Raw genomic sequence first — 72,089 nt, forward strand, 5'->3', positions numbered from 1 at the left:
AGTTGGAACCAAGTGTGGTTTATAATACTTGGAACCAAGAGTTGTTATAATACTTAGGAATCAGGAGTGGTTGATTATATTTAGTTTATACCAAGAGTGGTTGATACTCGTTTGTAATCTTTGAAAAATATTAGTAGAACTCCATAAGAGTTCTTAAGGGAGACTGAATGCAGCTGAGGTTGAGTGAATCATTATAAATTAACTTGTGTTATTGATTTTCCTACTTAAAACATTTTCTTAAACGCTTTATTAAAAATACATATGTCTAACAACTATTGCACATCATCTAAGTCCTGCAACAATTGTTAAGTGTTGATTAAATTAACAATACCATTCAAACAACCTCCCCCCTCCACACATCCTACTCCCTCCTCATTCTAGTGTTTTTTTCTATATTTCACTATCATATCAATAACTAGTATTTTCTAATTATTTATTGTAATTGAAAGTTCTTAATATCATGGGAGATAAAGAGGTTAATTGTTTTATTTATTTTATAGAAGATATAAAAGAATAAACATAATTAGACATAATAATATTTTATTACCAATGTTCTACTTGTTGAATTTATTATGAATAATTTAGAAAGTTTTTAGCTTTTTAACTGAGAAGTTTCTTTTGTTGATAATGAAAACGTCAATAAATTAATTGAATATTTACCCTAATTAATTTAAAATCTAAGACAAAAATAAATTCCATAAAAATCCTTAAAAATGACGGATCTTATTTTCGTAATGCAGTATAATCAAACTATTACTTTATTAGTTGTTTTATCTTTTTGTAATTTTACTTTCATTTATTGTTTTGTTATCTAATCGTTTATTTATTTTGTTAGCTTAATTTTCTTCCATTATCTTTATGTTATTTGACACATCATTTAATATAGACTTTATAAGAACTTATTTAATTGAAATCAATTTCGTAGTTATTGAAAGACAACTTAAAATTGATTTTATTATTTTCTCATTTGTTAGCGGCTAGTTTCACAAGTTTTAATAGTTGAGTATTTATTTCATAACGTAAATAATATCGTTCTCACTTTGTCGTCATCCTTAATTTGTTATTGTTGTCTTTGAAGTCATCATCACACGAAGTTAGTAACACTTCTGTTGTTTATATAATTTTTAATTTTTTTTATGTATGAAGTAGGAATACTTTTAATTAAACTTTTTATCAAAATTAGATTAAGATTAAAACAACGTTACAATTAAGATTTAAATTAATTTAAGTTGAATAATTATAATAAACATTAGTAAAGTTAAAATTAAAAGTAACATTAAAATTAGAATTGGAATTAATATTAGACAATGTGTGTTTTCTAGTTACTTTATTTTTCATTTTTACTATTCCATATGATTTGACATAAGATAATTTTGTGTTTAAGTAAACGTTGATGATTAAGTAAAATTTCGATATTTATTAGTCTGTACCAACATTGGATAAATTTTTTTGAGGGAGCCTTCACGTCCATGTAAACATTCGCCACTGGATTAATCACTCTTTCCAAAGAAACCGAACGTCGACACAAAATGTGCCCGCGTCTTAGGTTTTGATTTACTAAATTCAAGTCTGCAGTATAAACCCCAGTTTTCCTTTAAGTAAACAGTAATTCAGTGTTAAATAATTCATACCAACTATTCTGAAAAATGAAATTATTGTTGTGCATTGTGTGCAACATAGAAATCGAAGTGATTGAGCTATGGATTAGTTGTCTCCAAAGTGTTCGTTGAAAATCCTGATTGAGCATTGGCTATATTCTGGAAGTTTATTTATTTATCTATTTATCTTGCTTATCACCGATTGCTACAGAAGTTTCCTTCTGAAAAATCAGAGCTGTCATTATTATTTCTTCCTCATTATTGCTTGCCACTCTAGGTAATTTTGATGTGTACTATGTACAGCATATACATACATGCTTTCAAACGAAAAAATGAAGACAACAAGGAAAGAACAAATCAGAAAATGATCACCTTGTGTGTTATTAAGGGGAATATGATTTTGATGAATGAGTAGAATTTGAAGCTGATGATGAGGGGTAACATGTGCAACTGGGGTCATGAATGACCCTCTTCATAGATATGTCAAGTTTCGAACAGAAGACGCAATACCTTCCTCTGAAGCTTGGATAGTCCCAATCATCTTCTTCACTAGAATCATCGTCCATCTCTTCTGCATCTTCATCCCCTTCGTCATCCTCAATGGGGATATAAGCTAACCCGAACAGTGAAAAAACTCGTATAAGAAAACTATCAATGGTATTATTGCTCCATTTCCTTCCTCTCTCCCATATCATCAATATAGGAAGAAATACTCCGGCTCCAACCCCAAAACCAACTCCAGTGACTATGTACTGCCAATCAAAGTCCTTGGCTGTTTGTGTAGTTTTTGGACTTGTATTTGCACTGCATATTGTAATCAAAGGCGGGCCACACAATCCTTTGTTACCTTCAAAGGAAGATGCTGAAAATGATTGAATTTGAGTGCCAGTGGGGATTCTCCCAAAGAGATGATTAAACGAGAGGTCAAGGACTGATAGGAAGGATAAAGTTGCAAGTTCTGTGGGAATATTTCCGTCCAGCAAGTTGTTTGATAAGTCTAAGGATTCAAGCTCCTTCAGATTTCTAATTGATTGTGGAATTTTGCCAGAAAAAGCATTATTTGACAAGTTAAGTGTATAGAGTGCCTTAAAGTCAAATAGCTCATTTGGTATTTCCCCTTCAAAATGGTTCGATGAGAAGTCGATCGAAGTGAAGACAGTTAGAATCTTAATCAAATCCATCCGTTGACCTTTTATTGTGACTGTCACTGAATCATGGTAATATATTTGGTTACCATATTGAAGAAACTGATATTGGATATGTTTTACCTTGGATTCATCTTGGTTTTCATCAGACATCATTGCCTCCCACCTTGTGAAGCAGTTTCCAGGTAGCTTGCCAGTGAAATTGTTGATGGCCAGATCCACTATTTGAAGCATATGCCATGTGCCGTTGGTCTTAGGACATCCAATGTGACCATACAAATTATTTTTTCGTAAGACTAAGACCCGGAGTGTGGATATCTTCTTCAACAAACACGGAAAGCCATCCATAATCTTGTTGTTTCCAAGGTCCAACACTTCTAATGAAGTACAATTTGAAAGAGATTTTGGAATCTTTCCATCTAATTTGTTGTGATGGAGATCCAGAGTCCTTAGAGAACAAGCAGCTGAAAACGTATCTGGGACAGGGCCCGTGAGTTTGTTCTTTCTCAGATTTAATACCCCAAGGCTCTCATTCATTGCCATTAAACATGAGGGAATTGTTCCAGAAATGTGATTATTGGAAAGATCAAGCACCTGAAGATATGAAGCATTGCATAGGGAGTCAGGGATACTGCCACTCAAAGTATTGTTTGAGAGAGAGAGAAAGAATATGAAAGACAGGTAATTTCCAGTGTCTTGTGGGATAACAGAGTTAAATTTGTTGCTTGAGAAATCCAAATAGAGCGTGTTTTCTGGAAAAACAGGTATTGGCCCCTGAAGTTTATTATAATGAAGATCAAGGACAAACAACTTGGAAGAAAAATTCCTCAAAGGTCCTTCCAAATGAGTCAACAAATTATGAGAAATATTAAGCCTTTCAAGATTCTGTAGTTTCCAAATCCAGTTGGGCACTATTCCCTGGATATGGTTATCCGAAAGATCTAGAGAGGCGATTCTGGAGTGATTTCTCAAGAAACCAGGGAAAGTTTTCAAGTTGCAGGATGCCAACTTTAGATTGCTAATGCTGGGAAAGTAAGATGGCTCAGCATTTGTAACATTCACATCGACTGATAAATTGTTGTATGAAAGATCTAATGTAGTCAAATTTCTGAGCTCCGAAAGCTTATCCAGATTCATTGTCCCATTTAACTTGTTTGAAGAAAGTATGAGGATAGAGAGTGTACTGAGTTGGTATATAGATGTTGGAAAAGACCCTGATAGATTATTGCTACTTAAATCGAGGATTATTAATTTAGAAGAAGACACATTTTTGAATTCATCTAGTTGACCAAACTGATTATGGGAAAGCATAATTTTTTGCAGCTGTGGGAGTGTAAAAAGGGATGAAGGAATGCTCCCACCAATCGCGTTATAACCCAGGTCAATGCTAACGAGATTCTTCTGTCCTGCAAAGTGAGAAGAAGACGGAACTTCACCACTCAAACCATTATTAGAAAGGTCTAAGTAGGCAAGTTTTTTGGCCATGTCAAATGATGGAATTCGACCTGTGAAGTTGTTATATGACAAGTCTAGATAACTGAGTTCTGCGAGGTTTGACAATGAATTGGGAAGCGTTCCGGTAAATCGACAATAAGAAAAATCCAATTCAGTTAAGTTCCTCATGTTCCCAATAGAGTTTGGAAATGCTCCGTAGAAGCTTGTGTTACTTACTCTTAAGGTCTGAAGAGATCCTTGGGGGAAGTCTGGAAAGAAACCTTGGAGATTGTTGTTAAAATATAAGTCAACAACTGACAATGTTACAATCTTGAAGATCTTCTGAGGAAATGTTCCAGTCAACTGACAAGAAGAAAGACTTAGGATGGTCAAAAATTTCAAATAGGCAAATGTTTCTGGCACCGTGGATGACAAATTGTTCCCATCAAGAACAATAACTGATAGATTCTCAAGGCTTGCTAGGGAAGGATCCAGGGGTCCTGAGAGATTGCACTGTGACATGCGAAGTTCTTGCAGGTAATGCAGTGACATCAAAGCGCTGCACCATTCATGTCCTGCAGCTGATATACTTAGACCATCCAAATACAGTTGCCTAATACTGGTGAGATTTTGGACAAGCTTTTGTAGATTTGGGTTTTCAAGCTTCAGCTCATTGCTAGTGTAAAAGAGAACAGAAGAAGAGAGATCAAGAGTAACCAACCTTGTCATCTGAGAAATCTCTATTGGAATCTGACCCTTAAAGCCCGCACATGACAAATTCAGATAAGTCAAATTTTCCAACTTGTTAAATCCAGATGGAATCGCAGAACTGAAATTATTACCAGCCAAATTCAATTTCCGGAGATGTTGAAGACTGAAAACAACACTCGAATCATCAAATCCACCACTGATCAATTCTCCACTGAGGTCAATGCCAATGACACGTCCGTCCTCGTCACACGTTACACCACTCCAATTGCAGCAATCGATGCTTTGATTCCACAATTTCAGTTTGCTGGAATTTTCAGGCTCAAATGTGAGGTTGTTCCTCAGTTGAATCAGTAATGATTGTTGATCCTCTAGACATTTGCCAGTGGCGGCAGAGAAGTAGATACTGAGATATATCAAGTAGCAGAGAAAGAAAGAAAACAATGAAACTAAAGTGATTCTCATTGGTGTCTACACTGAGGGACAGTCACCCAACACAATACTGAAGAAGGGAAGGAACGTATGGTTCTTTCATAAAGTTTAAGACCCATGAACAAGACCCTCGTTCCCCGTGTTCCCCACTCTTTATCTTCTTAAACTCCTCCAAATTCTACAAGGAATCTAGGCCAAAAGTGTGTAAGTTGTGTTGAAGACGGGTAGAGTGCAAAGAAGGTTAAGTGACATAGAGTAGAATGAGCTATTTTGAAAACAGAATGCAGACAATAGATTGGTCAGAGATAGCTGCTTAAAGACGATTGCACCGTTCAAAGTAAACTTAGTCATGAACTATAAGTTGATTTTCTAAAATGCTGGTTTGCTACAAATGATGAAAAGTCAGGCTACGTTAGTGTGAAGAACAAGATTTTTTTTATTGCATTTTACGCGTTTTGATGTCGACCCCTCTATTCATGAATTGACTTTTTTTGGTAGCTTCCGGTGTGAAACTATGCAAATTTGGATTATTCAAAATAATGACCCTACCCTTCATAGAATACTGATATATATCAATGCACTTTTGTCAGCATTATTATGACGACAATTTTCATTCAGTGGATCAGCCACAACGGTAGGTATTATTTCATTATGCGCAATTTTACCGTTGAGATAGCTTTTCATCTACGGGAAATTATTTAATTTATAATTAACCTTTTCTTGAGATTAACCTTTAAACATTTTGAGTCGTTTTGTTTAGAGAGTTTATAAATGTATATAGTTATTGGTTTAGAAATGATTTCAAGCTGTTTAATTCAAGTTAACTATGTACACAGTAATTGAAAAAAAAAAAAACTTGATTTAGTCTCTTAATGGATTTGTCTTGCATTGAGAAACAAGATTGAATATTTGATAATAAGAATGTAAAATTGAAATAAATTGCTACCTTAGATACGATTTGTAAATGATAGATACATTAAAATAAATAGTTTTCAAATTGTAATAATTAAAATATTAAGTTTGAATGTTGGAAAAAAAATTTACTCCAAATTCATCAAAACTGAAAATATACTTAATTTTTTTTTTTCAATTTCTAAAGTAATGTATTTGTTGAAATAATTAGAAAATCCAAGTAATAATAAAAGCCAAGGTAGGAAGTTGAGTGTTAGATAACCTCCGCACTTAATTCTTTGTCCAAGTAGTCTAGGACGTTGTTTTTGATGTTCAGTTTTCCTATTATATCAATCTTCTTCTAATATAAATACAGAACTATGAGAGGAGTTTTTTAAGTCCCGTAAAATATATTTTTCTTTGTTTTAATCTTAAGTCGGTATTGGAATGGGTCCACTTGTCCTCATATATTACAACAAAATGATATAACAAAAAGGAAAAATAGACACTTAGATTAGATGAAAATGTTTGCTTGGTGTCCATCACTATGGAATGTCATCTTAACTTCATGTTTTCTTATTACTAGGATGTCATCCTCCTCTCTCAATCATAAATTCCCATTCTTCATTCTTTGTTCAAATGATCTTCTCTTTTACATTTTAAGATACATCAAAAAGACTCCCGGACAAGGGTTGTTACATGAAGATAAAGGAAACATTTAGGTATATGGATATTGTGATGCATATTGGACAAGTTGACCTATTGACAGAAAGTCTACTACTAGATATTATGTTTCCCTTAGAGAAAACATTATTTTATGGAAAAGTAAGAAACATAATGTAGTGGCCCGATCAACAACTGAAGTTAAATATAGGACAATAACGTCACTAACGTGTGAACTTATATGGGTGAAGTAGTTTCTTCAAGAGTTAACTTTTGTGATATCCAGACTATGAAGATGTATTACAATAATCAAGTTACTCTCTACATTGCTTCAAATTCAGTATTTCATGAGAAAACTAAACATATAAAAATTGATTGTCATTTTTTTCGTGAAAAGTTGTTGATAAGAAATATGTATTGAGTTTGTTGGATCCAAGGACCAACTTACATATGTGTTGACCAAGTCTTTAAGGTGACTTCATATTGAGTTTTTGTGTTTCATGCTTGGTACATACAATCTATATGCTCCAACTTGAGGAGTGTTGAAATAATTAGAAAATCCAAGTAATAATTAAATCTAAGTAGGAAGTAGAGTGTTAGATAACCTCTCCACCTAATTATCGGTCCAAGAAGTCTAGAACGGTGCTTTTGATGTTCAGTTTTCCTATTATATCAACCTTCTTTTAATAAAATACAAAACTATGAAATATGTCCTCTAAATATATTTTTCTCTGTTTTAATCTTAAGTTGGTAGTAGAACGGGTCCACTTGTCCTCAAACACCACAACAAAATGGTATAGCAAAAAGGAAAAATAAACACTTAGTTGAAACTACTTGTACCCTTTTTGATTGGTGCTCATCACTATAGGATGTCATCTTAACTTCATGTTTTCTTATTACTAGGATGTCATCCTCCTCTCTCAATCATAAATTCCTTTTCTCCATTCTTTGTCCAAATGATCCTTTCTTTCACACCTCTCCTCGAGTTTTTGGCTATGTCTGTTTTGTTCATGACATGTCTCCAAGGCTATACAAGCTTTATGATCATGCTATCAAATATGTATTCTTGGGCTATTCACGACTTCAAAAAGGGTACAGGTGTTACTCTCATAAAACCAAGAAGTATTATATGTTTGCCAATGTTACATTATTTGAACAAACTCCTTACTTCTTCCAATTTGTTCAAGATGTTCATATCATACAACGAATCCTTCCTATTCTCGTGGTTGTGTCAAATACTTTCAATGTCTTTGTCCATCTAAGTCTAGATCAAAGTCTTCCTGAACCCTCATCTCCATATATTGATATATTTCTACACAAGACCCTAATGTAGAGTCCACTTCTTCAAGAAAATGGTGAATCTCCTACTTTAGATTCTTCTCTCTCGTCACTTCATGTCGCGACTCTTGGTGATGATGATTCAAGCTGACCCATTTCTCTTAGAAAAGGTACTCGTTCCACTCGAAACACACATCCCATTTATAATTTTTTTAACTATCACAAATTGCCACCTTTCAATTATTTTCTTTTATTCTCAGTGTCCATTATGGTTATACCCAAAAATGTGAATAAAGGCTTGATCATCCTGGATGGCGACTAGTCGTGATTTCCAAAATGCATGATCTTAACCATAACAATACTTGGGAGCTCCTGCCCCTTCCACCAGGCAAAAATGAAGTTGGTTGTCGTTGAGTGTATTCAATTATATTCGGTCGTAATGGTAAAGTTGATAGACTCAAAGTCCAATTAGTTACAAAAGGGTACACTTATGTTTATGGTCTTGATTATTGTAACATTTTCTCTTTCGTTGCCAAGATGACTATTATTCGCCTCTTATATGCAATAACAACAATTTGTTATTGGCCACTTCATCAATTGGATATAAAAAATTCCTTCCTACATAGTGATCTTGAGGAAAAAGTTTAGATGGAGCAACCTCCTGGATTTATTGCTCAAGGGAAGTCTGGTATGGTATGCATGTTGCATCGCTTTCTATATGGTCCAAAGAAATCACCAATGTTTGGTTTGGAAAATTCAGCTCCATTGTTCAAAAAATTGGACTAAAATGTAGTGAAGCAAATAATTCGGTCTTTTAGTGTCATATATCTCTTGGTAAATGTGTTTACTTAATAATATATATTAATGATATAGTCATTACATGAAACGATACTACTGAAATATCTCAACTGAAGTAGTACTTGTACAGAAAGTTTCAAACCAAGGATCTTGGAAGTTTGAATACTTCTTGGGCATTAAAGTAGCTTAAAAGATGGAGTTATAATATCCCAAAGGAAGTATACTCTTGATATATTACAAGAAACATGTATGATTGATTGTAGACCAGGAAATCTTATGAACCCAAATCAGAAATTAATTAAAGAAGGTGAATTATTCTTCGATCTAGAGAGATATAGGAGACTGATTGAAAAATTTATTTATCTCACTACTAAAAGGTCAAATTTATCTTTTGCAGTTGTAGTGGTTAATCAGTTCATGCAAGCTCCGTGTGTTGTCCATTGGAATGCTATCATTCACATTCTAAGATATATCAAAAAAACTCTAGGGCAAAGATTGTTATATGAAGATAAAGGAAGCATTCAAGTCTATGGATACTGTGATGCATATTGGACAAATTGGCCTATTGATAGACGATCTAGTATTGGATATTATGTTTTCCTTAGAGAAAACATTATTTCATGAAAAAGTAAGAAATACAATGTAGTGGCCCCATCAACAACCGAAGCTAAACATAGGACAATATTGTCACTAACGTGTGAATTTATATGAGTGAAGTAGTTCCTTCAAGAGCTTAACTTTTGGAACATCTAAACTATGAATATGTATTACAATAATCAAGCTGCTTTCTACTTTGTATCAAATCTAGTATTTTACTAAAGAACTAAATATATAGAAATTTATTATCATTTTGTTCATCAAAAGTTGTTGACAAAAAAATATATACTGAGTTTGTTGGATTCAAGGACAAACTTACGAATGTGTTGAGAAAGGACCTCGTTTATTTATTTTTTGTTTGATGCGTGGTATGATCAAGTTGATGAAGAATATTGAAATAATAAAAAAAAAAATCATGTAATCATTAGGTTTAAAGTATTAAGTGTTAGATAAGCTCTGCACCTTATTCTATGTTCAAGTATTTTAGAATAGTGCTTTTGATCAATCTATCAAACTTCTTCTAATATGAATAGAGAACTATAATAGCAGTTCTTATGTCCTCTAGAATATAGTTTTATCTTTTTTAAACGTTACCGTCAATTACTATGGAAAGATTTGTCATGAGAAAGTTTTAGTATCAGAAAAATTCATTTCTATTTATTAAACATTAATTAGAATATTTTAGTTTTAAGAATATATTAACGATGACTTTTATCAAATATAAGATGCGTCTGTTTCTAAGTGATTTTTACAAAAATATTTAAACATTTCTGATACCAAACCTTACCTAAAGAATATAAAATATATGAATATATTACCGTTTTTCTTGTTTCCGTGCTTGTTTTGTCTTCTGTTGTTGAACTAAATGCGACGTTTCCAACCTAAATTTATTGGATGATATAGTATAAAAATAAAATAAAAAAGGGTGTTTTGATTCATGTTGGATTAACTAATACAATTTTAGATAAATATTTATACATTTGGTTTTGCATTAAAAAAATTAACTGACGACTCCAAAATTAATTTAGAATTAAAATGGTTTAATTTCACACAATCAATTTTATCCAAAAGTAGTTTTGCAATGCTCCATCACCCAAACACACAGAATGGCAAATATATGGATGACGATGTAGATTGATGTAAATCACGTATTATTTTATGAACGAATGTAAGCCAAAGCCAAAATATCTTATTACTAGAGTCGAACTGAACATGACTGCATGGGAGTCACGTGCATTTATTTATTGTTAAATTAATTCTGCTATGCAACGGATCTACAAGAAATTTCTTTTTCGAATATTATGCCAAAATATATAAAAACTTCTTGGACTTTTCGGATATTAGTAGTTGTAGCTAGCTGGCATATAAAAAAAACATCCCACGTTACCAGTCATATTAATACTTTATTCACTTAAATGGATTCGAAGGAGAGAGATTAGAGAGGATTTAAAAATAATTTTTTTTGTTGTTTATTTAAATGGATTTGAAGATAAATGGGTGGATTTGAAGGTAAGTGAGAGTGGATTTAGAAGTAAATTTTTTTGATCTATCACATCAATAAAATCCTACACTAATTTTCACAAAGGTTACTTCCAAATTTAACTCTCACTTACCTCCAAATTCACTCAAATAAATAACCAAAAAATTAATCTTCAAATCCTCACAAATTCACTTAGTCATTTTTCCTCAAATCCATTCAAGTAAACAAAGGGTAAAAGAACAAAAATGGCTTGCGAGGACATTTGTTTATTTATTTATTCTAAATGATTATGATTCTTCAGTTATTTTATTTCACTAATTGATTTAGGTTAGACAATATTAATATTCTTTCTTGGGAAGGAGGTAGGATAACAAATAAATATGTCTTGAAGGATTTTTTAGGAAGAATTTGTTAGAGATAGTAATCAAAACAATAATGACAGAGAAGTCTAATAATCTATAAGTACTTTCAAACCAAAATTGTAAGTCAATAAATTTACAATATTCTTTGTAGAGGTGTCATTTGAGCTCCTAGCTCATGGGTTTGACTCTGACCCCTTCTAAAATCAAGCTCCAATTTTCTAACACACTTAATAAGGGGCTTTTTAAAAGTCTCAACCCCGAAAGCCCCACATAAAGTGGGTTGCGGTAGGGTTAGGATGAGGCTAGCCCCCAAACTAAATTAATTCACTTTTAATGTTTTTTTAGTTATTTCTTTTATTTATTTTACAAGTTCAATAATTTTCAAATTTTACATAATATTTAATATCTTTTTAATTAAATATAAATTTATAATATTAATTTTATAAAAAATTATTTAAAATAATTTTTTAGTTATAAGTATTTTTTAAATATATAATTTTATTATTTTGGAAAGTTAAAAAAGAAAATTTTTATTATTTTTTTTATTTAAAAGAAAATGAAAAAGTTTCAAAAAAGAAATTATAAAAGTAACACAGTTGATTTTTCAATAATCGAATTTTGATATCTATATAAATATTTGAAATATTAATTATGGATAGATTTTAAATTCAAATCTACTGATTGGATGAATTTTTAATATCGGTGTAAAATTTTTATTTTTTATAGTTTGTCATATAAAATTCTTTTGTTGAATGTTTTGCATATATACATTAAAAAATTAAACCACAAACTTTTTGAAATTTAAAATTAATTTCATGTAATAAAAGAACTAATTTTTTTAGTGAAAATCCTTGTTAGGCAAAATTGTTATAAATATCATATATGTTAATATACAAGATCTAGATGTAATTCTAACGATTATAAAATCAGATTTTTTTTAACCTTTTAGATTAAATTAATATTTTAAAATCAAACTTATCTTTATCCAACAAAAATAGTTTTTATTGAATTATTTATCATAATTGAACCGATTGTAATAAAAAATAATTAAATAATAGATACAATATTTTTATATAAATATAATGTTATAATTTATAACACTAAAATTAAAATTATTATTGTATTTAATTATTAACATATAAAATAAATAAAAATTATGATAATTATAATAATAAATAATTTACATCCTCTTAATAAGAAACTAATAAAAAAGACAAATGAATATAATATAATATATATGAAAATACATAAAAATATATAAATTGATGTAATGATTAAATTATACGTTTCATAAAAAAAATCTAAAAGAATTATATAACTTTATAAATAATAAATATTAATTTTATTAAATTTGGAAAATTAAAAAAGTTAAAGAGTTATTAAATCAAAATTTTAACATGTTCACACTAATTAAAAAAAATGTAATTTTGATCACAAATCTTAATCGAATGATATTGATTTAAACTAGTGACAGAATAAATTACTATCTATAAATAAATTAATTAGTCCATCAAAATTTTACAAATTAAATTAAATTTTTTAACTTTTATACCTATTTTATGCTAATATCTCTGAATCGTAAAATTTATAAACCAAAATTAAGAAACCCAAATTAAATTGAAAAAATTATCAAAACAAAATTTGAAAATTAAGGAATAATTGTATAAAAGCATTATTATTAAACTAATTAATATAGAAATAGTTATGAAGTAAAAAATTAATTTTATTGGCAAAAAAATATAATTACACATGAATCAATTATGGTTATAAGGTATTACTAACAAAGATAAAATAAAAGTTGGATAAAAAATAAACATGATTTGTGATTACTTGTATGATGATATTATGTTTCTGGACGTTAAATTTTGTAAAAAGGAAAGTCCATGGGCTGGCCCTGGCCTATAGGGCTTTAGGGGCTTTTAGGCCTGTGGGCTTTTTTAATGAAGAGTTTTTTTGGCCCTGTGGACTTTTTTGGCCCTGTGGACTTTTTTGGCCCCAACCCACATGGGCTAGGGCCAAATCTTATTAAAGGGGTTCATTTCACAGCTCTACTAACTAACGTTAGTGTGGTTCAGCCATTTAAAATAACTTTTTAAAAATTAGGTTTAATAGGTTCGGAAGTCCCTATATTTGCGGGTTAGTTTCAATTGGGTCCTCTAATTTTGGAAGTAATCAATTGACTCTCTGTTTTGATAAAATTGAATCAATAATGTCCTTGCCGTTAATCTTAGTAAATGGCGTTAATTTTCTAGCGAGGTGGCATGCTGAGGTGGCTTTTAATTAGCATGTGGCACAATGTGTGTAAACCTTCTCCCCTTCCCCTTTCCCGAAACCTTCTCACCTTTCCTTTCCCCTTCCCCTTCCCCTTCCCCTTCCCCACCAACTCCAACCTCACCTTCTCCCATCTTTGGGAAACTTTCTTCTCGTCCTCCGACACCCACGCCATCTCCCTGTCGCCGCCACACCCCTCCTCCGCCCCCTCTACCTCGACGACATGAAAACTGAAAACCAGTTAAAAAAACTGTAATTAGCTCTATGGGACATTTTCTTTAAGCTGATTTATCCTACTGTTGAATGACTGAGAATCCTTGACAGTGGATTGAATTGAAGAATAGAAATGAATGTAATTGATTTAGGTTATGTGATTTAATGATGGAAATGATTGAATTTGGTTTGCATTTGATAGAATAGAAAAAGAAGAAATTTAAAAGTGAAAAAAATGTAATATATGTTTAAATAAAAGGGGAGAGGAGAAGAATGTCTCTCTTTCTCTGAACTTAGGTATGTGTGAATGGCTGCTAGCTAACATGGTGGAAAGCTGTCCACTCTCATTGTCTTTCTCTCAAAAATAGCAACTCAGAATTCCAATCTCTTGAATTTTCTATTCCAGTTGAGTAAATCATCTTTCCCCTTCACTTCACTCCACTTTACTTCCATCTTCCACTGTTTGCAAACTCTCTCTCAAACACTGCCTTTCCTTTTCTCGCTCCCTCTTTCTCTTTCAGTATACTTTTCCCGATTCTCTATTTTTTCCTCCTTCGACTCTGCTTCAGCAACCTCACACCCTCTCTGTCTTCACCATATTCACCTATTTGTTGTGGATGCCCCAAGTGGCTTTTCTCAAAGAGAGGACTCAAATTCCAAGCTTTCAAACTCAAATTCCCTCATTGATTTGAAACTGGGTCAATTTGCTGACCATGGAGATGCCATTGATGCGAGGTTTTCCAAAGTTTTGTCTTCTTTTGAGTCATCAACGCCTACTAAGAGAGTGAGAGTTTCGGGGGTTCACACATCGTGCCACGTGATAATTAAAAGCCACCTCAGCATGCCACCTTGCTAAAAACTTAACGCTGTTTACTAAGATTAACGGCAATGACATTATTGATTCAATTTTATCAAAACAGGGAGTCAATTGATCACTTCCAAAATTGGAGGACCGAATTGAAACTAACCCGCAAATATAGGGACTTCCGAACCTATTAAACCTAAAAATTAAAATCTAATCTAGAAGACTTTTTGGAAAGGGAAAATTATTTTTTGGTTTTTAAAAATTCATTTCGAAAATGTTGGTCTTTTTCTTCCTTTCATCATTTGAAGCGCTCTCTTCTCTCTTGGTTGTCTTTCTTTATCACTAGTGCAGAAATGGTCTTTAACATTATGCATATAACGTCTAATCACCGAAAATCCAACGTGAAAAATAACCGGTGGCATTTTTGTAAAAGAAATGTCATTATAGAAGTTGGTTCCTCCCAGGTTAGATGTCAAATCATCCTTTAGACGTCGCCTTCCCCCTAAATCAGATGTCAAATCCTTCTTTGGACGTCAAAAAGGTCCAAAAATATCCCATTTTAAGCGTCAAATTAATTTCTTTTTATGACATAGACGTCAGACCCCAAATCAGACGTCAAATATTAGACGTTGCACCCCAAAGATTAGACGTCAAAAAGGTACAAAAATATCTCATTTTAAGCGTCAATATTAACTTTTTTTTATGATATAAACGTCAGTGCCCCCAAATCAGACGTCAAATCTTCTGACAGAAGCTTCAAAATCATAATTGAAAGGTCACTTTTGCAAACATTAGACGTCGAACATAGCAGGGGTCGGCGTCTAATACACATTAGATGTCGGATCTCCTTCCCCAAACGTCAATAAGCTGCGAAAATATCGCAAAAGTAGCGCGAAAATAGATTTTTTTACCAATTAGACGTCAGTTCTAGAGGGGGTTGATGTCAAATGCCCTTTTAAACCCTAAACACTCAGAATGCGAGCCTCACTTTCTTTCGGGTTTTCGTTTGAGTTTTTGCTTAAAATGTTCACATTCACTAGTTACACATTGCGTTCATCTTCTTCCTCTGCTTTCTCTCGTTCGCCTTTAACGTTCGAGTAAGTTTTCTTCCACTTTGCACTGTTTAAAATCTTTTTGCACCAATTATATTACGTTCGGAACTCTTATTTTTCATTTACACCAATTAAAATTCATTTTCATTGACTTTTAGTGTAGTTCTTAGATACATTTTAGGACAATTGCGACGGGGATTTTCGAACCCTTATTGTGCTCGATTAATATGTGTTGTGAAGAATGGAGAATAAGTTAGTGAAGATTCTCATATGAGAGTGAGAGAATCAGTTCGTGTGTGTCTCGTAACGTGAGAGAATCGATTAAGTGTATTATCTTTTAGTGATGGTTGGTGAGTGTCGGTGATGATGGATCATGACATGATATGGAAAGTGTGGGTGTGTGGGTGGGTCATGAGTGTGCCCAAACTTTGCATATCTCCATGGAAATTCTGTGGGATAATTTTTGTGTTAGATTGATTATACTGAGGAAAAAACGTAGTCCTGAACAGGATCTCCTTGTTTATTGTTTTCATTATAATCTAATGTTATATTGCTTAGCTTCGTTTGTTTAATCAATTTAAATTATGTTAGTGTTTTTCGAGGAATTAGGAGAACATTGTGTTGAAAGCTTGGGAGAGGTTGAGAATGGTATAATGTAGTTTCCATTGTGGTAGGTGATGAAGCAGCCAACAATTTCTAACTTTTTTAATTATTATTAAAATGGAAACAAATACATCTCATCATATTTTTAACATCAATCATAATTAATATCTAAATATTTATTCTGTTATAAAATATAAAATGTATTCTTTATTTATTACTATTACTTTTTTAAAATTATTTAATAAAAATATTTTAAATAATTTTTTTTAACTCATCTCAAAATCATTTCATATTATTTTTTAACATTAAAAGAAATTTTATAATCTTTATTTTCTATCTATTAAAACTCTTTTTTATTTATCACATCACTTAAATCATTTACAAACTTTTATCTTCAAATCTTTTCAAAGAAACAATATCAATTTTATCTCAATCTATTTAAATTCATCTATTTACAATCTCTTAAATTCGTCTTATAAATCCTAAAACGAAAAACTCATCCCCACCAAAATGAGTCTTGCACTATTTCCTTTATGTTTTTAAAATAGATTTGGCATCAAAACGAGGAATGGCCAATGTCACTTAATTTCAATTAAATCCACAGTTGATGTTAATTTTTCTTATAAGATCTGTTATTTGGTCAACATCAATTTTGTAATTTTAATTAAAAATTGTCACCGATATCTTATTTTAATATTTTAAAAAATTGACGTTGAATAAGTGATATTATAAGATTTTTTGTGTTAATACTTATTACTACAATCACAAATCATACTTTCCAAACAAATCATGAAAGTTAACTTTTGAGGCAAGACTCGCAAAAGTATGTAATACTCTACTATTCTTCATGTGTCTCTTTCAATTTCGTGCCATTTTGCTTTTCAATCTTTGCAATCAAGTATGGGAATAAGCACCCTCCACCCCATTTTGTAATCGTCACAATTTTGATCTCCCATTTCAACATAATAAAAGATGAGAAAGTTTGCAAACTATAGTAATTTGAGAGATGAAATAGATTGAGTTAATTACAAAACATTGTATTGAAACAATGCATGTTAATAAATAAACATGTCTTTGTTTGTGTAGGTTAAATATATATGTTAGGAAGAGTGAGCGTAAAGTTAAAATATGGTAGTGTTGCTAGAGTGAATTAGTTATGTTATGATTGGTGTGTGATAATGTATGTTATATAAGGACATAAAAGAAGGAAAGAGAAAGTAAATGAGAAGTCACATAAACATTTTATTTAAACAAGAAAAAGTTTGAAGATGTATGAAAGGAAAGATGGAAGGAGTGTAAAAGCAAGAAGAGGGAAAAGAGTAAAAGAAGAAAGAAAGAAACATTCGGATATGTGACTGGCAGCGGGGATGAGATCAATGGATGATGACTCCACAGCTTTTAACAATTGTCTTTACGTATTTAGTGATGATATCTCCAATGTCAAAATCAATTGGGAGGACAGAGGAGTTACCAAAATTAAAGGCAACGTAAATGCAGTCAACAGCTTCCTCAAAATCCAACCCCTGAAAGGCGGAGCAGCAGGAAGAATTGAGGGAACCACCCTCTGGCAGCGTTTTCAACACCGTCCCACATGCACCTTGCAACTCATCTATACATGAACTCTGAGACCTCACCATTGAGACTGATAGCAGACTCAGAGAGAGGAGGAGTAGGCCAACATATTCATTGCAACCCATTTCACACACCTAATTTCACAATACTACTTCCTTACTTTTCTTTTTTATTGTCAATGATTAACAACTCAACACCAACGGGCTAATTTATAGCCCACAAAGTATACTTCTTTTCAAAAACAATTTAACTTATCAAAAAAATTCATTCAAGGGTACTTTTATTCTTACTATATTATGATCATTTTTTCAGATTTCATCTAATTAATTATCGTAGAAACGGATCAATATATTTATGTTGTAAAATTCTACTACTAACATACAATTATAAAATACCATATTACAGTAATTAAATAAAATAATAATCATATTATTTAATTTAAAAATAAATATTCAATTAAAATATTTTTTCTTAAATACTTAATACACCAAAAGATCAACTAAAAGGTTCTCAAATTTATCATAAGCTTAACTTAACTATTAATTATGTTGTGTGCCGTGTTCTCACTGCCAGTTTCATAACACGTTTTTCTTAAGGTAATAATTCTTATTAATTTGTTTAAAAAGTGACTCCTTTTAACTTAATTAGTATGTTGTGTGCCGTGTTCTCACTGCCAGTTTCATAACAAGTGTTTCTTAAGGTAATAATTCTTATTAATTTGCTTAAAAAGTGACTCCTTCTTAATGTTGTATTAGAGCTTTTACTTATGGCATAGATTAATGGATATATATATATATATATATATATATATATATATATATATATATATATATATATATATATATATATATATATATATATATATATATATTTATATATTGTTCTTGCTGAAATGAGACGAGGATAACCGTCTAAAGAGTTCATGTCTCAATTGAACGTTATCCTTGGTTCTTGTTCTAGATAACCGATCGGTATATGGGGGTGACCTGCAGAACACTTACCTCAGAATTAAACCTTTATTTATAGAGTTTAAAAGAATCTGACTAATTAATTTACCTTTTAATGATTATTACTAATTAATTTACCACTTAACGATTATTACTGCACACACACACATTTATCGATGGATTTATGATTCGTTAGTAACATACATTTATCGATGGCTTTACCAATAGAGTAGAGAATGAATAGTTACTGATAGGCTATGGTCGTTGGTAACAAACTTCGTAACTTAATGACAGATATATCCGCCAGTAATATCGTCAATAAATGTTATCATTCATTACCGACAGACGATGGTCGTCGGTAAATGTTTCGAGTTTATGAAATCAAAAATTAGTTTTTCTTCTCTCCAATTTTTGTTTTCCAAAAACCTTCAACCTCAACCTCCCCTAACCTCCCCCTCTTCTCATAATCTGGCACTCCCCCACCATCGGTCGTTCTGTTGTGCCTACTAGCAACCACCACCGCCGTCAACCCCAACCACCATTAACCCAACCTCTGTTCATCTCCTTTGCTATTACCCCCGCGAATTGTAAATCGCCTTTCTCCCTTGCGTGGCGCGACATTGATGAAGGCTTGGTGGATGGTGGCGGTGCATGACGATTGTTGGTGGCTCTACGTGACAATAAGTGACGGTGGACGTTGTATCACGGTGGGTGTTGGCGATGGAGGGTTTATCCTTCGTTGACGCTAGGTCAGTGTTGTGACGTGACAGTTGTGGTTCTAGGGGTGTTGCTCGACGACTCAAGGCTTCTTCGTGGATGGTATGCCGAAGGTCTAGCGAAGGTAAGTTTGTGTTTAAGTTTTTTATTTTTTTCATTTTCTTTTCAATTAGACGTGGAATTGGTTCATGCGTGGGTGGTGTTTCAAATATGTTTTTTGTGTGCAGTACAATTTGTCATGAAAGGTTTGATTTATGATTAACTTTATGTGCCTTCTTGTTTTAGTTCTGGAATTGGTTTAATGGATTGCCTTAATGCAGAATTAGTGTATGTTCTGGTGTATAATGCGTTAGATTTTGGAATGGGGTTTAGTTTTATTATTACAATTATGCTTGCTACCAATTTAGGATCAATTTATTATTTATCTTGAATTCCTTAGCTTATATGTGTTTTAGTAGTAGTTGTTATAGGTTTGGTTTTCATTGCTTTTTGCATTTTGGTGCACATCATATGATCACATTGTTCATTCTAGGATTATCATTCTTACATTAGTTTTATTTCATGTATTCTTTATGATCAAAGTGTGATTTTAAATTTTGGGTGTTATGTGACCTGTTTTGAATGCATTGTTTCGCTTTTCTCATGAATTCAGATTTATCTTGCAGTTACTATCATGCATTAGTTTGACTTTATTAGAGGATTTGAGAGTCTGGAATGGTTTTAAATTATTTACTGCATTTTAATTTTCATTTCAACATTATTGTTATAGATTAGTCATTGTAATTGCAATCTAAACTCGTTTTCCATGAGTTTTTTTGTTGTCGAGAGATTGTTCCTCATTTTGGGAGAGTGTATGGTTGTAGCAGCGTTTGTTGAGGGATTTTTTTTGTCAAAGGTTCGTGCTTGCTACATCTTCATCGAGGGAGAGTTCGTGGTTATCCAGAAGTTCTAAATTGTTAGATGCCTCACGGACCATCGATGTAAGTTATGAGTCCTTCTTTGTTTATGTATGAATTTGTTTATGTATCAATGTTTATGGAATTGTATATGCATAATTGCATTTGAATTTAGAAAAACATACTTTAAGCATCACTATTGACACTGAAGTAGTCTTGAGATGGTGGTGACTGAGTGGAAAATGAACATGTCTTGAGAACTTTCTATTTAAGTGCTTAAGGTTTAGGTTTTTATTTAACTGTCGCACCTAAGCTTTTAGATATTGGGGTAATAGATAGAAATTGAGTTTCACATTTTAGCTAATCCACTTGATGAGCGCAAGCAAGCAGCCCGACGAGCGGCACATATTAGTGCAACTTCACAACCAATTTTAGCCCATGGCTAGTGTTTGTGTCATCAACGAGAATGATTGTCAAACGTATGACAAACAAGAGTAGAAGATTGCAGCGTTTGATATTCTATAGGAATGGTGAATGATGTGACCTTCCTAATGATGTTTTTAACTTGGTCCAGAAGGATCTTGAAGTCAAGAAGGTAGTTGTAGAGATAAAGTTAAATGTGCAAGGTGTATCTCACAACAAACATTATAATACCAACAAACAGAAAAGTGGAAATCAATGAAATGGATCACTCTAGATTGAGTAAGTGTAGTGGAGAGTTCAATGCTCTAGTTAAAGGTATTCAAATTGATACTAAACAAAACTACTATGAATATGATGTAAAAGTTGAATATAACATTAACAAACACAACTTTGTCTTGGTTGGTGAACCTATTCAGCACAATCAAGACATAGGTTTAGATGCTTATATTGAATCAATATATGAAAAATTAGATTTGAATTATGTACAAAAGATGTATATCAATATTAGCCTGATTTTATGAGTATGGATTGTTTATTGTTTTGTGTAGGTCTGATGATTATTTGAATATGGGATAGACAAAATATAAATTGCATTAGTCTCTATTTGGCACTTACTGACGGATATACTGGTAGATATATCCTTCGGTAATTATCGACGGATATATCTTTTGGTAATTATCGACAGATTTATCTACCGATAGTTACCGACGACTTATATCCGTCGGTAATGGTTACCGACAACGAAGTTACCAACAAATTTGTGATTTTCGATATACCGTCAAAAATTGTTCATTGCCAATGGATATTGGTTATTTTCGACGGATTGTGTCCGTCAATATTTTTGTTTTTTTTTTGTAGTGAAGGCTTTTGAGCCCTTACAATTGAGACTGATAACATTGTGATGATTACAAAATGGGGTGGATTCCCATACTTACTTGCAAAGATTAAAATGCAAAAACACACGACATTGAAAGAGAATGATGAAGAATAATATAGTGATTCCTATTTTACGAGTCTTATCTCAAAAGTTGGTTTTTATAATTTAAAGGGAAAGTATGATCCTGTGGTTGTGGAACAGGAACAAACATAAAAATTGCTTATAATGTTATCCATTGCTTACTTTTTTGTGTTCTTCATAATCTTAGATTGTATTATGTCTCTTATTTTTATTTGATCTCAAACAATATGTTTTTCAAGTTAAGGAACTATTTTTTCTGGATAAAAAATATTTTAGATGTTTGATAAATTATTAGCTTAATTGTTAGTTTATTTTAAGATTTATTAGATGATTGATGATGTAAGATCCAAGAAAATAGGGGTTTTAAAAATAAAGTAGTTTTGAGACTTTGGATTTTTGTTTGGAAATTAGTGTTGTTGAGTGTATATTTTGTTAGAACATAATTGTTATGTTATTTTTTTTATATATTTTTGCCTAGGGGCAAAAGGGTTTTTTACCTTTATTTAATTGGTGTAGAAATTAATTAAGGACTAGTTTGATGTTTAGAAACCCTAGACTAGAAACTCTAAAGAAGGTCCAACTAAACTCGTGTCAGCAAATGAAGAGAGATAAAAACCTTGAGAAAAGGCAATCAGGTGGCGCTGAGTACCCCCCCCCCCCCCCGCCCCGCGCCTTGCTGCTCAATGCTAGCGTTCTCCTTCCAGAAATCACAACACGTGTTCAATGTGTTCAACACCTGCTTCATGCCCTACATACGTGGCAGCTAATCCTCACTTCACGGCTGATTATCAGCTTCCTTATATCATAGTTGGGTTGGCATAAATACATTATAAAAGGCACCCATCAGATTGTATGAAATCACTTTTGGATGAATATAGAGATTTGCTGAAGCTATTGAGCCAACCTTTCTCTACACCAAAAGTCACTCATTGTGTTTTCCCCAATACCCCTCTAGCTTCCTTCCATTGATTGTGGGTCGTCTGAGTTAGAGTCATTCTTCCAGATAGCACCTCCTCCACAAAATTCCTCCATTAAGCTTACATTTTTGCTGCTTCCTTGCTTCATTACTTCGTGCTCACTATTTCATTGATGAGTCTGCCAGAGCATAAGCTATGATGCGGTAATCAGAGCTCAAGTTCATCCACCCATTATGAGCTAAGTGATTCTTCTTCAATTTCATCTTGTCTAAATCTCATTTTTGCTTCTTTTCTTGGTTTTGTATCACTATTCCATTGCCTTTGATGATTCCAGTAGGTTATGTTTGATTAATTCTTGTGTTCCATCTTTAATTTGACTATTCTTCATCATTTCAATCGGTCTAATTTTTATTTTGAGTCATTTTATTTGAGCATCATATTTTGTCTTGTCTTTAGTCATGTTCATTTGCTTAATTGTCAAAAAATTTGGTTAAAATTGTGTTTCTATTTCATCTGCATAATCTAAAGAGTGTTCATTATCTGCACACTAAGACAGCCATGACAAACTCAATGAGAGCTCAAGTGCATGATTTGTGACACCAAACTCAGTTTCAGATTCTTGAGCAATAGCATAATTTTGTTGTTTTCATTTGCAAGCCAGTGGTGATTTGAATCTGTGATTTAATGTCAAAAAGAGCTACTACTCGATGCATACCATATAATCAATGAAATGCTTCTTCAAAAAGCTTGGTAGCATCATTGGAAAACTCTAATTGCACCAATTCTCCATGTTAGAAATGAAGAGCCTTGTTTCTCAACACCAAAAGAGGGTGAATTGGTGATTACCATAAACAAATGATTTTTAAATCTTTTCACAAACATAGAATGATTTTTAACCTTTCTTATAATTTAAGAAATACGTGTCTGCAATGAAAGGAGAAGAGATAAGGAAAGAAGAACAAACACAAGTTTTTTATCCTAGCTCGACCTCAATGCCTACATTCAGTTTACTTCCAATCAAGCTGAGATTGATGGATCTTTCACTATAATGATTTGAGTTTTACACCAAAGGCTTTACAGAGACTCTCTAAAATGTAAACACCTCTCCCACTCGACAATCAAATATAGAAAGAAAACACATGCACAAAGAACCACACGTCCTTGTTGTAGAATCCTTTGAGACCATCTCTCAAAGCCCAAGAACTCCTCGTTCTTCTTCCTATCACACACGAACAGGGCAACACAATCCAAGATTGTAGAATACACTTTTCTTATCAACGTAGAAACACCTCAGCAATGCAGATAAAGATCACTCTATTCGTCCATAATGTTTCTCTCAAGAATCCTTCAAGTTTCTTGCAATTCTTCAAGTCTTGATTATTGGAGCTTTTAATTCATCTGTAACACTTTTCTTAAATTAAAGATACCAGATATGAAAATTTTAGAATGATCAATTCGTTACAGTTCAATATGCAGTGTGCGAATATATAATTATCCCATGACAGACGCAGATTAATGGATTACGTTAGTAATGTAATCGGTTACATTAAAATCATATGTACATAATTTTAACTAACACATTTCTAATTGAATGCACAATTAATGTAATCAATTTGGAATAAATGTTAGTCAAACATATTTAAAAAATATGACCGTTATAATTGTTTTGATATAGTTTGTAATTCAATATGCAGATATAGTCAATAATTTGATATAGTTTGTAATTCAATATGCAGATATAGTTTGATATAGTCAATAATTTGTAATTCAATATGCAGATATAGTTTTATGCATATATCAGATGTAATCACACAAGTATCAAATAGTAAAGCTCCCACTATCAATGTGCATAATTTCTAAAAATATTGCAAACATTCAATTCAACATCAGAGCAACATGATAATGATATATCAGAGCATGTATCATAGAAAATAGTTCCAAGCAATATATCAAAAGATATAACAAAATTAAGAGTATTGCAGATAATGCTTGAACCTAATACAATTAAGTGTTACCATTCATAATACTCAAAAAGATTCATAGCGTATAATAAACAATGAGATTTATAATAAATGAACACATATGAGATCAAAATAAATGGTTCAAAGTGAATGATTTAGTAGTAAGAAGTTTCAAACCATATTCGCGAAAAGTAATCGATTATACTACTCCTTTAATCAATTTAATTCAACAAGATATTGAAAAATCCATTTCACATCAGTGATCAAGTTTTGATCAACATTAGACTTGCATAAACTTTCTTTTCAACTACATTGAGGATTAGTCCAAATAAAATATAATTGTGAAGTAAAACAACATCACAAACTAAGTATGAATATGCAAAAGATTAATGTAACAGTGAATGATTTGTTTACATTCACACAACATATATATATATATATATATATATATATATATATATATATATATATATATATATATATATATATATATATATATATATATATATATATATCAGATTCAATGTTATCTAATGCAATTTTGATCAAGTATTCCTAGTTTATTCACCATTCATGATAATCAATAGATTAAAATCCATAATATAATATAATTTCATTTAAACCAAACACAGAGTACAATCATAACCAAAAAATGAATGGCTTAACAGCCAAGATTACATTCAAACAAACCAACAAAATATTAAATCATAATTGACTTACACGTTAAACCCCTATTCTAACTCAGACATGTCCATGGAATTTTCATCAGTAGACTCATCCTCATCATCAAACTCTTCTATTGAAGAAGAATTATCCCCATGGTTTGCAATGAGCTCATCTACTTTATTTTCAATTCAAGATACAAATTTCTCTAACCTTAAATCCTTTCAGAAGTTATGTTAAATTGGTCCATGGCATATCTTTCAAATTCGCTCATGGGGGTGAACGAAGACAAATTTTCTCTAATGTAAGATGATCCAACTATACTTCTACCTGGAGTTTGAAGATCTCTGAAAACCCATATATCATTTGTTTTCTTCAGCCCAATGCATGTCAGGATTGCTTTCCCAATTTCATTGGTTTTGTTGCAAACAACCTTGGTTTCTTTAGTGAGATTTACTTGATGAAGCATCATGATTTTGCTGATGAACACACCATATGGTAAGTTGTGCCCATCATTGGTTCTTGCATCAATCATGGTCTTTTAAGACTGCAACCCATTTTGTAGGTATTCCCGTTTTTATGGCATTCAGCAGAAATAAGTCTTCCTTGGACAATCTATCATGTAGGAATCTACCAGGTAGTAACACCCAAGCAAGGATTTAAGCACACATCTTTTCTTCTCTATTCATCATATTGTGTAAATATAACTTATTATACCCTTGTATCTTCTTGAATACCTAAGGCAATCTCTATAAATCTTCTTCTTGGTAGTCCACCTATTGTGATCAGAATCCTCCATATGAGACATATATCCCTCAAGTTTAAGACCAGCTACAAGTAGCCAAACATTATCATCGATTGTAATATCTATACCCTTTACTTGAGAATGAATGATACCATCGATAACTCTCAAGTTGGTGTAAAAGACTTCAACCAGATAAGGGAAACGATCTCCTTTCATCTGAACAAAAGTTGCAAGACCGTGATGAGTAAGCCACTCCAGAAATAGAAAGCCCTCATTTCTCAGCAATTGAAGATTTAATGACTTATGAGGAACCACTATTTTTGACTTTCCTCTAGCTTAAGAACTTGTAACAAACATCATCATCGATTATTCACCCACTTAGACTTACATTCCTTATGATTCAGGAAACCTTCTCTTCCCTTCTTGATGATGATGATGCAGAGGCCATTTCTGAATAGAATTCTGGAATGTCTTTCTCAAATTAGGGTTTTAAGACTTCAGTTATAAAAACAATGAGTGCACTACTAGATTTTCAAATCTTGTATTTATATGGGTGTGCATCAATTAATTTTAGTATCAGGACCAATTAGAAATTTTAGATTTTGAAAGGCCTGATGAAACACTTTAATTGATTTAATTATTTTTTAAATCAATTAAGTTTTAACACAGTTTCAGACACAACAAAGAAATACTGAAAGATAGTCTAATCGATTTCATTATAATGCAATCGTATAAAAGTCGTGAAAACATTTTTTTTTCAACCAATTTTGAAGAGGAAACAAGCAAACATCATTCACACACATCAATACACATTCACAAATAGAGACAATGATGCATGAATGCAAAAAATTAATATAAGATGTTACCAAATATGATACTCAAGAGAATTATTTATATATTCCTTTGAAATTTCTCCTTGAGTGTTGTCTATTGCTTGTTCAGCTTACTTTCCTGCAAAACTTTTAAAAGGTTTTGTAGCAGGTACCTAAATGAACTTGGGTCCTTTCTTGTTAGTTATAGGAGTTGGTTCTTTAGGAATCCACTTGAATTTTCTTTTAGGAACACCAATTTTCCTATAATAACAGTTTCTAACAGTATGACCAATAATGTTACAATAGAAACAGGTAGTAGCTAAAGGTTTACTCAAATCAATAAATTTTTTGAATTAACTCATTCACTTTTAGCTTTATAACCAATTCTCTGTCTATTGATTACTCTACCTTGAGATCTTAATACAACTTCTAATTAGATCTAACAAGAGTAAATTTGGCCAAAGTACTAGTTAGATATTCAATCTTTTCAGCATGAGCATGACATTCTTTACAATCTTCTCAATGATTTTAATTTCAATTTTAGCATTTTCAGCAGATTGTAAAGCTTGATCAAGTTCATTTTTCAACTTATCATTTTCATCAACAAGGTTATTTATTCTATATTTAAAATATTTTCTCTCAGAATTTAATTGATTAACCTTGTATTGCAGTTTCATTGCTTCACCATGTAGCTCCTGAAATGCATCCAGCAGTTGATCATATCTGACTTCTATTGGGTCATTTTCAAAGTTGTTGTCGTTGTTTTCAGAGCACACTGATCTAGCCAGGAGACATAAGTTTGTCTCTTCTTCTAGACTTTGGTCATTATCATTGGAAGAGTCTTCATCATTGTTTTCCCATGCAATGTATGCTTTTCTCTGCTTATTTCTCTTTTGTCCTGAGTGTATTTCACATCAACTTTCTGCTTCATCTTCAGATCTGGACAGTCAAGCTTGATGTGTCCTTCCTTTCAACACTCATAATATGTGACAGTTGCAACTTTTGCACTCCTTTTTCCTCCTCTATAATTCCCTGCAAAATCAGATACAACATTTCTATTTTTCATGAATTTTGTAAATTTCTTTACCATCATGTTCATCACTTCTTTTTCTGGAATATCTGTATCAGAATCTGCATCAGACTCATTTCTCCTAGAGGCTTTCTTGCTGGTTGCTTTAAGAGAAATTGACTGTTTCTGTTTAGTCTCCTCCTCTTCTTTCAATCTTCCTAGCTCTAATTCATGTTCCCTTAGCTTACCAAAAAGTGTAGCCATATTCATAGTGGTTAGATCTCTTGATTCAGATATAGTTGTTACCTTTGGTTGCCAACTTCTGTTGAGACTTTTCAAGATCTTTATATTGATCTCTTCGTTTTTAAAGACTTTGCCAAGTGCAATCAAATGGTTGACAATGTGGGTGAATCTTTTTTGTACATCATAGATAGTCTCTCCAGTCTTCATCCTGAACATTTCGTATCCCTGGATTAAAGAGTTCTTTCTAGCTCTTTTCACTTCATTAGTCCCTTCATGAGTCACCTCTATGACTTCCAACATTTCCTTGGCACTTTTGCATGTTGACACCCTGAAAAACTCATCAATGGTAAGTGCATAAGAGATAACATTTCTACCTTTTATATAATATTGAGCTCTTCTATTTTTCTCTTGATTCCACTTAGAAAAGTTTTTCAAAACAGGTTTTCCATCAACTAATTTAGTGGATTCAAAAGAACCATTTAGAACAACATCCCATACGCCCTTGTCTACAGATGCAAGAAAGATTCTCATTCTGATTTTCCAAAAATGATAATTTTCTCCAACAAACAGAAGAGGCCTATTTGTAAATGCACCTTCATTGAAGGTTTGAGAAACAGAGGCCATCAGGATCACTTAATTGATTTTACAAAAAAGGTAATCGATTATTTTTTCAAATAAATTTTCAAAACCAGCTTTGGTGCCAATTCTTATAATTAAAAAACCTTATTTCTCAACACCAAAAGGGCGGGTGAATTGGTGATTACTAAAAATTAATGCTTCTTAAATCTTTTCTCAAACTTAGAATGATTTTTAACCTTTCTTGTAATCTAAGTAATATGCGTAGGCAATGAAAGTAAAAGAGATAAGGAAAGAAGAACAAACACAAGGTTTTGATCCTGGTTCAGCCTCAATGCCTACATCCAGTTTCCTTCCAATCAACTTGAGATTGAAGGATCTTTCACTATAACCAGTGTAATCGATTAAGCTTTTCACTTAAACAGATTTTGAAAACTTTTTCTCTTAAAAAACTAATCACAACACATTTCAATAAGATGTATGCAAAGACACGAGTTTTAATCGATTTAACACTTAATGTAATCGATTCAAAACTTGTTGTTTTACCATAGTTTAAAACATAAGTTGTTTGATGAACTTAATTGATTACAACATCACTGTAATCGATTAACTCATACAAAGTTGCTTTGCGCTTGTGGTTTTACACACCAAAACATTCAGTATGCATACAGAGATATAAACACATCATGATCACAGTAGTATGCAGACTAGACAATATTAATGAACATATGGATTCAATCCTCATATTGCTCCCCTTATCAACAGTGCAATTGGTCGATCTGCACACATTGCGTTAGCCATTATCTATTTTCAAATCTGATTTAGTACCTAGTTCATTACTGAACATCTTTAAGTTGATTATAGTGTCTTCATCAAGTTTTAATTGTTGTCTTTGAGTCCATTTCATTGTCCAAAAGTCATTTGAATCTTTGCACCTAAATTTGGTTGGTTGAGTTGCTTAATTTGTTGCATAAAAGGGGCTGAGTTAGTCAAATTCCGACATTATGTATTTCTGCATCAAAATTCAGTGCAAGCAAATTTTTTTTGATGTCTTAAACTTGGTTATACAAAAGAAATTTGAGTCTTACCATCCCTGCACATTTTCACTCTTTAAATCACCAATTTTAGGCCTCTTTTGATAGCAAGCTGCTTGTTTGAAAGTTTAACAATGTAATCTGAGTATGGTGCATTTTAGTAACATAAACTTATCAGCAAAATCTTAGCCAAGAGTATTAAACATGAAAATTAAAAAGCTAAAAGGCCAGTGCAAGTTGAATTCGAGAAAGCTGGTGCACCATAATCTGATTTTCACTCAGGCATTCTGTCAAACAGTTTTGACCAATTTCAATTTGCATCCATTTGCGATTTAATTGCAGCTTGTTTTGATTTCTTGTTTTCTTAATCCACTCTAGAACCCTTCCTAAGCATCTTTTGCAGTTATTCCGTGTTTGATACCCGTTTAATTGCTTTATTTCCAATTATTGGTGTTCTTGCCTACCACCTGTTCGATAAAAGGTGTTGTAGTGCAGTTTTTTTGTGTGAATTTCTAGGCAGCAGCACCTATACTAATTCTGATTTAAATTCAATTCTGTGATCTGTATGAGGTTTATGTGGGTGGAAGCAACCTATCCAGAGACTCACACATCATTGGTAGCCTCCTAGGAAGTGGAGTATAGGTGGAAATTACAAGCTGGATACTAATTGGGTGCAACAGATTCCTTTCTTTTCTATGGTGAATTAAACTAACTTGCCTATATTGAGTGGTGGAATAGCAGAGTGAAAACACCATACCCAGCAACTGTGTGATTAGTGTTGGTCAATAACAACAACCTCCATTGAGAAAAGCCAAAGCTAGATTTGCCAAGCCAAAACTATTTACATTGCTTTAGGTGCTGAATTTAAAATAGGAACCATTTTGACCAGTTTTGTCCATTGATTCTGACCAGTTTAATTCACTGATTTGTTGTATAGTCTTTACTAGTCATATTCAATTGTGAATCAAATTGTTCTTCATTTGCCCTGCATTGTATCAGTTTTAAAATATCTACACTTAAATATAAGCCTGTTTGTGACTATCTATTAATTTCCACCTGTCAATGCTATTATTTGGTGCATATGCTATTTTGATTGAATTTAAAGTGGTAAAAGGTTATTGGATTGAAACTGATTTTGTTTTAGTCATTTGGGTATTGATTTGAATGTGTAAAGCTAGTCAAGTTCATATTTCATCAAAGTACATTGCATTGCATCATTCTTTACAGGGAGTTTAAAATGCACTTGAGTTCACGAGCTATTTTTGATTGGTTAAGTGCTAGTCCTGGAGTCTTTGCTAGATTTTGGTGTGATCTATTTGTGCAGATTGTTCTGGGAAAGCTGAAAGAAAAACAACCTTGCAGATTGCAGTGTAGGTTGGTGATCTGAATCCGTAAAAATAAGCAGCAATAACACCTTCTTTTTGGAGTCCTTGCATGTCTCTTGGTCCAAATGTTGTCACAACAGCTACACACAACTGCAGAATTCATATGTTTGCATCTGATTTAAGATCTGTAATTGAACCTGCTTGCTGGAAAACAACACCATGATTGCATGCGTTGATGGCTAGGAAATTGAGGAAGTGTCTGTTTAAACTGTTTATGTTTTGGCTTGCAATTTGTTGGACTATGTGACTTGCTGAATCTGGTATCTGTGCAGAATTGGGCTGATGAGAATTAGATAGCTAGGGCAGCAGATTATAAGTGAGAGCAAATAGGATTCTTTCCTTGCATCAACTACACCAAGTTTAGAGAAAAGGAAGACTCTTACTGTTGTATATCTCTTCTTGCAATATGATTGCCCAAAGTACATTAATCCATGTGATGTTATAAATTGTGTTTGCAGAAGTTGTGAATCAGATCCAAAGAGAATTGAATCCAGAAGTTAGAAAAGATCAAAGTTGTCCAAAAGCAAAAAGTTGTACATAAAGTCTCCACAAGATTTGGACCAGAACATGGCATCAACTATTCTTATTTTCCTTTTGTAATTGTTTTGTCATTTTGGATTTTGTAATAGGTTTTTTTGTGTTAGTTTTCTTTTATTTGTAAAAGTCCAAGTGTTTTGGAAGAGTCCTTTGTGCGCTATCAACTCTTGGCCACTTTCCTTGTTTGATTTGTGCTTGAGTTCGAATTCTTGTTTTGCGTGTTTAGGGGTAACTTAGGCTACAAGAGATTAAACTCTAAGCCTTGTCACATTAGGTGACCGCATTTACAAGTCTAGTCTTTTAATTGTGTTTGATTAGTTGTGTTTGTTTGTGTGAGTCATGCCTATTGATTTTAAAGGTGATTTTAGTTTAAGAGGTAATTAAGTTAGTCTAAGACATCTTTGGCAAGGTAAGGCTTGGTACTTAAGCAACTCTTGTGGTTCACCTCTCTTACTTGGGACTTGTCTAAGTAAAGCTTATAACCCTTTAGATTAGAAAAACTTTTAATAACAAAGGATGTCAAGTTCTAGGACTTCTAGGAGTAGTAATCTCAGTTTTGACCATCAAAATACTTTCAAAAATATGATTGAAACACTTGAAAAGACTAGGAAAAATTGTACCTTTTGAGAATTGGATATGATTGAGTGTGATATATAGGGAACTTCCATTCTTTGGTAGGGATATAAGTGCATTAACCTATTTAGCTTGGGAAAAGAAAATTCATGAAATACATTCACTCATGGCTAAAATTAGTGATCCTTGTAAATCCTATGCTTTTTCAAAACAAATGAAAACGGTGTTCCTAGACTTTACATTTCTAAATTTGAAGGGCACGTAAGAGAGTGGTGGGATTTCACCAAGTTCCCTCTCATGTATGTAAGAATTCTTCTTTATACATTAATGTTAACGTCACTCACTAAATCACTCAAACCCGATCCCTCGACGAAATAAGTCTGTCCTTAATCACCAGTTCATGCAATTTCTAGCATTCTTAGTAATTAAATGTGAAGATCAAGAGCTTTAAGACGACCAAGACTCATACCCTCATCCTTGAGAAATATTATTCTTGGGAGTAATTCAATAAGAACCTGAATTTTAAGGAACCTCCCGACACTCATGCAATTCATACATCATGCTATGAATGAGTTAAACAAAGCATGTAATAATCACAGATGAATTGCTCTAACAATTAATGAAAAAGAATATGTTATTAAGAATCAATTCAAATACATGAGAGTTCACAAGGTTACATCATCCCCCAACAACAAATAGAGTTTAGTTCACCATAGACATGGTGAAACTAGATGAACAATGGAGAAGAATGAGATAGAAAAACTCTAAAAGTAGAAGATGGAAGCTCCTGCATCCTAATTCGTCTCCAGGGAGTGAAAACAGAAACAAAAACAAAGCTCAGGCCCGTGTCACTAGCGCTCAAGCGCCCCACTTAAGCCTCCAAAAGGGGCGCCCAAGCTTCCTACTTCTCACGCTGAAGCGCCCAAAAGGGTCGCCCGTGTGGTGAGCGGCACTCTTCGCGCTTAAGTCTCCAAAAGGGGCGCCCAAGCTTCGTGCTTTTGACGCTCAAGCGCCCAAAAGGGGCGCCCGGGCGGTGAATGACACTCTTTTGCGCTTAAGCCTTCAAAAAGGGCACCCAAGCTTCGAGCATTCCTTCTTTTTGGTGCTTTTCTAGGCCTTTCTGAGCTCATCTCCTTGGCACTTCATCTCTGCGTTCCATATTATCTCATTTCCTACCAAAACAAGGGAAATTAGTCATAAAACCATTAAATTCAACCTCAACTCTCTTATTCACACAACTTAACAGAAAAACATGATTCCAAGCAAGTTTCTAAGCAGAAAAGGGTGCATTTAGTGTCAAAATTACATCACAGATAATGGTATTTTCAACCGTTATCACTCCTACAATCACAATAGAACCAAAATTCTTAAGGGGAGGTTTTCTATCCTTTAACTTTACTCTATTTATTATTGAGTTTTCAAATTTAACCTTTTCTTTCAAAGAATTTGTCATTTCATCTTTTACAATGTTGCAACTTTCAACACATGGCAATTCACAACTTGAGTTATGGTTACTCTTATGGTTACCACTGACTCAAGACAAAAATAAAATTTCAAATGAAGTAAGGTTTTTTTCTTGTATTGAAAATTTGAAAACTTAGAAACCTTCTTCTAAAACTATTCTTCTCTATATCTTAATGGGTCAAATAAAACTAATTAAAGATATGTTTGATGCTTATTGCAGATTGACATTTGATCCAAGAGAGACTTTTGTGGAGTCCAACAAAAATAAAGCAATTTCCAGATGGCCTACTCCCAAGAATGTTAGGAACCTCTTCTACAAACAAAATCAAAAACATCTTCATAATAAACACGAACCACTAGATTTGAGGAAAAATCCTTCTCAAAGGGAGGAGATGATAGATGGAGTCCATGCCCCATACTAAATCAAGGACCCATTACCCAAGGAATGGCTAAGAAGATGCAACAAGACCTTGAAGATCTACCTCAAGAAGGTCATGTCCTCTTTGCACATTCCAAATGGAAGCTAGAAGCCAGCAAGAAGGTCCAACTAAACTCGTGCCAGTGCATGAAGAGAGATAAAAACCTTGAGAAAAGGCAATCGATTGACACTGAGCGCCCCCCTTGGCCAATCAGTACTAGCGTCCTCCTTCTAGAAATCACAACACGTGTTCAATGTGTCCAACACCTGCTTCATGCCTGGATACGTGGCAGTCGATCCTCACTTCATGACTGATTATCAGCTTCCTTAGATCACAACTGGGTTGGCCTAAATACATTATAACAGGCACCCATTAGATTGTATGAAATCACTTTTGGATGAATATAGAAATTTGTTGAAGCTATTGAGTCAGCCTTTCTCTGCACCGAAAGTCACTCATTATGCTTTCTCCAATACTACTTTAGCTTAATGGTGGGGTGTTTGAGTTAGAGTCATTTGATGGGTGTCGCACCCCATACAAATTTTATGTGCAATAAGAATGCAGTATAGACTAGGAAGTGACTCTTAGGTCGTCTCTCAAGGACAAATGTGGTTCGAGAATTAGGTCAAAACACGTAGTGAGGGTTGGTGAAGAGTTTTGTGAATGCAAATGAACTAAATTAAAACACGAATATAAACACGGATGTAAACACAGAATTAAAACGATTGGTAACTAAAGCTAACATTACAACTAAATTAAAGAAAACTTGCTTGACTCACTTGAATTGAAATTGCTACATCAGAAATGTATCTTCCATTAATTAAAAGCAATGCGTAGAAGCATAATGCATTGAGAAGAAAATTTTAAAAGAAACGCATCATCCACTTGAAATACAATTGTTAAATCAGAAAAAGTAACATTTAAATGCCTAAGGTGCGGAAAGCCGCAACGAAAATAAAACATTCAATGAAAAATCTTAACCAATTTAAAGAAGTGATAGCTAACTTCTGTGATGATGAGCATTGAAAAAAGCAAATGGTGAATAAGAAAAAAAAATGACTTAAAAGTTAGCAAGCATTCAAAGTTGAATGTATTCAATATGAAAATTGTAACCAAACTTAAGTATACGATCAAACATTTAAAATAATCTAAAAGACCCTTGAGCTCCTCTCACATGGACGTGGCAACAGCCCTTAATTAAATTCGTGTGTTTCCCAAGGCTGGACGTGAAATGAAGCACCCATTCTCTTCCAACTCAACGTGTGCACCACTCCCCTTCAATGAAATCAGCGTAAAAACAACAATGAATCCGCGCCTCTTGAATCAAGCGTTCCCGCACGTCTTATGTGCACTTGAGAGTATTTCTCCCAGGCCGTGACAACACTTTTGCCTCCTCCAAAATAAAAATGCTTTCAATATATATATATATATATATATATATATATATATTAATATTATAAGGAATCAAGTTCGGTTCCTGCGTGAAGAAAAGAAATGAAACTCCCTGTGTGCTTGGCTTCTAGCAAAAGAAATGAAATAGCTTTTTGTTCTCCCGAGAAAAAATCAGCCAACGTGTGCCTTCCAGCTAGTCGTAGCCCTCCATGAATTGATGTCCGTGTGTTTTCATAAATGGAGAATGAATGTGCCTTCAGTGGGTGGCGGCTGCTGCAGCAAAGCAACACCATGTGCCTACTTAAAAATGAAGAAAAATGAAGGACCCCTAATTCACGTGCAGCAGTTCTCCTTTCCTTTTGGGTCGTGGCAGCAGCACACTTTTCACTTCAATGTTGGACGCTCATTGTGGACATAACCCTTCCATCTTCAACACTGGACCTTTCCGTGTGCACCCCTTCAAGCCCTTTGGACGCGTGAAGGCCTACTGGACGCTCACGCCTTTAATTTGTTGAACGTGCAGCCCTTTTTTGATTGAGTCTGTGTGCTTCTTTCCAGCCCAAGCCGTGACAGCACCTTTTTCTTTCTAATGAATAAAGCACACAGCTCCATCAGGCCGTCACACTCCAGTCCATCTCTTTAATTGAAATCAAAAATAAAACCCATGTGGGTGGCAGCTGGACTTTGTATTAAATCAGCCAAATTCTTTTGTGCTCTCCTTCTTATTCACACTTCTTTTGTGGAGAGTCTTGAATTATGTGATAGCCGTTCAAATGTTTCAAAATGTATTTTCAAAATTTTTCCTGCAATCAATAATGAAAATAATAAGTTCAGATAATTCAAATTAATTAAAATAAGAATTTTTGGTTAAATGAAGTACAATTAGCAAAAATGGGAAAATACTGGACATTCAAGCACAATTCCCTAATTAAATCTAGCACAATAAGCTAAGTGAAATCAAGAAAATATTGACTCATCACCATTCTTCCAAACAACACCTCCTCCACAAAATTCCTCCATTAAGCTTACATTTTCATTGCTTCCTTTCTTCGTTACTTTGTGCTCACTGTGGATGAGTCTGCTAGAGTGTAAGCTATCACAAAAGTTTTAATATAAAAACAAGTCTTTATGAAGATCTTCCTACAATAAAAGCACTTAAGACTTGACTTTGTGACATCATCCAAATTTCTACTCTTCAGCTTTATGCTAACACTATGGTTTGAGATCTCTACTCTTGTTGGACTGTCCAAACGTCTCTAATGGAGTCATTAGTAAATAATGTATGTTCATGATTATAGCATTATCTGTTATCTAATGCACTCGACTAATTGTGACATTAAAGTGTCTTCTGTAGACACACCCTTATCGCCCTTGAAGAGATGAGAACCTAGAGCATCTGGTCTTGAAGGTGTAAAGTTGGAAGCACACCCTTTTTTGGCGTAAAACTACCTCCAAGTCTTGGAACAACTCGATTTGAAGAGCAGACACCTTTGCTAAAAGGAGTTTGAAGGTTCTTCATAATGTATACTCGACCTTGTAAGAACAATAATAAATAAAATCATTTAGTTTTTCTTTATATTTAATTAAATAATTTTATCTTCTACTTTTATTTCTTTTTTTCTCTTACTTCTTTTCAATACCAACATTGTAAACAGAACATAAGATTGATTGAATAATGTGATGATTTTATTTCTTAGTTTAACGGTCATAGTTTCTTTTGACTTATTATCTTAGTATTACACGTATTTTGGCTATTTTTTCTATAACTTTTTTACCAAAATATGAAATCTTTAAATAAAAACAATAAGATTTTTACAAATTAATTAAAATTATAACTACCTAAATTTCTATTTTATATGTATAATAAAATATACTTATGAAAAAGACATTAATGTCTGACATGTTAGTTCATCTTTGTTCTTAATTGTATAGAATTAGATTAATTTTAGGTTTTTCTTTTAAATCTTTAGATTTGTAGAATTTTAGTTAAAAATAGGTTTTTAAGTGTATTTTTAGTATTTTTGTAAATAAGTAGAAAATTTAATCTTTCTCTGAATTTTTTTTAATAAAAGTATTTTTCTTTATTTTGTTTTTAATCTTTTTAATTGCTAAAATGCCCTTTTATAATTGTTGATGGGTCCTAATTCATTTTCTTTTAATTGCAAAAAAGATCTGAGTGTTTCATCCTACACCTCCAACATCTCATCCTGCACCTCCAAAAATTCCATTTTTAACCTTCTGACATCCTACACCTCCAACCTTTTTAAAAATTTCATTTTTAACTTTCTTCTGATTCTAATTAAAGACATTTTATTTTCTTCTCTTTTTCTTTTAAAGACACTCTACACCACCTTAATGATAATTCTAATTTAATTTAAAATTTAAATATTATTTAATATAATTTTATATTTTAATAATTATTAAAATATGATTTATATTATAATAATAACTATATTAAAAAAATAAAAATAAAATAATTAAAATAAAAATAAAAATAAAATAATAATAATAATATAAAATTTGACTTATATATTCAAATATATTAAATTATATTAAAATATTAAAATAAATTAAACAATTATTAAATTGTAAATAAAAACAAAAAATTTTAAAAACTTGTTATCGAGAATCAGTTTTGTTTTTTATTTAAAATTTAATCAATATTTATTTTAACTAAATATTATAGTATTATTTATTATATTTTTATATTTTAATAATTATTAAAATATAATTTATATTTTTATAATAGTTTTATAAAAAATTAAAAATTAAAATAATTAAAATAATATTAAAAATCACATTTAATATATTTAAATATATTAGAATATTAAACTAAATTAAATAGTTATTAAAATTAAAATAAAAATCAAAATTTTAGAAAAATTTATTTATCGGATATCCATATCCGATTATAAATTTATCGGACGTCAATATCTGACGTTTCTAAAATTTTACTTTTTATTTAAATTTTAATAATTATTTAATTTATTTAATATTTTGATATAATTTAATATATTTAAATATATTAAATTTGATTTTTAATATAATTTTTACTTTTTTTATTTTTACTCTTATTTTAGTTATTATTATTTTTATTTTTTAATAAAACTATTATAAAAATATAAATCATATTTTAATAATTATTAAAATATAAAAATATAATAAATAATGCTATAACTTTAATTAAATTAAATATTGATTAAATTTTAAATAAAAAACAAAACTGATTTTTGATAACAAATTTTTAAAATTTTTTGTTTTTATTTACAATTTAATAATTATTTAATTTATTTTAATATTTTAATATAATTTAATATATTTGAATATATTAAGTCAAATTTTATATTATTATTATTATTTTATTTTTATTTTTATTTTAATTATTTTATTTTTATTTTTTTAATATAGCTATTATTATAATATAAATCATATTTTAATAATTATTAAAATATAAAATTATATTAAATAATATTTAAATTTTAAATTAAATTAGAATTAATTTTAAGGTGGTGCAGAGTGTCTTTAATAAAAAAGAGAAGAAAATGAAAAGATAGTTATTAAAATATCTTTAATAAGAAAGAGAAGAAAGTTAAAAATTGGAGGTGCAGGGTGTCAGAAGGTTAAAAATGAAATGTTTGGAGGTGCAGGATGAAATGTTGGAAGTGTAGGATGAAGCACTCAAAATATCTTTAGAAAGATTGGGCCTGGTACATTTGGGTTGTTCGAAACTGTGAGCAAAAGCATTAGGCCATTGAATTGGGCAGCTGCATAGGGAATGATTGGATTAATTTGGGCCACTGATGCTGATTGATTGGTTGGAATTGAGTTGCTGCTGGAATTGGGCTGCTGCGTTTTGGGCTTGCTGAATTAGTGCGACGACGTTTTGGAACGCTGAAGCTGCTTTGGGAGTAAAGCTCGAAGACATGCTTCATTTGGAGAAAAGCACTCCTTCGTGTTAGGGTTCCAGCGATAGAGAAAGAGAAGAGGAAGCCATGGCTTGTGCGATAGAAACCAACACTTGTTGACTCAAAGCACGTGACCAGAGGAGGTTGAATCGGTAGAGGAAATGAAGAAGGTGATCGGAGGGACGATATGCGAGCTCGTGAGCAAAGTAAATAGGATTGTCCGATTGAGAAGTGTAAAGCGTCGCGAGCAAGATTCCTTTTCCCTTTTTTCCTCTTTCATTTTCTTCAACCCTATATAAAGAGGGTTCCTTCTGCCATATAGAACACAAACACTCTTTACAATTTTACATTCAGTTTTAGATTTAGGGTATTTACGCTTTCATAGAGGCAGAGTTCTTGGCTGCTGAATTTCGTCCATAGGCTTGCGAGGGTGACAGACCGCGAGTGGTGTGGTGAGTCTAGTAGTGTGTAATTTTCCTTTTCATGTTAATAAACTTCAATATCATGTTCTTTATCTATTATGGTTTACGTTTTAATTTTGTTCTTGAATTCGATGCTATTTCTATATTTTCTTGAATTTGGTTGTGAATTTGACTTTGATGAATAGGCTAATGAACATTAGTTGGATGAATGAGTACGAAGAGTCAATTTAGTTTCTAAAATATGAACCAGAATACCCTGAAGTGGGATTCACATTACAGGATGTCTTCGTGAGAACTCTCAACACTCTTTTATTCATTTCAACGTGCATTTACCTATGAATTCAATTATAGGCTTAATTCGATGTTTGATGTTTTTTGTTATTAGATTGGTACTGATTGCATACATATATTTTTAGGTTTAGGAATATTCTATCTTGTCTTTCTTTTAAAATGAGTTGAACTTAGAAACTCTACATATTTGTGATTTAAATGACCTCGAAGTGGGTGTGCTTTATCGAGAGGTCATTTCGAGTTGGAGATGAGTTCAATGAATAAAAAATTATTCTAAATCATATAAAAGCTTCAACTAGTTGGTTTTAATTAGGATTTTAAAGGTTTTAAAGTAGATTATATGTTTTAATTGCTTTAGATTAGGCTGTGCACCTGATATTGATTAAAAGTGTTGACAAAGAATGACTTAGTTTCAATACCAAGAGGAGGATGAATTGGTAAAACACAAAAATCAGAGTCTTTTAAAAATCTTTTTCACAAAAAGATAATTTTCAAAAGTTTCTTGAATCGTAAGGAATAAGATTTTTTAATTGCAGCGGAAATAGTTGACTACGTGAAAAGTAAAGTCGACTTAGAAAATTAAAAGTGCAGGGATAGAGAATTCAAACTTAGGTTTTTTTATACTGGTTCGGCCAAACTGCTTACATCCACTGTTCTTCCAATCCCATGAAACAAATGCACTATAATGATCAATTTTTTACAACAAGGCTTTTATAGCGACCTCCACGTCAAAATATAAAACATTTCTCTAACTCTCTAATCAAAATATAAACATATACAAACAAAGAACAACATTAAGATGTCCCCTCTCCTACAATCTTTAATCACTTTGAACAATCCTCAAAGTCCAGAGCGCCGCACGTTATCTTCCTGTCACAATAGGGCAGACACAATCTTCACAAGATTGAGAGAAGAAGTTGATCACATATCAGACACCTCAAGTGCAGGTTTATCAATCAGTCAATGTGCACATATTCTTGCTCGTCAAGCAATCACCAAAGAATGAACACCTCTGTCTTTCTTGATGGATTCTTGGAGCTTTAGCACGTTCTACCAAAGATCAATAATCTGAAACAATTCAATCAAAACGTTAGATTCACAAAAGTCTCTACAGAAATCAAATTCGCGTATATATATAGTTTTTTACGAAACTAACGCTCCTAAGTCGAGTATGCTACTAATAGAGTCGATTATACTCATACAGTTATAACAGTTAGTAGCAGTCAAACCAACTTAATTGATTTCGCATTTAATACAGTTGACTCATAATCAATGTTTGGTCAAAGATATAAAATATAGTCGTTAGACATCAGAAGCATTAACAGAATTTCAAAACATAACTAACTAAGTCGAGTAGCTTGCGCATACAGTCGACTTTGTAACACTTCAATGCAGTTTTGAAAAACTCTTTCCAAAATTACTCACAGCACACTTTGAAAAAGTTTGTGCAAAGCCACAAGTTTTAATCGACTTACTTCATAATGAAGTCGACTTAAAACTACTGTTTTGCCACATATTATAAGTTCAACAAAAGTGCATGTGGTTTTCCTTTCCTAAAACATATGTCATGCATTCACAGATAAAATCTCATGTAAAACACAGTGAATTGCAACAATGACAGAATCAACACAAACATGTTCACAAATAATCATAAACATGAAAGCTATGAACATGTAACACATTTAACAACACATGTGTTATTAATTATGTGTTATCATCATAAAAATCAGAAGCTCTAAGATTGTAGATTTAGCTAAACCAGTGCTCTCCCTATCAACAATCTCAACAAAAAGATTGCATTAGAGACACAATTGTTATGGTTTGGTACAAAGAGTATGCATTTGCACAAATTAGATTCTGGATTAGGACTTAATTACCCTACATAGGGTATAACTTTACAAGATGTCTTCCTGAGTTGTAAATTAATGCTTTTCTGCACTAATCTTGGCACTTTTGATTCTCATTCATGATGTCTAATCAACAATTCTATTTTTACTCATTAATTTAGGTGTTTCAGGTTAGAATGTTAAAAACTTGCTTTTGCTTAATGTCTTTAATTTGACCATTTCTTTTGATAGTTTTGCTGATTGAATTGTAAATTTTTTTCCTTAGATTTAGGGTTTTTAAGCTTTCGTAGAGGTAGAGTTCTTTGCTGCTGGATTTCGCCCATAGGCTTGCAAGGGTGATAGACCGCAAGTGGTTTGGTGAGTCTGGTAGTGTGTAATTTTCCTTTTCATGTTAATAAATTTCTATTTCGTGCTCTTGCTCTATTTTGGTTTACGTTTTGATTTTGTTCTTGAATTTGATGTTATTTCTATGTTTTCTTGAATTTGGTTGTGAATTTTAGATTGATGAATAGACTAATGAACATTGGTTGGACGAATGAGTGGGAAGAGTCAATTTAGGTTCTGAAATATGAACCAAAATACCCCGAAGTGGGATTCACATGACAGGATGTCTTCCTGAGAACTCTCAACACTCTTTTATTCATTTCAATGTGCATTTACCTATGAATTCAATTATGCATTGAGATTGTTCTCTGCTTTTGATAGTGATAGTTGAGGCTTAATTCGATGTTTGATGTTTTTGGTTATTAGAATGATACTGATTGCGTACATATATTTTTAGGTTTAGGAATATTCTATCTTATCTTTCTCTTAAAATGAGTTGAACTTTGAAACTCTGCACATCTTTTATTCCTTTGGGAATTAAATGATCTCGAAGTGGACATTCTTTATCGAGAGGTCTTCTCGAGTTGGAGATGAGTTCAATGAATACAAAAATATTCTAAATCATATAGTAACTTCTGCCATTTGGTTTTAATTAGGATTTTAAAGGTTTTAGAGTATCTTGTATGTTTTAATTGCATTTAGATTAGGCTGTGCACCTGATATTGATTAAAAGATTGCATTAATTAGAATCGCATTTGCCATGGTTTGGTACATAGAGTATGCATTTGCACAAATTAAATTCTGGATTGGGACTTAATTACCCTAAATATGGTATAACTTTACAGGTAGTCTTCCTGAGATGCAAATGAAAGCTTTTCTGCACTAATATTGACACTTTTGATTCTCATTCATGATGTCTAATCAACAATTTTGTTTTTATTGATTAACTTAGGTGTTTTAGGTTAGAATGTTAAAACCTTGCTTCTGCTTAATGTCTCTTTAATTTGACCATTTCTTTTGATCGTTTCACTAATTGAATTATAAATTTTGTTCCTTAGATTTTGATTCCTTATTCATTGTTCTACTTCTAGTTCATTACATTGTCCATTTACTTTTCATGTTATATCCATTTTTCCATTTTTGCTTGTTTCTTCTATATAGTTAGTCTTTGTATTTTTATTTCTAGGTTTTGTTTTGATTTCATACTTTAGTTTAGATTCCAGATTTAAATTCTTTTCTTGCAATTTTTTTATTCTTCAAACAAATTTTAGTTTAGACTAGATTCTTCCTTTTTAGTTCTATTCTTTTAAATGTCTCCACCTAGTTTAATAGTAATAGTTAGTAAATAATACAAGATCTAATTCTATACTTTAAAATTTAATTGTACGAGTCCAAGGATTAATATTCTGGTAAGCTCTATGTTTCATTAATGGGAACCAAACTTTGTTCTGCTTTAGGCGATTAAAAAGCGATTTAACAAATCCATAAATATATTTGTATAGAATTAAATGTTTAATTACTAAAATAACTAATTAATATCAAATACTTTTACATCGTTATTGATAAAATACATCAAATGGCACTAAATAATCTTCCTTGTGCGCTTTCTAGGTATTTTTCTTCACGTTTTCCCATTCATTTTCAACTGTAAACAAAAAGCTAAGACCCACTTCATTTGGTTGTGGATAGTTGCTTCAAAAATAAAAACGAAAGTGAAGTTAATTGATCTCCAATTTTTAACTTTTAATTAAATTTTCATCCTAAGTTAGCAACTTATTTTACCATTTAATTAACATTTAGTAACTTTTATCATCACATATTATTAAAAATTTTAATTTAGCATATTTTATTGATCTATTAAACTCTTTGCACAGTAACAACGAGGTACAGAAAGTTAGGAAACAAAATAAGGAGCGTTGTTTCTCACCAATTTTAGTTAAACGAAGTGTTTTTATTTTTTTTGTCTGATTTTTTGACATCAATGACGTGCTAAATATTTGATATATCAATAAAATATATAAAATAAAATGTTAATGGTTTAATTACTCAATAATAATTTAATGTTAGATTAAAGATATGGTCCTTTACGCTGTGTTCGCATATGTTGATAACACTGTTGAAGAAAAATAACAAGGAAAAAATTTGTGAGATGTTCTTTGTTTGCTTGAGTAGATGTGCGATGATGGATTTGCGAGATCTTATCATCTTTGGCCACTCACAAAACTGCTCGGATTTTGAGTGATTTGTTTTAAAATGTCAGCTTTGCCCTTAAGTTTTTCTAAAATGACCGCAATCCATGCATATGAAGGTGTAGTGAAGACAAAACTCAGATGAGGTACGTTGAGACTAGTTCTTTGTGTGAAGGCTTTTCTTCTTTTGTAGCTTGCACACATGTTGGTTAGAGATGAGGACAAAGAATGGAGGTTGGCCTTGGCTAATGCGTCGAGGTTGATGGCTGATACTACCATATTGAAGATGAAGAGTAAAGAGCTTGAAGATGAAGAAGAGATCAAGAATAGAGCCTGAAGGAGGTTGAAGAAGACCATGTATTCGGTTCTAGCTTAACCTTATTTTTTCCCTTCAAACCCTGTATTCGGTTCTAGCTTAATCATATTAAGTTCCACTCTAAAACACAAATCAAAAGGATGGCATATTCGGTTCCAACTAAACCTTATTCGGTTTAACTCCAAAGCAAAAATAAAAAAGATGGTGTATTCGGTTTCCGGGATAGTGAATTTGGTTCCACCCAACTGCTATATTCAGTACCAACAGGCGTGGATTCGGTTCCACCAGGTATGGATTCACTTTACTTAAATATATATTTTTTTTATTTTAATTTTTTTTTACTTGAATAATTTTTACAATTATATATAATATTAACAATTTTTTATATTACTTTTAGTACTAGTGGTATTTTGATAATCTTTCATTTCTATGAATTAAACCATTTTTTTATTTATCACATGGATTAAATCTTCCGCTAATTTTCACAAACTTTACTTCAAAATTCACTTTCACTCACATTAAAATCTCTTCAAAAACAACAACAATCAACCAACTCTTGAATTTTCTCAAATTCATTCACTCACTCTCTTTAAATTCATCGTTTAAAGAAAAAAATAACTGACATATATTAATATAATCATTCAATTATTATTTTTAATATACAATCTACAATTTTAAACCTATTTACCAATTATGTTTACTTAAAAATATTGAAGAAGAAGAAGCAAGCGTTTTGCTCCACTTGAAAGGTAAAATATGTATCGAGTGGTCAATAACCTACCTTTTGGTAACGTTTCCATTACTCAAAATATTGTGAACTGTTTCTGTTTTTTCTTTACCACAACACAACCATTGGTAATTGGTAGCCATAACCATGTATGTCGCTCCGAAATAGTCACACTGTACCTATTCTTCAGACCAAATTCAGAGCTTGTTTGGGCCAATGTCTCACCATTATTAGCAAATTGGTAGCAGCGTTTTACCACATTCACTCTCTGCTACAAGAGTGGGACCCAAACCTAATCATGCAACATATCTTCACCATCAAATCAGTTATCCCAAGGTTCACCTACTCCTTCACATCTCAATTTGTTACCATTTATCAGGTCCAATCAATAGCTGCCCCAGTTCACTAAATTCACCAAAACACATAATTCTTCACTTCAATGATCTTCATCACCATTTGTACCTGCAAGGAAAAGAAATGGTGCAGTGATTGATGTGTGTGATGTCTTATTAGGTTTTGTTCTTGGAAATATTTTATTAGATTTTGTTCTTTGTTTTTGGTCGCAGAGATTGATGTCTCTGATGGTGGTGAATTTTATATGCACAAGCAATATCTCTTGTGACTGGATTGGAAACCAGGAATCATTTTAAAGGTTATTTGTCTTGTTCATGTTTTTCATAATTTCAGAAAGAATCAATAACGAAAACATTAATTTGGTAACACCATACATCGAAGTTCATAAAATCTCATGAAAATTGGTCATCGAACAAGAAGTCAATGGATATTTTTCATTGAAATACAGTTAATAAATAGAATTAATTGTTAAGGGATGTAAAGTTATTTCAAGTTAACTATGTCTTGAGTTGGAGTGTGTTAACTATATATGCAATTGTTTTAAATAAATTGTTTAAAAGGACAAAGTTTACTTCTGATAAAAGGAAATTATATAAAAAAACAATAACTAAATGATACAAAAGTACAGAAATTTTTAAAAAATAAATTAATTTAATTTTTAAATGTGAAAAAATATGATAGAAGAGGTTTTTTTTTTCATATTGTTCATTATATAATATCAAAATATAATAACTATATAAATAAATAAAATAACATATTTACCATATAACCAACATTTCATTAATTAGTTATATCATTTGTAAGATCCTCAAATATCGAGAATTAAACGTGATAGAGTGTTTTAAATAATGATACTTCATTATTTTATTTCAAAAATATCAACAGTGTCAATTTAATTTTCTAATACGAAATTTTATTATAAGAAGTTTTATCTCTTTAAAACTTCCTTCTTTAAATTTTCTATACCTTCTCTCTATAAATTCTAACTCCTCATCTATCGAAATATCAAAGATCGCTTGAGGCTTTCTTGAAGCAAGATCTACCTAATTGATTTCAGCTATAGAGTAAGTTGATATCTATCCTTTTTCCTTAAATTTTGGTGTCTTTGCATGTAAGGGTTTCCTTCACTCTTTTGGGGTTTGAGTCATCTCTAAGACTCTTTGTTGATCAATGGTACTGAGGGTATACTTTGATCAAATTGTTATGAATTGTAGGAGTAAATAGAGATCTTCAAGCCGTATGAGAAATTTTAGAGTTCTAGGAATTGTCGGGAGTTAACCAGCTAAGGAAAGCTAATTTGTTTGGTTTGGATTTGGTATGCATGTGATATTTGATGTTTGTAAGATGATGTGATGATTGATTTGTGAACTTTAATTAAATCGTGAAATTTGGTATGTTGGGTGCTTGAAAAAGGTGGTGTGATGATTTGAAAACTTATACATGTTGGTGTATAGTTGGTTTGCTAATGTAAAAAGTTGTTTATTAATGAATTTATGAATGTCAATTTAGTGAATTTGAGCTGATGTATTCTTATAGAAATTTGGTTTAGGATAAATTAGAATAAGGGTGAGTTTTGGGCATAAAATTGGGGTTTTTATGGGTAAAATTCTAAAATCGTGGTTTTAGGGAGAGCCTGAAGTTTTGGAAATTGTCTTGGGGCCATTTAGGGTTTAGTTGGTCTCTTATTGTACTAATAATTTGGTAGATCATCTTGTAAGGAGTCTTTTGGTAAGGATTCGTCTAATAAAGAGTCGTGTGGTAAAGAGTCGTTTGATAAAGAGTTGTCTGGTAAGGAGTTGTCTTGTAAGGAGTCGTCAGATAAGGAGTTGCTTGGTAGATCATCTAGTAAGGAATTGTCTAGTAGATCGTGTGATAAGGAGTTGTGTGGTAGATCATCTGATAAGGAGTTGCCTTGTAAATTGTTTGATAGGGAGTCGTCTGGTGAGGAGTCGTCTAGTGAGGAGTTGTTTGGTGGTACGAATTGTCTGGTAAGAACTAAGTTGCTGGGAATATTGACTTTGGGATTCTAGACATCAGATTTAGAAGCATGAGGAGAGATGGGCTCCGCCTTCAAACTGCTTCAGATTCAGAAGCAACACAACATAATCAACCATGGTGTCACCGTTCTCGACCTTGGTTGCGCTTCCGGAGGGTGGCTCCAGGTGGCTTGTTAGAGCTTGGGACCCTTCCACGGCGGAGGCTCCGTCCTCGGCGTCGACACCAAAAAAGTCAAGGTTTCCCCTCTTCACTGTGATTCTAGGGTTCAGACCATCCCTTGCAGGTTTCGATTTATGTATGGTGCTTTTCTCGTTGGAGGTTGAGGCTTTGTGGTTTCGGTCATCGAGGCGCGACTTGGGATTCAGGATTTATCTATTTCTGGGTTTGGTTTGATTTTGTAGGTTGACGTTGCCTGATGACGGTGAAGATGATCAGCGATAGTGCTAGGTTGCGGTGATGGCTGCAAGCGGCGCATCGTAGGTTCGTTGTGGATGGTTGTCGGCTGGCTATGATCATGAGGCACAATGAGAATCTTAAGAGACAGGAGAGGAACAAATATATACTTTTGGTGATTCAAAAGGGGATTTTCAAAATAAAGAAAAGATGCGAGTGGAAAAGGAACTTCGACAGCTTTATGGTCGTTTCTCCTACCGATTTCCAAATGGAGAATCTGCTACTGATGTGTATGATAGAATCACTGGTAATATTAATTCGTATATGTTGTTCGGGAATCAAAGTTATGAAGTTAAGTACTGATGCAGAGTTTTATACTTGTAGTTGAGAACAAATATTATTATTAGAAGGTATATCGGCCACCTGAGGAGAGGAAAGTAGAGATGAACTTAGTCATCGTGTCTCACAGCTAAATGGAAATATGCTCGTCAATGGAAATATTCTCATCAATGGAAATATTCATTTTGTTTACTTTATTGAATTAATAATAGGTTATTGAAATCTAAGAGGAATGCGCATGAAAAGTAGTGGTAAGAATCATGATCTTTTCATTTTTTACTATGGATATATACTTCCTGTAATCTTCATCAACTTTTTAATTTTTGATGAAGTATTGATTAGTTGCTATTTATTTTTGCAGGCTACTCAAAGATCTGGAAGACCTATCAAATCAAATAAATATGTAGCAGGCTCAAGACCCAATACATCATTTGAGATGATGGACAAAGGCTTGATCTCATATTTAAAGAAAAATAAAAAAGTAAAAAAGGTAAAAAAAATAAAAAAGGCTTGATCACCATTTGGAGCTAAGATATAGAAAGAAAAAAAGTAAAAAAAAAACGCTCTACTGCCTCGGTTAAGAAGGAACCGAGGCGAAAAGTCCTTCAAAAAAGAAAAAAAAGAAAAAACCCTACTGCTCCGGTTACCTGTGAACTGAGGCAAAATCATACCCCTTTTTGTCTCGGTTCTGAACTGAGGCAAAAAGCCTACCCCTTTTTGCCTCGCCTGTATATGCCTCGGTTCAGGAACCGCTGCTTATGGGCGAAAATAACCGCTGTCGTTTCCCTTGACTGCACTAGTGAAATTATTATTGGTTTCATAGTAATATTTGTAGATAAATCTATATTTATTTATTCAGAAATTAGATGAGATTTTCTTTTTCTTTTTAATTACCTCACATATTACACAAATTCATTTATTATTGGAATCTTATATGTAGAAATAAACGAGATGATTAATATATAAGAGAAAGACTCATTGCTTTAAAATGCTTTAAAATAAGGGTGAAAAAAAATTTAATTGTCTAATTCTATCCATAACTATCCAAATTTTTATTTAAATGAATTTATCTCAAATTGAAATTGTGTAAACTCGACCTAACAAATATGTTAAGTAATACATTTCGATAAAGCCCATCCAATTTAGCTAACCTAAAAGGTTATAAGATATATTAAAATATATTTGTTGGTGCAAATATTCATATATATATATATATATATATATATAGTATTTGTGAATAAATATCAGTAGTTTGATTACATCATGATATTTCTTAATACAACATTTTACAGAATAATTAGTATATTGAGTAAGGTGACACATTATCGTAATTATTTCACTAATTGTTATATATACAATAAGTTGTTATTTATTTGATACTATTTGATATCATATTGGTATTACCTATTTTATAACATAAGGAATAGGGTTTAGGAACCCTATAAATACCTATGGTCACCAAGAAAAACACACTCATACTCACTCTCTTTTATACAAAAGATCCAAACTTTATTACTAACTTGAGCGTTAGAGAATATTTTGCAGGTAGATCTCCCTATATGTTCTAGTCCTCAAGAGCATAAGTCAAGATTCCTCAATCCACTCAAATCCTGCCACTTGTTGGAAGGTCCATGCTCAAGATTTTGGTAAGAATAGAAATCAATTCTTTTTTATTTTAAATCCATTCCATTATTTGGATTTAGATCCGATATAAATTGAATATTTTTGTTGATTTTTAAAATCCAAAATCAAGATGCATTTACTTCATTTCGAGTTAAAAAATGTTGAGCCAGACCCAAGGTAGCATTGGGTCAAACTCAAGCAAGGTTGGGGTGAGTTGACTCAAGTTAGAGTCAAGCCAAGTCAACTTAAGTTGTGGTTGAATATAGTTGATTTGGGCCTAAGTAGAATATACTTAAGTTAACCCAAGGCTAGTTTGAGCTAAGTTGTCCTAACCCAAGTCGAGTCAAGTTTACCAAAGCCCAAATCAAGTCAAGTTGCCTTGTGTGTAGATCTAGCCTAGTAGGGACGAGTCTACATTCAGTCAAGTTAAAAAGTGTACAAGCTCACTTGATTCAAGGTTGACCTATGTTAAGTTGAGTTGGGCTAGAGCCAAGTCAAGCCTCACCCATCAAGACCAAGTTGAGCCTCACCCCATCAAAACTAAGTGGAGCCCAACACAATCAAGATTAGGTCAAGCCTAACTCAATTAAGATTAGGTTGAATCAAGCACAAGTAAAACTATGCCAGCCCAAACTTAAGTTAAGTTGAGCTAAGTTATCTCGAAACTAGGTTTTGCTAAGTTGGCCCAAGCCATGGTTAAGGCAAGTTAACCCTAACTTAGGGCAAATTTAGTGGACTTGAATTAAATTGAGTAGAGTTGAAACAGGCTAGAGGTTAGTCAAATCGACCGAACCTGAGTTGAGTCGAGTCTTTAAATTGGCAATTCAAACGTCTTTAAACGTTGAGCGCCATGCCTTGGACAATTAGCAAAAGTTTCTGAGTGGTCTCTGGATCTTCAAATGGAGGGTGTTTGATGTCGGAAGGATGGATTTCGACGTCTTTCTCGCTAGGCCATGCCGAGCCCACTAAGCGAATGTTTCTCTCTAGAATTGGCATTGTAAGATATGTTGCCATTGCTTGACGTATCTCCATCATTGTGGCCTCTATTATTGGTGATGGATGATTGAACCACTACATAAACAAGACAACTTTACTATATTTGCATTCTAATTTTCAAAGTTCAATGTGATTTGTAAGATGTGAAAGATATGTTATTACCTCAGTTCAATTATCTTTAATTCCTGCTTGAATGATGATCTTGTTACAAGACAATATGTAGTAGCCAAATGTCCCTGAATCTGATTGCTTGTTACACCAAACATGGCAAAGAAAATAGTCAAATATGGAGGTCTAAATTTCATATACGAAAATTAATAAGTTAAAGATTAATGAAGCCTAACCTTTGTATACAAATTTGAATTTTTTGGGCTCTGGGCCTACCAACAACTCTAATTAAATTTTTAACATTTGAAACATAGGTTAATATATTAAAATCATAATGAATTGATATGAAAGAATGTAACACTTACGTTTTTATCAAGGATTTCAAGTCAAGTTTCATTTTCTTGTGAAGGGAACAAACCTATACATCTGTGCATTGTCTTAGTATGATCACCATTAATTTTCAATGGCCCCTATCAAGAATCACAAATAGTGAGTCGATTAATTAAACTTTAATAAAATTCTACAATGAGTAACACAAACCCATCAATGTATGACGTGATGTACATCTCTATTTTGGACTTAGCCATTCATGTTTACATATATGATTGCTTGAATTCAACTATGCTTCCAAATGGTTTGGTTTGAGGTTCAAAATATCAATACCTGGATGTCTGACCTTGGTCCATCAATAATTAGCTCATACTGGCAAGTGTAGTTAGTATGATCTACAATAGAGCATGATTCTTTAGTGCTCCCATGATCTTCTGTTGGATCTTCAGTGGGGGGATCGTCCTTCTGTTCGGTCATGGTCTAACATTTTTCTTCAAGTGCCCTTTGTATTTCTTGTTATTATTGGAGGCGTTTCACGAAGCATTGCTTCATAACAATTACGCGCTCATTTAGTCTTTCCTCCATTTGGAGCTCTAACTTCCTCAACACATCTTGACATAATAATTTTGTACTTTTTTGTTTAGGGACAAAGTAGTCTTTCATGTCAATAGCTCCTCCATTGCCATGCACATGACCTAGGTGTTCTGGCTTTCCAATGGCCACTATGAGATTCTCCTCCCTACCTTCACATCTTCTTTAACGGAAAACAATTATTTCAACCTAGGTATTATAGGCAAGTACCACACCACCTTAGCAAGTAGACCATCATTGTCTTCATCACCATTATTTCCATCAAGTTTCTTCTTAAACCGTGATAAATCACATGTTGGTCACACCTTAAGTGAAACATATTCATCTCTATATAATAAATAATCATTGGGGTCATGCATGTATCTTTTGGTATTTGAAACCCATACTCTTGACTAATACGACGTTCATTCATCCAGTTTTGATCCATACTATTTTTATAAAGTATATAAAAAATAAAAATGCCAAAAATTACATTAAAAAAAGTTATCTAACTTACAAGAAACATACAAATATCAAAGACAAATATAAGAAATAACACACAAAGTACAATAAGGAAACTAATAATCACGTCTCGAGTAATATATAACTACACTGCAATGTATATTAAAACCAAAAAACTAGCCTTGATAGAAGGGAGTTTGTTAGCAGCAACGAAGAAATGTTAGCAGCAACAAAGGCTAGAAAAATACTTTTGCAAGAGGTAAGTGAAAACAAAACAAACATTTCTTCTTTCTTGCACTCGTATTCGAAAACACAAGTTCAAGCAGAAATGAAAGCGCGAAGAAACAATGTGTGTGGGTTATGTTCTTACACATTTTTACAGGACATATGACGTTGAAAATAGAGTAATTTCGACGTCTTATAAGTAATTGACGTTGGAATCTAGGGCTTCCGACGTCTAATGCTAGTAAATTTTTACCATGGGCTACCAAACATTTTAATCAATTCAAAAAATTTGAAGGACATAAAGTCTAATAGGTGAAACTCCAACGTTAATTGATGTCGAAATTCCCCTATTCAAATATCCAATTGTTTCCTAGATAGCCCAAAGATGATTTCTATTTAGGTTGACATGATTCATGCAACCATATAACCTCTAAAAGGTGAAATTACAACGTTGATTAACATTGAAATTCACATTTTCAATGTCTAATTACTTCCTAGAAAGCCTAAAGGTCATTTATGTTCAAGTTGACATGATTCATACAATCATGTAACGTTCAAAAAGTGAAGTTCCAATGTTAATTGACTTTAAAAATCTCATTTTCAAATTTCAATTAGGCATATGACGTCGAAATGTGGGAATTTATGACGTCTAAATAGGAGAATTATTTACAGTAAGTCCACCAGTCATTTTTAAGTTGGCTTTTTTCAATGTTAACGTTAAATGCTAGACTTGAAAGGCTCATTTGCACTAGTGAGACTCAACCTAGGCTTAGTTAAAGCACCATCGACGCAAGCCTATGTAAAGTCTAGTATGTCCTTCAAGTACCTGAAAAACACTACAAGGGGGATTGAATAATGTTAATGGAAAACTTTTCGCAAACCTTATGATATAGCTCGTTATCAAGCTCTTGAAATCTCTTTTAAATAATTGTAGGCTCGATTTAATAAGATTTTGCATTAACAATTTCAGCGTGCTATTAAGAATATATATATACTGCAGTGTTTTGTTAAGAACTTACTTTGTGAAATAAATCATTTAGCTTGGAAGATTCTTATATTTGGAAAGAAAGCACAACTACAGGTTTTCACAAGAGGATCGTTTAGGTAAAAGAAGAGATAATTGCACAAGAGATTTTATACTGGTTCGCTCAAACTGAGTTATTTCCAGTCTCCTCCGCAAAGGGTTCCACTATAATCGTCACACAATTACAAATGAGTATTAGCACCACTCCTAGTACTCAACTACCTTGTCAAGATTTCCTATGAGTATTAACACCACTCTTGGTACTCAACACCCTGCCGAGATTTTCTTTGAGTATTCGGCCCACTCCTGGTACTCAGCAACTTGCAGAGACTTTTTGTGAGTATTCGAACCACTCCTAGTACTTAGCAACCTTGCAAAGATTCCTCAACTCAATCGAGTTTAGTTTTGAGTGTTTTAGTTCCCTTCAGAACTGTAATCAACGATTATTTACAACTAATTCAGATTATATTTCTCACTGAGAGGATTTGAGTACAATACAAAGCAGTCTAAACACTCACAGGTGTTTCTCTCTTCTCTCTTACAATAGAAAGCAATATTACAATGAAGCTTGAGATTATTTTTTTCTCTTTTTCTCTTTTTCTCTTCTCTTTTCTTGAGCTCTTTCTCTTCTTCTTTTCAGGATGGATATACCGTTATAAGCTCTTCTTTATTAAGATATTCTCTTAAGCTATCCTCTTGATTTTCTTCTTGAGAGATATTCTATTTATAGGTTTCATGGGTATTTGTCTATTAGATTGAGTTTGTAGTTTATAACCTTGATACTTGTGCTTTCTCTTTCTTCTTTTCACAACAACCATTGGGTAAGTCAACTTTGTCAGAGCAGACATGCTTTTTCAGTCGTTTTCTTGATGTAGGTTGTACGATCTTTTTAGACTTTGCTTCAAGTGAGGAACATTTTGTGAATATCTCCTTTGTCTTTAATGTCCACTTTTTTATATTTAATTTGTAGCATTGTGGATGCATGTAGAATAACTATCTGCAAAATTAAAGTAAATTGTGCATGCAACAGATACATCTTTTCTTATCACTTTGATTGTTTTTTAACATTGAGCATTTAATGTCATTTAATGTTTGCTCAGAACAACAAAGTTTTTTTTTATTTCCTACCGTTATGTAGCATTTTACAATTAAGTTCCTGTCTTTGAAGATACCTAGTGTAGATATATACTTCATCATAAGATGAGGTACTTGTTAAGCTCAATGCATCGTTTAGTTAAGTAAACACTTCTTTAGTTTTTGTCTCTGTTTAGACAAATAACTTTTAGCTTGCTTAAGCTTTCTTACACATTTTAATAATTAAGTCTTTTAATATATTTTGTTAAAGATATTGTCTCGACCTATTTTATTTTTGACAGAAGCTTAATACCTATTCCACGTATTATAAGCATTAAACGTTTAACTCAATCTCTATTGAACGCTTTAGGTAGAACATCGTTTAGCCATGCGTTTTGGTGTTTTAGCCTAAATGTTTTTCTATTTCCTAAGACCTAAGTGTTTTCCTATGTTATTCTATGTTTGTAGTTTCTGGTTCTAAGTTGTGTTTGTTTGGGGTTTAGGCTCTAAGTCTTGTGTTTTTACCCTAAGTTATTTTCTTATTATCAACCTGTTTTAATGTTATTTGATTAAAATTCAAAAACATGAGAGCTTTTGGGCATATAGAAGATATTGTCTTTAATAGTCCTAGCCTAAGTTAAGGCAATCCCTCCTTCAATCAAGTTGGGATGACCCAATGTTCATTATAGTTGGGGCCAACTCACGTTCAACCAAGACCAACAAGTTGGTCTTAGCTCAATCAAGACCATGACGAGTCCATATAGAGTTGAATCCATTTAAGCCTTGGTAGAGTTAAAACAGTTTGGGATGAGGCCAAATTGAGTTGGCAAGCATATCGCTCAAGCCGAGTCAATCCAGCCTTAGATTGAGTTGAGTATGACTAGTCCAGATTAAGTCTAACTCATATGGATCAAGACAGATGGGACTAGATTGGTCCATACAAGGTCAAGCCCATGTATACATTAAGCCTACTTAACATTAAAATCATATTTGACATTAGGTTGATCAAAATTATTGTAATTGATAAAAATAAATTTAATCTAGATTTAGTTTAATTTAAATTGAATTCGATCAATCCAAATGAATTTGATATAGTTAAAATGAATTTAGATTTTATACCCAATAAAATTTATAATCTCTATTAGTTAAAGATAATATCTTATTTTCTTATATAATTTTTTATAGGTATGATCAATATTGAATATGTATAATATGTTTTGTTAAAAATATTTGACAAGTACTATTAAAATTGTTAATTCTTCATAATTAGTTTATAAGAGAAGAATTCTAATTTTTCCTTAAAATACTTAACAAATTAAATAAAGATAGAAATGAAAACGTTTGACAATTCTATACGTCAAAATTAAATGAGCAGCATATTAATATTAAAAAAAAGTTAAATCATGTTATTAGTTCTACTTTTTTTTTAGAAAATCTCAAATTGATCATTTTTTTTATGTCTTAATTTGATTTTTATTTTAGAAAATTTAATGTTCCTTTCCATTAATACTATACTTATAACATTAAAAAACTAATGTGTCAATTCATAGTTTATTTTTAATTATTTTTAATTTTATTTTTAATATTTTGAAAAATCAAATTTTGTCACGTGTCAAGTTGAATTTGTGTCACGTAGCAATGGTAGTGTGATTTGAAAATGACAGTGCCACATGTCACTTTCAAGCCTGATATTGCCTTAGTCTCAATTTGATTTCTATAATTTTATTTTGTCTTAATTTGGACCTATTTTGTTTTAAATTAAACAATTTCATCTTCTCCAAATTAAAATAAAATTTAATTTTATATAAATATTATACAAATATTGTTATTAAAATTAATATTTTTATTAAATATTTTTAAAAACATTAAGTTAATTTATATTTATATTTTATATTTCATTTTATTTAAAATTATTTTAAAGTTGTTAATGGAAAATAATGTTAATAAAAAAATTTAAAACTAATTTCAACTAACAAATATGTTAAACTTGTTTATCTATTACATTTCATAAAATAAAATAAATTTATCAACTTTTTTAATTCTTTTAAATAATTGTATATTTTTAAAATGTGCAAAATTCAATAAATTCTATACAAATTTTACAATTTTACAAATTCAAATGTAAAATTTTAATATAATTTAAGACAAATTTATAACAATTTAAAACAAATAAATTTAAAATTTCAAAATAATTTTAAATACACTTCATGTAAAATATAAATATAAATAAACTTTTTCTTGTTAAAAATATTTAATAAAAATATAAACTTTAATAAAAATATTGGTATAACATTTATACAATAATCAAATTTCATTTCAATTTGAAAAGGAAGAAAATTACAACATTTAAAAGAATTGGAATTAAATTGAGCAAAATAAAATTAAGTGTAACACTAACACATGGCACAACCATTATTACGTGGCACGATGTCAGCTTAATATGTCATAAATTTTTAGCTTAATATGTCATAAATTACCAACTGTAATACCATTTTTAACGTTGTTAGTACAATACTAACGAAAATGACATGAATGTATCAAATTTATCTAAATAAAGACAAAATTAATACGCATTAAAAAGTAGTACTAATTTGATATTTTTCTATAAAAACGAAAATCATGATTTAACCTTAAAAAATGATTTTAATATTAAAAGTGATTTTTAAGTGATGTGATTCATCTTAGAATATATTTTTTTATAAAAAAATAAGTAATTGTAAATCTTAATATAATTCTTTTATTCAACTTACAAGTTATATATAATTACTTTAACTCAGAAATAAAACACTTACTATAACAACCTACAAATATAGATCAAAAAGTATATTTTATAAAGCTATTAATTGAGAAGGGCTAACTGGCCTTTGCAATAAAAAACCTACATGAAATATATCTATATAATGTAGTTCCAACATTTAGTATGAAAGTTTTTCAAAATAAATACATTCTTTGAATCTAGAGTTTAAATACAAAAGAAAAAACTACACCAACTATACATATATAATAGGTTCATGAAAAGAATGCTTACGAAACTATAGACACCTTTCCTATGGTCTATCCAATCAACCAATTGCAGCACCATCTATGAGCACCATCTCTGACGCCATCAAAACAATCATTGCAAAAGAAAACAATCAACCAAAACAAAGAAGGATAAACTAATAAAAACTTTGAGTATACATAAAATAAAATAAACTTTTTGCATAAATGAAATCAAATAGAAATAAACCAATCTCATTTGAACATAAAACTTGCATACAATACACAAATAAACACATCTATGCATAAGTGTAATCTAGACTCAATTATCCATATTTATATATTGATTTTGACTTTAGAAGCCTTGCACTTACCACATAAAATGAATTTCTTAAGTGTTACAAACAGTGGTGCCTCGTTCCCTCTTCCTCATGACAAGATAAATTCTCTACAACTTAATAAAAGGTGTAACTGACCCAAAAATCAATTATCACTACTCCTTCAATCTTTACCAGTTAAACTTCATTCTTTATGAGTCTGAGTCTAATAGAGTTAAGGATGACTTCACAATGAGTGTCCTTAGTAACTGCATAACACTAGAATGACTTGCCATACTTTCCCCCCTTAGGAAAAATAATGCCATACAACAAATCACAACATTCAAACAATACATCACCTTTATTTCTCTTAGATTCACCTCTTTGAAATAATACCTTCATTCACTCTCTTATATTCAACTCTTCCCACTACAAAATATTGAATCTTACTGGGGTTATTTTTTCTATTACTGACGGTTTTAACTCCTGATAAATACATTTCTCGCGGTTACAAAAACTGTCAGGAAAATAACGTTGGTAAATAATTGTCAGCGGTTTTTTCGAAAACTGTCACTACTTAGGGGTTTTTCAAAACCGCCGGTATTTGTTGAGGTTGGACTTCCAAACTGCCGGGACTACAAATCAGTTTATCTTTTTTATATTATTGAAATTATTTTAATGACACCCTCTACAGGACATATTCGTTATGAGAAATTTTTGGGTTTTAAAGATGTGAAAGTAGTTTTATTTTGCACCTTCTTTTCGGGTAACTCTTATTTAAAAAAAGGATATCCCTTGTTTCTAAGGTGCAACCAAATTCAGTCATTTCAGTCCAAATTTAGAACAATCAAATATATATGATTGTGATTTTCAAATATCATCTTCAACAATCACCTAGTAAGAAGAGGGGACTCGTCTTCAGGCCAATCCTTCGCAACATGTATTTCTCTTCTTCAGTAATACCCTCTTTATTGATTTATCTCTACATTTTGCAGCTCTAGTAGAAGTTTTTCAATCATTTTTTCTCCTTAACGCTTCACCACCATCAAACCAATATTCGTTGTTCAACCACCGCGCTAACATCCACGGAAGCAACAACCAATACCAAATCGCCCCTCCATGGAAACTTTGATCAGCAAATCGAAAAAACACAAGAACCTCTGCATCTCGTGCCATCTGACCACCGATGGTTGCGCCATCCTCATCCCTAACCACCATGAGACAAAATCACCAACCAATGCTACCTCAACAACACCTTGCCCCTCCTCTATATCAATCACCGTAAGCACCAACACAAAACCCAAAAACACAAAACCCTAACACAAAAAAGCTTTTTATGTTTGTTATTTTAGGCTTCTTCTTCTTCTTCTTCTTCTTCTTCTTCTTCTTCTTCTTCTTCTTCTTCTTCTTCTTCTTCTTCTTCTTCTTCTTCTTCTTCTTCTTCTTCTTCTTCTTCTTCTTCTTCTTCTTCTTCTTCTTCTTCTTCTTCTTCTTCTTCTTCTTCTTCTTCTTCTTCTTCTTCTTCTTCTTCTTCTTCTTCTTCTTCTTCTTCTTCTTCTTCTTCTTCTTCTTCTTCTTCTTCTTCTTCTTCTTCTTCTTCTTCTTCTTCTTCTTCTTCTTCTTCTTCTTCTTCTTCTTCTTCTTCTTCTTCTTCTTCTTCTTCTTCTTCTTCTTCTTCTTCTTCTTCTTCTTCTTCTTCTTCTTCTTCTTCTTCTTCTTCTTCTTCTTCTTCTTCTTCTTCTTCTTCTTCTTCTTCTTCTTCTTCTTCTTCTTCTTCTTCTTCTTCTTCTTCTTCTTCTTCTTCTTCTTCTTCTTCTTCTTCTTCTTCTTCTTCTTCTTCTTCTTCTTCTTCTTCTTCTTCTTCTTCTTCTTCTTCTTCTTCTTCTTCTTCTTCTTCTTCTTCTTCTTCTTCTTCTTCTTCTTCTTCTTCTTCTTCTTCTTCTTCTTCTTCTTCTTCTTCTTCTTCTTCTTCTTCTTCTTCTTCTTCTTCTTCTTCTTCTTCTTCTTCTTCTTCTTCTTCTTCTTCTTCTTCTTCTTCTTCTTCTTCTTCTTCTTCTTCTTCTTCTTCTTCTTCTTCTTCTTCTTCTTCTTCTTCTTCTTCTTCTTCTTCTTCTTCTTCTTCTTCTTCTTCTTCTTCTTCTTCTTCTTCTTCTTCTTCTTCTTCTTCTTCTTCTTCTTCTTCTTCTTCTTCTTCTTCTTCTTCTTCTTCTTCTTCTTCTTCTTCTTCTTCTTCTTCTTCTTCTTCTTCTTCTTCTTCTTCTTCTTCTTCTTCTTCTTCTTCTTCTTCTTCTTCTTCTTCTTCTTCTTCTTCTTCTTCTTCTTCTTCTTCTTCTTCTTCTTCTTCTTCTTCTTCTTCTTCTTCTTCTTCTTCTTCTTCTTCTTCTTCTTCTTCTTCTTCTTCTTCTTATGTAAGTGTCAGACGAAAAAAATGGTTTTTACGTCTAGCGTTTATAGGTCAGACATAAATTTATATCTATTGTATATTTGTTAACTGTAAATTTACGTCTAACCTACAAGTATCATATGTAAAACCTTTTTTTTTACGTCTGACGCTTATAAGTCAGACGTAAATATTAACCATTTAATTACAAAATTGGCATCGTGCATTTTTTTACATCTATTGTCTACATGTCAAACATAAGTTCAATGACGTAATAAGTTATTTTTGTATTAATGCATGAAACTCGAAAGCTAAAAAGCTTAAGATGGACAAAACTCACCAGTGGCTTGCTTCCCCTGTCAACAAGTATTCTGTGTACGCTAACCTGTTCTCGTCCGGACACCTCTTGGCGTTGAAAATTCTCTCCATGTCCCCTAACCACTGGTCTGCCTCGTCCGGGAGGCCCTTTCCACTGAATTTAGCTGGGTGATGCTGAAGGAAGCTCTCCAAACTCCACTCAGCAGTAGGTTGGGCAGCGTTTGAAGAGGACGCTCCCGAGGTGTGTCTGGTAGCAGCTAGGATCTCCATTAATTGTCTTTGTGTTGTTTCAGAGTTGGCACGAGAGGCCTCCAAACTCTGCATAGCGGCCTGGTTTTGCTGCATCAGTGTGGCGTTCTGCTCCAGTAACGTTGTGTTCTGTTGATGCAGCCTTTCAACCACGGTTTCCAACAACCTAGTGTTGCTGGACGTATCAGACTCGTTCGGCTGAGGAGGAGGAGGAAGTCTAGGCGCCATTAGTTCTCTGGATCAGAGAAAAACGATCGTTAATAATGTTCAAGAGTTAAAAAAATAATAACTCGTTAAACACGCAATAAGCACTCAGCAAAAACATAGTGCACTCATAACCTACAGTGTCCTTAAAAGAACAAAACTGCTCTGATACCACTAATGTAACATCCCAAAATACAGTAATTACTATATTACAGAATTAATTACAATTAACAGTAAAACCAAGCAGTCTTTATATACTGAAAAGAAGTTCCAGAGCCGAACGACTTCAGTACAAAAGAAACGCGCATAAAACGCATACAAAGGAAGCCTAGAACGAACGTTCTTAGATATAAAATAATGTACGCGTCAAAACAGAATCAGGGATAATTAGGACGAACGGCTTTACAAAATATTTAACCGAACGTCCAGACTAATCTAACATTCACATTCCTAATCTAACGAGCGCTCTAAGGCTCGACCTTTAATTCCACTTCAACCAGATTTGCATCTTCCAAATTTTCTTCTTCCAGCATTTCTTCAAGAGATGCACCACCATCTGCTCACATCCACACGGATGATCATTGCAAGACAAAACGAACGTACATAGACAGGGGACAACACAATGGAAATGCAAGGGTAAGCTTATATTATTTAATTCATACAATTAACACATACATTTAACGTTTCAATTCATACATACAAACGGTAACTTAACATAGAATTATGTATATATATATATATATATATATATATATATATATATATATATATATATATATATATGACAGACAGTCCGGACTGTATGAACCATGTAGTTACAAGCGTCCTTGCACACGAGTGGTGTAGTAGCCGGGATATACCTAATCAGCTGCCACTCGAGGTTAGTCCGTTGCCCATGCTAAGTGATGGACTAAGGACCTCATGCCATTCCCACACATGACTACCCCTTCTACGTGAAGATGAGTATCACGAAATATCAGGATGGACAGCGAGTCTTAACTTATCCATGTTCATACTTTACCAAATTTAATATTTAACACATCTGAGACGTTCCTCCTTGGAACGCTCGTTCAAATTCCATAATTGTATAACCATTTAATATAGTGTTCAAACGTCTTACCATTTCATATTTATAACATTTTCATTCTATGTTCCACTCTCTTAAAAAGACGAACGTTCAACTTTCTGAAGGAAGAGAACGAACGTTAAGAGCTAGATTTAGAAGAATCCATTTAACAAATCAGGAAGACTCCAAAATAATGAAATCATCTTCAGAAAAATTTTAAGTACCAAGAGGTCAGGGTGACTCAACTTGGCTAAGAGACCTCAATATGAATACTTAGCTGCATTGGGAACCTTTTATTTAAAAGGGATTGACTGCCAGTAAATGACCGAACGCGCCAATATACATTTACTAACCATTTGGACGAACGCTATTTACGTTCGTTAAGGATTCAAAGATAAGGACGAGCGTTCAATCTAAGACCGCACGCTTCATCAAGGCGAACGCCTCGGTATAAGACCGAGCGCCATTTAGAACGAATGCTTCGGTATAAGACCGAGCGCCATTTAAAACGAACGCTTCGGTATAAGACCGAGCGCCATTTAGAACGAACGCTTCGGTATAAGACCGAGCGCCATTTAGAACGAACGTTCGGTATAAGACCGAACGTTACGTATTTTTAAAGTTTAAAGTATTATATACCGCTGAGCTGAACCGAACGCTCAGACATTCAAATGGGGACGCTCGTTCTCGAACAGAGTTCTTTCCAAATGAAAGAATTCCATTCTAAGTTATTTTTAAGGAAAACCGAACGGTCTAAGACCGTACGGTGACGAGCGTCATTTATCAAAGGGAATAATTTAAGTTTCAGATTTCTCAATCTTAACAATTTCCAGACTTCAACATTTTAACTTATACTTTATACTTCATATGATTCTCAAATTTATGAACTTTATAACTTTCACTTCCAAATTAATTCACATTCAACAATCATCACATTAATAACTCATACATTTCAATATTCATCCATCATTCATACGTATCAAACTAACATGCAAAACAAACCAGAAGTCATATCCGATATCAGTGAACGTTCATAACAGCTCAAACATCATATTTTTCATACATGCAACTCAGATCATACAACAGACAGGTATAATTTAAACATATAAGCTTCCCTTACCTGGATAGCAGTGTACGCCCTAATGCAAAAGTTGGGTTTGTCTCTTACAGTGTTCTACCCTCAGTTTCACTAACACTTTCACTTGATCTAAACATCAAAATCAGAGATGGCTCAGATATAGTCCATGCATGAACCGAGAGTATGGTTTCGCATGAAACCCTAATGGTCAACTACTAGAGAAGGAAACTTACCAGCTTGGATTCCAATTCTGTTCGGTCCAAAAGGAAGATCGCAGCTGGACGAACGTTCCTACGGTTCTGAAATGGAATTTGGAGAAAGGCTGGGTGAGTTACAGTAGAGAGAAGTTTGGGAGGTTCTAGAGAGAAGTTGGAGAAGATGAAGGGTTTAGGGTTCTGAGGAAGAAGATGAGTGGTGCAGGTGAGAGAGAGAGTTTTCAAAAATCTGGTTTTGTTAAACTCACGTTCGTTTGAACGAACGTCTCCCAAGCCGACACCTGTACACCAAACTCTGAAATGGAAGCTTCTCCCGCGACAGGTGGCGTGTGTGCATGTGGTGATTGGTGCGTTTTTAATGCCCTGGGAAAATGATGGGCGTGTCTTTCAAGGCACGGCAGAGTGGATATGATGGACGAACGCCCGAGGAGAGATCGAAGACGCGACGCGGACTCCTCGAAGCTTCCTCCAGAGAGATGAAGACGCAGCGGAATAGAATAGAAGTTAGAGAGCGAAGGGAAAACTAAGGTTGAACATATGGAACCCTAGAATTTAGGATTTAATCTGTGGAAACCTGAGAGACTCGAATGAAACCCTAGAAGTGGGAATAGACTCGATTTGGACCGATTAAACGGTGATAAATGGAGATTGAATGGTGGAAAAGGTTTAGATCGAAATAAAGGAGGGTTCAATCGGTGGAAAATGGAAAACGATGTGAAGAGAGGTGTTTAAACGGTCAAAATATGAACAAAATGGTGGAAGAGGCTGTGACGAGAGAGAAACGAGAATGACAAAGTGAATCTGCAAGGATAGAAGACTCACCGTGAAGAACCATGGCTGGAGACGAGGGAGACGAGGGACCCGAGAGAGAAATGCTCTCTTGAAACGAAGACGCGCAAGGTGTAGTGAGGTGTCGTTGAAGCGCTGCAGATGTGGCAGTGAATTAATGGTTTAGAGTGGGGGAAAGGTGACGTGAGAGAGAAGTACGGTGGTAATTGAAAAATGGAAATGGGAATGATGCTTGGAAGGTGGCTAGAGGGAGTCTTTGGACTCTCTAGCCTATGACTTTCAAGAGAGAAAAGTTTCTAATTCAGAAAACTCAATTCTCATTAATCTCAAAAGTCTCAATACAAGAGAGGAGTTGGGTATTTATAGTAACCCATACTCCTTAAGAGCTAAGCTAGGAAAAGTAAAAATACAAAAGGAAGACTAAGCCAAGTAGGATTCCATCATGCCCTCCCTCTTAAGAAAAGATTTGTCCTCAAATCTGGCAATCGCCTTATGAAGAAGCTCCACACCATCTTTGGGAGCATGGCCATCTTAGAATGGCCTTATTCTTTTAGATCTAGTTTTCTTCCTCCTGGATCAAACACGAATCTGCAATACACATCAAATATATCTTCGGTTAATATCAATCCAAGAAAGAATTTTTCTTTAAAAACAAGAGAATAAGAACTTCTAATACTTTGATTAGTAATCTTTGAAAATCTTAGAAGTCCAAATTCAATTTTATCTTGAGTTAATTGTTTTCTTAAAGATAACAATAACTCAAGATTTGAATTGTCATATTTTGAAAATGTTTTCATGACAATTGGTTTGAAAGAGAAGTCAAAAATTGAAAAGTAATCAATTATTGGAAAAGAAGTAAAGATTTGGAAACCTTCCCTTTTAGGTTCCACATTCTTTGAAAGAATAGGATTTGTCATCAGTAACAATTTCTCCTTTTCTTTCTTCTCTTTTTCTTGCCTTTCTTTCTTTTCTTCTTCTTTTCTCTCTTCTCTTCTTAATTCCTCTCTTTTTCTCTTTTCTCTTTTCTCTATTTCTTCTCTCTCTCTCTTCTCTTCTTTTTTCCTTTCTTCCTTTTCTTTTCTCTCAATCTCTCTTTCTCTTTTCTTATCCTTGATCTCCTTTAGTCTTGCCCCAAATTCTAATTCTCTACGAAGAAACCCATGATCCTTTAAACTCTCAAGAAAAAGTTTTCCATCATCAATGCAATCCTTAATTAATTCTAGGTTTCTTTTAATACTTGAAGGCACAAACTTTCTTCTCATGCAAGCTTTTAAATCATGCCAATCACGTATGGAAGACTTCCTACCTTTCCTAACATGATATTGTCTTTCATCCCACCACTCACTTGCATTTTCTTCTAACTTAGAGAGATATATGCTAAGGACATAATATTCACTCTCTTCATAAAACCAAGGATTTATTTTATCAATTTCTTTCTCCCAAGCTAGGTATGTTAATGCACCTATGTCTTTACCAAATGATGGAAGATTCCTAGCTTGTTTAAACATTTCATCAACTTTATCTAACCTAGAAGACCTATATGAACCATAAAAAGACATCTTTGTTTTTAAAAGTTTTCTTAATCAAAAGGGTTCAAAACTTTCACTTAGACAAGTCCCAGGTAAGAGAGGTGAGCTAAAGAGCTGCTTAAGTACCAAGTCTTGCCTTGCCAGAAATGTCTTAGGCTACTAACTAATTACCCCTTAAACTAAAATCACCTTTAGAAACAAAGTACACAACTCAAACAATTAAGCACAAATAAAAGACTATACTCTCGGACTCTAATGTGAAAAGGCTTAGAGTTTAATCCCTTTTAGCCTAATCAACCCTAAACGTGAACACAAAAATCAAAGAAACAAAAAAAACACTAAAGAAACCAGCGGACTCTAATGACCCCTACGAAATACACAAATTAAGTCAATATTAAAGTCTACTCCTATGGTGAAGCTTGTAGCTTTGGCTAACAAGACACATTCACCTGTCTAGCTATGCTAAAAATAAAAGCAAATAAAGTTGCCAAGAGTTTGAAAGAGCACCAAGGACTCTTCCAAATACTTGGACTTTATAAAAGGCCTTTTTACAAAACAAGCTAAAGCTAACAGTAGGCTAACACAAGCCTATTACAAACAAAATTGAAACTAAAAGAAAACTATACTAGGCTGCTACGGTCCTGGTCCTGGTCCACTTCATTCAGCTTTGTTGCTCAACTTTGATGTTGCTGGAATCAATTCTCTTGAATCTCCTTGCTAGTATCATCCTACAAACAATTGCACAAAGTTTCTGTCACTTACAAACCCTTAGCTAAGCAGATTGCACACAAAAAAAAAATATAGGGCAGTAAGAACTTCCCTTTCTCTTGGCTGCACAAGCTTTCTAAAATTTCCATTAAAATTCTGCTGCTGCTCAAGTAAACTTGTACGCAAATTGAATTCCAATGAAAACAACTCTGCACAGATAATTCAGACCAATTCAGCAGATCATGTAATTCAACAATGAACAATTTAAATCCAAAAGAGTTTAAACAGTCAGAAGCAATTAAACTAGATAACTCCCTTTAGTTCAAAGCTTCCAAATTAAATGCTTAGGTTGCTGTTTTCTCAGTAATTTCCTGCTTAAGCTAAACTCTCAAACAAATCAGTTCTGCACACACCAAAATCAAACCAGATTCTATTAGACACATGCAAATGGTCATTGTACCAGATTCAAAGAAATGTAAAATCTAAGCTGAAACCAAATTGATTAAACAATCATTCCAAATTAATCAAAATCTGATCAAACCAATGGACAAAGAGTGATATGATGTAATGCAGAAAATTCAGCTAACATTAAACAATGAATTTAAACAGAATAGAAATCTGCACAAATAAATCTCAGCTGTTTAAGCTCTCAAATCATTTCATTGAAATTCTGATATGCACTCATAGGCCAATGTACTCAATTTTCATCAGATTCAAATATATGAAGTTCAAACCTTAATCCAACTGATTAGACAACCTCCACAAGCTAATCAAATCAATAGAGAAAGATTAACATGATGCAATGCAGAAATTGGCAGTTAAAACAATGTTGATGCACTTCCAGAAATGCTCATAAAACAATCAGCACATTAATTGAAAATCCTATGCATCTACCAAGTTCCCATAGGTCTTATCAAATCAGAATCAACATTCAACTTGCCCAATTAAACAATGAAATCACACTTCATTTTCAAAACAGTAAACACATCATGAATTCAGCAAGCAATGTTTTAACTAAAATGAATGCAATGACAGTTTAAAGATTCACAAGCACAAATACAGTTCCAGGAAATCAATAATCAATAAAAAAAAAACAGTGAGTGCAGTTCCAGTTGCAACAAATCACAGTTGCTCCAATCTGATTACTCCAATTTCTTTTCCTGCACAATGAACACAATCAACAAATGGTTAAATGAAACTGAACTCTCTTGCAAATGCCAAGGAATTTAGGCTAAATTAGCCTTACTAAGCTCACAGCACTGAGGTTTCTCTTTAAAAATTTAAAGCTCATAAATGAAAAGGTTTGGAAGGGAGATTCTCCCTTGGCAGTTCAAAGCTGGAGAATCTTTCAGACCACCACCACCTAAGATACTACCAAGCACACAAACCTTCCTTCAAATTCCAGAAACCAAAGTGTAAAAACTTCTCAATCAAGCTAGGCTAAGATCAAAGTAGTGGACAGACAGGTAAAACAGAACAGGACAGCCACTAAAGCAAAGGAATTGACAGCACAACAGAGAAACTGACTCAAGATAAACTCCAGACCAGATTACAAAAACAAACAAAAACTTCAATTAGGAACAGCAGAATAGAATGCACATGCATTGAGACAAAACTAAGACATTCAACAATGACAATCAAGAAACAAAGCTTTTGATCAAAGTAAGCACAACAAATAGAACCTAAGGAATAGAACTAGAACAGATTTTAAAAACAATAAAAATCACTTCAAGTTGAATCATACATGACCACACAGATTTGCAACTGAAATAGAATAATGCATTGCCAATTGCTCTAAAATGTTCACTCCAATCCAATTATATGATGAACCAGAAAAAGGAGAGAAACATTAGGAGTGAAACTGTGTTGTGAATTGCACTTGCCACTTGACTCTTTATGTGGTTCAATCAATACTTCTTTTCTAATTGCTTTTTCTTTTTCAAATCACAAGAACTCATGCTTTTATACTTTCACTTTCTTTTGCTACAATTCACAACATAGAATTTGACTTCTATTTCAATTCAACTTCACAAGATATAAGTCATGATAGAAACAAATGATTCAACTCAAAAAAAAAATTACAGAATTTTAAACAACACCAAATGCAAGACACAAATGACTCTAGAATTAATACACCGAATTCCAGCAATGATCTACTACTGAAATGAACAAAAATAAAGCAAATGACTCAAGCAAGGAAATATGCAGTTCGGCCAACTGCAAATAAGACTCTACTAGAGTTTTCTCAGTGCAACCAAGCTTTGCCAAAGCAATTCATTGCTTATATAGTATGCACGTGGTACTGGCTCAATCAATCAGATGCATCTCAATGCCAAATTCTCAGTCAAGTGCAGAAATAACCAGAAACAAATTATGCACTAAATTAGTGTTGTGAACCAATGCAAAGCTATCAACAAACATTAATAGAAAAAAAAAACATGAGATTCATTATCTCTACCACTGAAATCTGCCACCAAGCTCATTAATACAATGTCATAGCTTATATATGGTGAGCAGAACTTACTCAGTGCAGGCAACTCAAATGAATCACAAAACATAAGCAACAACTAGTTAAGCTCAAATTCAAATGACAATTAAAAACAAACCACAAGACTACAACATGACAGAATAAGATTCAGAAAATAAAAGACTCAAACAAATTGGATTCACCGAATAAAATGATATAAGACTCAAAGCACAAATTTAAGCACAGAATCAGAAATTGGAAACCTAAACACATGAAAACACATATCACTGAATAAGATGCACAATAGTTCAACTTCAAACCAGAACAAACATATGGAATTGATTCAATGAAGACACAAAAGTTAAACACAAGACAGTACAGGAAAATGATGAACAACTCAGAAATTGACGGAACAAAACGCAAAGAATCAAAATCAAACCGAGACAAAATAAGATGAATGAATAGAGACGCGAAACAACGCAAGAACAACAGAAAACTCGAAACAGAGACGCGAAACACTTAACTCAGAATTAAACCGAACAACTCAGAATCAAAACAAAGCGAAAAGACACAAGGAAATCGGTACTTATCTTCGAAGCGTGTTCGACCTTGCTCTGATACCACTTGATGGACGAACGCCCGAGGAGAGATCGAAGACGCGACGCGGACTCCTCGAAGCTTCCTCCAGAGAGATGAAGACGCAGCGGAATAGAATAGAAGTTAGAGAGCGAAGGGAAAACTGAGGTTGAACATATGGAACCCTAGAATTTAGGATTTAATCTGTGGAAACCTGAGAGACTCGAATGAAACCCTAGAAGTGGGAATAGACTCGATTTGGACCGATTAAACGGTGATAAATGGAGATTGAATGGTGGAAAAGGTTTAGATCGAAATAAAGGAGGGTTCAATCGGTGGAAAATGGAAAACGATGTGAAGAGAGGTGTTTAAACGGTCAAAATATGAACAAAATGGTGGAAGAGGCTGTGACGAGAGAGAAACGAGAATGACAAAGTGAATCTGCAAGGATAGAAGACTCACCGTGAAGAACCATGGCTGGAGACGAGGGAGACGAGGGACCCGAGAGAGAAATGCTCTCTTGAAACGAAGACGCGCAAGGTGTAGTGAGGTGTCGTTGAAGCGCTGCAGATGTGGCAGTGAATTAATGGTTTAGAGTGGGGGAAAGGTGACGTGAGAGAGAAGTACGGTGGTAATTGAAAAATGGAAATGGGAATGGTGCTTGGAAGGTGGCTAGAGGGAGTCTTTGGACTCTCTAGCCTATGACTTTCAAGAGAGAAAAGTTTCTAATTCAGAAAACTCAATTCTCATTAATCTCAAAAGTCCCAATACAAGAGAGGAGTTGGGTATTTATAGTAACCCATACTCCTTAAGAGCTAAGCTAGGAAAAGTAAAAATACAAAAGGAAGACTAAGCCAAGTAGGATTCCATCAGGATAAAAAGGAATTAAATTCTGATTTGACATGTATTTCAGAGCTTAATTATTTAGGGTCTCACAAAGTCTATTTACAGTTTAAACTTTTTATTGTTAAAAATATTATAATATTTTATTTTTCTAAAATCATTATTACTCTTAAAATTTTTTTCAAGGATCTTGCTAAATCAGGTTGAAAGAGAAGGGAATTGGAAAAAAGGTCACGTAATAATGAATGATACGATGAGAAAAAGAAATAAAATTTTAGAAAAATGATGTATAATACAGGAACTAAATATATATTTAATATATTTTTGAAGCTAAATTTATATATCCTCGTCTAAATAGTACATATATACACACTTGTTTCCGTCCTCTGTCATGAAAGCCAGAGCCACATGTGGCTGTAGTTGTCCACTTCGTACTTGTATTCCGCTTTGTCTCTGACTTCATTAATTTTTCCATCTCCTGTAAGTTACTTATATTACTACCAATGTTTTTACTTTGTGTTCTCAGGAAGCTTCTATCTCATCATTTATGTAACAGAACAAATTCTGCTATTGCTTTGCTTCATCTATATATGTATGTCATCATCATTGTATTCTCACAAAACGTAGAGTATTCCAAGTAGTGTTAAAAGGGAGATAAATAAAAAGAAGCAATTTAAGATGAGGTCACTTTGTTCAGATTTATGGTGCATGTTGGACCCTTTCATGATACAAAAGTGATATGAAATTTTCTTAATGAGATATAGCGAAATGTTAAATAAAACATTGCTTTTAGAAGATGCCCCAACAAAGATACAGGTGAAAAAACAGAACTTTGTTTTCTTCGGGATGTGTGGGATTTTAAAATTGAAGCTTTAAAGCTTTATTATTCAAGTGGAATACTACTTTGATTGTTTTTCTTGAAAAGATGTGCTGATTGTTGATTCCACCTTAAGCTCTTTCCCGATCTCATCATATAAACAGCATTACCCAGATGAAACAAAAAACATGAATAGTAACATGAAGGACACCCAGAAAAAACAAAACCTGTTTTTATTTCATGAGATAGTCCAATGTTAAATAATTTTACAATTAATTATATTTTTAGTCTTTAAACTTTTAATTAAAATTGCATTTCATTTCTGCCATAATCTTTATACTAATGTTATTTTCTTACTGTCGATGACATTAAATGATTTATAATATAATAAATGACCTTAATGGATTAAAATTAAATATCAGCTCCCACAACTGCGAGGACATTCGATTTTAATATATTATGCA

General features: G+C 32.7%; 1 protein-coding gene and 1 long non-coding RNA gene across 2 annotated transcripts; both read right to left on the bottom strand.

Moving 5' to 3' along the window:
• Positions 1-1,834: 1,834 nt before the first annotated feature.
• Positions 1,835-5,894, bottom strand: LOC124844469 (receptor-like protein 7). Its single transcript, XM_047321413.2, has one exon. The coding sequence runs from the start codon at positions 5,348-5,350 to the stop codon at positions 1,982-1,984; it is 3,369 nt and encodes a 1,122-aa protein (XP_047177369.2). The 5' UTR covers positions 5,351-5,894; the 3' UTR covers positions 1,835-1,981.
• Positions 5,895-32,946: 27,052 nt separating this feature from the next.
• LOC148190836 (uncharacterized) lies at positions 32,947-36,160 on the bottom strand. The gene is made up of 3 exons (XR_015783076.1): positions 35,356-36,160; positions 34,346-34,528; positions 32,947-33,470 (listed from the first exon to the last, which is right to left on the bottom strand). It is a non-coding gene; the product is annotated as an uncharacterized LOC148190836 (long non-coding RNA).
• Between the last annotated feature and the right edge of the window lie 35,929 nt (positions 36,161-72,089).

The sequence above is a fragment of the Vigna umbellata genome, chromosome 11 (assembly GCF_029865625.1).
Source record: "Vigna umbellata cultivar VRB3 chromosome 11, Vumbellata_1.0, whole genome shotgun sequence".
Lineage (NCBI taxonomy): Eukaryota > Viridiplantae > Streptophyta > Magnoliopsida > Fabales > Fabaceae > Vigna > Vigna umbellata.

Bases quoted from the DNA above. Each gene is read 5' to 3' on its own strand.
- LOC124844469 (XM_047321413.2), bottom strand. From the start codon at position 5,350: ATGAGAATCACTTTAGTTTCATTGTTTTCTTTCTTTCTCTGCTACTTG.